The 52,293-nt window shown below is 38.0% G+C and overlaps 1 protein-coding gene across 2 annotated transcripts; it reads right to left on the minus strand.

Annotated features, from left to right (window-relative positions):
- Positions 1 to 912: 912 nt before the first annotated feature.
- Positions 913 to 51,864, minus strand: miga1 (mitoguardin 1). 2 transcript variants are annotated; one of them, NM_001126671.1, is given in 17 exon segments: positions 1,212 to 7,104; positions 9,034 to 9,150; positions 10,852 to 10,905; positions 15,135 to 15,269; positions 16,547 to 16,645; positions 22,582 to 22,668; positions 23,326 to 23,398; positions 25,870 to 25,988; positions 30,586 to 30,609; positions 30,612 to 30,686; positions 45,453 to 45,576; positions 46,155 to 46,291; positions 48,186 to 48,312; positions 48,700 to 48,830; positions 49,334 to 49,508; positions 50,935 to 51,110; positions 51,779 to 51,817. In NM_001126671.1, coding segments are annotated over 9 exon segments (888 nt in total). In that variant the 5' UTR covers positions 51,019 to 51,110; positions 51,779 to 51,817; the 3' UTR covers positions 1,212 to 7,104; positions 9,034 to 9,150; positions 10,852 to 10,905; positions 15,135 to 15,269; positions 16,547 to 16,645; positions 22,582 to 22,668; positions 23,326 to 23,398; positions 25,870 to 25,977.
- Between the last annotated feature and the right edge of the window lie 429 nt (positions 51,865 to 52,293).

The raw sequence follows: 52,293 nt of genomic DNA on the forward strand, positions 1-52,293 counted from the left end.
AAGAGTTAACTTACCCTCCATCTGTTAGGGTAGGGGATAGATTATAAATTATTATAGATGTCAGGTCAGGAAAAAAAAAATTAATGTCAGCTAGTGATTCTTTAGAACTGTATAGTACCTGTGTATAGTGCCTGTGTATAGTGCCTGTGTATAGTACCTGTGGGATGAAAACTGCAGCAAAAGTTGAGAGTTGGTTCTTAGGTAAAGTTACAGCTGCAGATTCTTCTTTTCAGTCTTCATTTCTGTTTCCAGTTTGCAAAATCTCCCAATCCCTGTGTGCATCTGTGCTCTGATTGGTCAATTTTACTGTCTGTCAAGAAAGCTGTGCTCTGATTGGAGAATCCACAAGAAGAAAGATCCAATCGGAGCACAGCAAAACGGGCTTGCAAGGAACAAATTTCCAGCACAGTGCAGAAACAGAGTAAGGATTTTTTTTTTGTTTTTTTAATGTGCCAAGCAGGTTTGGGGAGGCTTAGCCTCCCCTAGCCTTATGGAAAATCCGCCTATGCAGGGGGGGCAGTTAATCACAGTACTGATACCATTTAAAGCTTACACAGGAGTAAGCCATCAAAGCAGCCAGACAGGTGGGGGGCCACACAGAGGGGGGTCGCGGGCCGCCAGTTGGACAGCACTGCACTAGGTAGTTCCATAGCAGTGGATAAAGGGACCTAGCTGAAGTGGAAATCTGGATAGGATTTGGAATGAATACTAATATTAATTCCTGCATGCACTTGGAACACAGAATCAAGGTTTTCTTTAGCCTTGTTATTAGGTGGGAGATAGGTCTGAATAAAACTGTTGTGCTGCAAAGAGGGGCCCCAAAAAATCGGAATGACTGGTGTAGGTGGACAAGCTAGCTGCATTGTAGTGGGTGGGAAACATGCTACTTTTATAAGATCACATAACCAGATGGAGGTCTCATTTTTTTATTTATTAGCAAAAAATATCCAAGTTATACATGTGTGAAGCAGGACATTTGTTATATTCATTTTTTTTTCTTATCAATACAATTGTCAAATAGAAAGCTGTCACAAAAATACAGTACACATACTATCACTGAGCAATGCAAAAATGTTCCACATTCAACAATATTGGTTTAAATTTGCCGCGGCTCAAATATTTCTGTAAATATACTTTTAACTCTTAAAATATTCATGTGTAAACAGGATAGACACTTAAAAAATGCTGAAAAAATAACGTTTTTTTTTTCATTTTATGAGCGCAGATCTCCTGCCTAGTATGAATTATTGTCAGATGCTTGATATTAGACATTTTTGGATAATGGAAATGACAATGCTTAAAGCATTTCAGATAAATAGAAGTCCATTTATGTATTTATCGTTTGGTAATAATGATAACAGTGGCATTTTGTGCCCTATTGCTTGTGTGACCCTCAGAGACAACAGTTACAGTAAACACCAAACACCCTTTCCTGCCCGCAGTTGCTCCTCTTTTATATGTGAGAATCAATTGATGCTGGGATCGGTCATAAATGCCTCTACTAGTTGTTCGTTGTTATATAAAATTGCTATTGTAGTTACAGCAGCTGTAGGCCTGTTCTATGTGACTGTATTAAAATTAAATTGTGCTTTATTGTTTTGTATAATAAAACTATAGTAGACAGTGAAGATAAATGCTTTTGATATAAGATAAACAAGCTACGCTGCTCTTGCTTTTATTTATGTGATTGACACTAACTCTATTCACACAGAAATCCTTGATGATCAGTTGGCATGCTTAAAAACATCAGTAATGTCCTCACCTCTAGGATATCATGTAGAAGAGCAGAATGATGGCTACTGCAAATGCTATTCTACTGCAGACCTACAGTGCTTTGCCTCTAGTTGCAGGACAGCCATTTTTTTTAAACCCAGGGCTACCCAGGTAACTAGTTTGCCAAGTGTATCTCTGTCCAATATGGCTAGCTCTTGATAGGAGCTGGCAGAGGCAAGAAGTGAGTCCTGTCTTTGTTTATGTGACAAGGCTCAGAACAATTGGTTACAGTGCCAAATGCAGTCTGTGCTGGTGTGTTTAAAGTCTAGTACTGGCCACAGGCTGCACCATTGGGCAACATCACATGACACTGTGGGGCAAAGTTTCCTATCTGGTAGCCATACACAAATATTAGATTGGTCCTTTAAAATGTAAACAGTGCTGTAAACTATTCTCTCCATATTAGGTCCTTTAAGAGTATTATAAACAACATAAGTGTCTTTCATTACTTGACTGAATATAAAAGTATAGTAGATTAGCCTGATACTAGAACATGCACAACTCCCTTTATACAGAAATGCACGCACAAATAAACAGCAATACACACCAGAAGTTATTTTTGTAAAGCAAAAACACATGTAATAGGTACAAATAAATCATAATGCTTTTACATTTTCTATTTACAGTCCCAGGCACATATCATTTCCCATAGTTTTTTCTTACACTGTGTTGTAACACTCTCTTGCTTTTACAACACAAAATATGTGATATTGCAGGGACATGCTATGCACAGGAGGTCTGCATTAATCTGTCTATGGCCTGTACTGGCATTATGGAAATTCCAGAGGACTGCTGCAGTGCTTTTTATATGTCCTGTATGGAGCAGTTTGACACTTTGTGAACTAGAAATGGAACAGCCTGTTTTGAATCTAAGGGGCTGATTTACTAAGACATGAATTCGAATCCGAATTGGAAAAATTCCGATTGGAAAACGAACATTTTGCGACTTTTTCATATTTTTTGCGATTTTTTCAGCGCCTTTACGACTTTTTGGAAATTGTCGCGACTTTTTCGTTACCAATACGATTTTCGCAAAAAAACGCGAGTTTTTCGTAGCCATTATGATTTGCTCGTATCTTGTCGCGACTTTTTCGTATTGAGCGCTCGTAAGCGGCGGGCGAAACTTTCAGACTTAGCATGATTTTGGAAGCCTCCCATAGGACTCAATGGCACCCTGCAGCTCCAACCTGGCCCAAGAAAAGTCACCATACTGAAGCCTGAATGAATCCGAACGCTACGAAAAAATTGCAACATTTTGCGCAACTTTCGGAATGGCTACGAAAAAGGCGCGACTTTTCGCGCAAGTTTTAACGCTACGAAAAAATCGCCAGATTTTGCGCAACATTCAGAATGGCAACGAAAAAGTCGCGATAATTTTCCGAAAAAAACGCCAAATACCGATCATTACGAAAAAAAACGCAATCGGACGCATTCGGCCGGTTCGTGAGTAAGTAAATGGGCCCCTAAGTCTTGATAATGCCCCACCAGGAAAGCAGTTGACCAAATGTATGTTAAAGGGGTGGTTTACCTGTAAGTTAACTTTTAGTATGTTATATAATGGCTGGTTCTTAGCAGTTTTTCAATTGGTCTTCATTTTTTAATTATTTGTTTTCCTCTTTTTTTTAAAAGGGGGTCACTGACCCCAGCAGCCAAAAACTATTGCTCTTTGAAGCTACAATTTCATTGTTACTTTTAATTACTTATATTTCTATTCAGACTCACTGCTATTCAAAATCAAGTTCTCATTCAAACCACTGCCTGGTTGCTATGCTTATTTTTGACCCTAGCAACCATATAACTGCTACAATTTTAAAACTGGAGAGTTGCTGAATAAAAAAAACCACAAACAAGAAAAAATAATGACCAAGTGAAAATTGTTTTAGAGTAGCACTCTCTACAACAGTGATCCCCAACCAGTGGCATGTTGCTCATGAACCATCTGAATGTTGCTCCCAGTGGCCCAAATGCAGGTGCTTATTTTTGAATTTCTGGCTTGGAGGCAAGTTTTGGTTACAGAAAAACCAGGGTACACTGCCAAACAGAGCCTCCTATAGGCTGCCAGTCATCATTTGGCTGCCAATAGCCAATCACAGCCTGTATTTGGCACCCCCAGGAACTTTTTGCATCCTTGTTCTGCTCTCCAACATTTTTATGTTTAAATGTAGCTCATGGGTACAAAAGGTTGGGGACCCCCACTCTACAACATATTAAAAGTTAACTTAAAGGTGAACAACCCCTTCAAGTATCATAGTCCAATTAAGAAAATGTTATAATAACATTTTCTGCTTCCATGGAGTCATGTATTAATCCCCATTGGTCATGGATCCACTTACTCTGTAGGTAAAAAACACAGCAGTCTTGTCTTGGGATATGCCTGGAATGCTAGATATCTTTATAAGCTGACCCATATGATGTAGGTCACTTGGTAAAAACTGGATTGAGTTTTTGCCTTTGTGGGTACAATATAGCCAACTTTCCACTTGCAATCCATTCAAATTCTGAAAACACTAGAAACACTTCTGGCCACGTAAATGTCAGGCGCATGTAAGTACCAAACGCACGTGGAATTCAGCATGTTGCGTTCCACCTGCATTTGGTGCTTACATGCACCTTTGTTAGTACAACCCATTAGGAAGAATGGAATGCAGTGGAAGGCAGGAGACCCACGGCAGGGGAGCACAGGAAAAAATGCTTGTGTGTATAAGCCCTTACAGGCAAAATGGCAATCGGGCTCCATGGGTGATCAATTTATTCAGTTGTCTGCTAAAACACCTGACCCTTTATTAGCCACACCCCCAAACATGTGCCACCAAGTATATAACCTTGTCAGTTTGAAGGAACTGTTCAGCTGATACCCCTTCAATGCAACTACTACATCAACTATTTTTTTCTTCACTTGCCCAATTTATAAAGGAAATTACTACAGAGTTGAACTTATATATTGCTGTAGTGCTGTCAACTTATATAGTGCTAACTGCTAAGCAATGAAAAACTGCAATGAAAGTAACGACAAATTCCTGTTTGGCTAAATAAGAGAAAAACCTGATGACTGATGACATTTATTTTTCTATATTAACAACTACACTACTTTGTCCTGAATTTGACACTTGACACTTTCTGTAGCTTTATAACCAATAACTTCTGTTAACGTGCGTCAAAGTAATTAGCCTTACTTGGATGTTAAAGACTGCCTTGACAAAGGCGCTTGAGCCGAAACGTTGGGGTATTCTCTCATCCACAGTATCTGCCTTCATATCTTGTTTTTCAGTTATTACACTGGGGGTATGTATTTATTTGCTTTTTGATGGATATACAATGTTTAAAGTTTGATACTTTTTTCTGTATCATGTTTAAATGAATAAAATGTTTTTTTTAATTATAAATACCTCCCTGGGGAAGTTTTTTCTGGTGTGCAGGGTTTTTGTGGGGTTTTGTTAAAGACTGCCTGCCAGAAGGCAGTATTAAATGCACACATGGTAAAGTGCAATAAGTGACAGCTACCCAAAATAAAACAATATGGGATCAATTACACATTATAAGCAGTGCACACACAATGCTGTTGGTACTGTTACCATCAAATTCTCCCTGAGTGCAATGTAATCAGCATATGGGATGTACTTTTAGATGTGAAAGGACAAGCAAGGTCTTTTCAATTAACTTTTAGCAATTTCAGAGCAGAATAATTGGATGGTTTAAAAATACATTTTGTACATTCATTCTATTCAATTTAAAATGTGTTACCATGCTCTGTTATGAATCATTTAAAATGTATACAAACAAATAAATGATAAATAGCTGGAAGTGATGCTCCTGAGCAGGCTAATATGCATTGCAAGACCTTAAACCTTTAAAGGTGATCTCCACACATAATAATAATAAAAAAAAAATAATAGCTGATTAACAAACCTAAAGGAAAACTTACTTCTGCATCAGTTCTCCTCTCTGAGTCAGTATTAAAGAACAGAAAGGCACACAGAAATACTGCTTTCAGCTGCAGTAACATTTACAAATAGCTGTAAGACTAGCGTCCCACGGAGAGATTAGTTGCTGCGATTTTTAAAAAGCGAGTTCCAGCAACAGGTCGCTAATTTTGTCTCTACATAGAGAAGAATATAATTTGCCAGTATCTAAACCAACGATAACTATGAGACCAACTATGAGACCATTTTTCGAGTGATTTTATAAAGAAAGCACTGTCATTCAAAACTACTGGAATCACTGAAAGTAAAACCCACTGAGCTCCCGGGAAGTCGCTGCGATTTCCCCATTTCACTGAATGTAATTTCTAATTGTGGGTGGGGAATATGGCACCTGGATTTGTGGGAAATAGAATCGCTCCGTTGTAGAAATCTATAGTAATCGCTTGTTAGGAAAAGACGAGTTGGAACTCGCTTTTTAAAAATCGCAGCGACTAATCTCTCCATGGGACATTAGCCTTAAGCAACAGTAACACCAACAAGTGAAAGTGTATCAAAGTAATTAACATACAATACACAAAAGCCATGAAGAAACAACCTGTAAATTATATCCTTATTATTATTGGTGCTCAGTGATGTAATTTCTGTCACATGACATACTGCAACTTATGTATATGTACCTTGGAGTTCCATGACCTGTACAAAAGCACTTGGCCTTTATATGGTCATGGAACTCATTAATGCCTTTTAATATCCTTATATTTCACAAAAGGGGGTACTTTATTTACTGTATAATGTACTGTTGCCCTGCAGAAACTACTATAGTTCATATAAACAAGCTGCTGTGTAGCCATGGGGCTGCTAAGTTGAAATTGGGCTAAATGGCACAGGTTACATAGCAGATAACAGATTAGTGCTGCAGAACACCATTGTATTCTCTAGAGCTTATCTGTTATCTGCTATTTAACATTTGCCATTGAGCCTTATTTCAACTTGAATGTTGGCCCCATGGCTACAAAGCAGCTTTTTTATTGAAACTACAGAAGCATTTCTTAAGCAAACACACAACTTTTACCAGTGTAGGCTAACAGTACATTAGATTTTATTTACTTTAAATCACTTTCATTTTTGACATTACTGTTCTTTTAAAACCATTAAAGATGAATGAAATTGGCAGTGCATTGGCGCATTTAAGGAATCAGTCACTATTACAAGTCAGTCTCTGTGAAATCCATTTGACAGGCTGTTACATTAGCACAGGTGGGCGCTTTGCTGATTCTTCTCCTGTGTAAACTACAGTGAGTTCTGCGCGACGTTGCAGACACTGCATGATGTCCTCTGCCAAATGTTCCACATTAGAATAGCGGACCTTCTCAAAGTCAAAGATATCTTTCAGGAAGAACATGACTTGATCCTGAACAGAAAAGGAATGCAACAGATACTGATTATTCCCGTATCGGTTTTTCTAAATGTATTTTTGCGAAGATAGAAATGTAAAACTGAAATCCATTAAAATAAGAGTTTAATAATGCTGAAGAAAATAAAATGCTCTAGCTTTCACTGCCTTTGTGAAATGATTTAAGTAACAGTGGCTCTGGATATGAGCAGCTGCTTTCTATTCTTATGCAAATGTCATGTGATACTTGCATTTATTATTATAAAATGTGACTTTAGAGATGTTATTTCTGAACATTCCAAGTCCTATAGCACTAAGGGGTGCAAAATGGTATACGTACTAAATGCTCATTTAATAAGCACTCCGCAGCACGGTGCTGGTGGGTGGCAGCCCTGTCCTTACCACTTGCTATAGGGCACAATCATATGGAAACCAAAGGTTCTTGTGTTCCATTCTGGAGCCTATAGTTGCTGACAGAGGGACAAAATGTAAAACCATGGTGACTTGCGTCTGCATGTAGCACTTTGCACCATGACCTGCTGTCTGTAAATGAGGTGCAGATTTTTTTATTATATAACTGTTATCCAGAAAATGTCAAATTACAGGTTGGCCATCTTTCATAAAGCCTATGGTAAGAAAATAATTAAAATTTTAAAAAATGATTTCCTTTTTCTCTGTAATGATAAAACAGTACTTTGCATTTGATACTAACTAAGCTGTGTGAATCCATACTGGTAGCAAAACAATTCTAATGGGTTTTAATAATTTTCAGGACTTAAGGTATGGGGAGCCAAATTACAAAAAGACCCCTTGTTCAGAAAACCCCAGGTCGAAAGCATTCTGTATAATAGATCCCACACCTGTATATTTATATCCCCAACTAATCTGTTAAGAGTGAAAGGCAGATATGTGCAGAGTGTGGCAACTGTTTTTTAACCACAGTGCTCTGTAACAAGACATGGACAAAAAACACATGGAAACAATACAGGATCAGTAACAACACAAAAAATTAAAAGGGATAAATAGAAGAGCAAAATATACAATGGCAGCAAGTATAGTCATTTTTACATTATCACCTAACAATGATACTTACATGGGTATGGACAGGTCAAAGTGCTACTCAGAAATCTTCAGTGTGATAGGCAGGAGCACATGCCACACTATAAACAGGAGGTTTATCTGTACAGACAGTTTACAACCTTCTGAAATGTATTTTATATTCATCAGTGATATTATATAGAAATAAATCCCATAAGATATGTAGAAAGGTTCCTATCTCTTTATGACATCTACAAAAAGTATTGTTCACGTTAGGGAAAATCTGCTTTAGCTTATGGAGCATATAATGCCACTGAAACAGGGGTTTTGGTTCCTGGATCCTGCCACTTGATTTTCCAGTATATTTATATCCCTGACATAACATACACCCAAAAAAAACCCCAAAATCATATAAATAGGCCTATATGTCCAGCTTTTACAAATCTAAAACTCCCTGCATATTCTAAAAGTTAAAGGAAAACTATACCCCCAAACAATGTAGCTCTCTATAAAAAGATTTTGCATTCACAAGCTTTTTTATATGTAAAAGCTGATTCATTCATAAACTATTCTCATAAAAATATACTTTTTAGTAGTATGTGCTATTGGGTAATCCTAAAAAGAAAACTGCCATTTTAAGAATTAAGGGCTGCCTCCTGGGATCATAGGATTCATAGTGCACACAAACAAGCCAAGGCGCACACACATGCTAGGCCCCATCACTCATTAATGAACAGAGTTCTGCCTTCTTCCAGTTAGAGCTGCATTATTTCTGGTCATGTGATCTCTGAGGGAGCAGAGTTTTCCTTAACTATTAACTAGTAAAGAACTGAAGATGAAGCACCAGAGCTATATTAAATCACTGCAGGATGCAAAGTACAAAAAGACACAAAATAACATTTGACAAACCTTGTAAAAGCAACACAAATCATGTAATGAGCTTCTAGGTCCCAGGAAGCCCCATGCCAGAACCGGGCACAACTGCTCACAAACAGTATAGAAATTTGCAAAAAATCCATTGGCCACCTGAAGTGGAAAATGGAGAAATGTTACTTCAGTCAACACCTGGATTTACTTTTTATTTTCTAATAGTAGATCGACCAGAACTAATTAATGATTGGTTTCTATGGGCAACCTCTTGCCTTTTGAGCATCTAAAGGTGGCCATACACGAGGCGATTTCGCTCGTTGTGCGATGAACGATTATATCGACAAACGATCGTATGGCGATCGAGTTCCCATACGATATGCCATCCACAGGCAACGATAATTCGGGAAAGATTTTGTCGCATCATTATCGTAAAATACCTACGATCGTACATCTACGTACGATCGATGTCGTTGCTGGCAATCGTGACATGCGCAGAGAACAATCGTTGAAAGACAAATGTCTGACACTCACACCAACTGGCAGATTTTATCGTTAAACGACCAAAATTTTTAAACCTGGCCGATCGATTTTGGGGACGATAATGTCGGCTCGTTTAGTGGGCCGACGATCGTTCGTACACCACCAACTATACGATAACTTAACGATAGCATCGGATCGTTCGGGAATCGGTCGTTTGTAAGTAAAAAATCGGTCCGTGTATGGCCACCTTAAATCATTTAGTTTCCCCAAGGGTCATAACAATATAATGCTCATATAAACCACCAGATTGTAGGTAAATGCCAAAATAAAGGAAACAGAGACATAAGCAGCCAGATTGCACTAAGTTCCTTAGTTGAAGTAACCCAGGAATTTACATTCTTTATTTTTTAATAAATAGAAAAAGCCAAACTGTAGCGACTGGACTGAAGAAAATTAGCTTTTTGATAGTAAATAAGATGAAAAATTATTGAAAATAGTATAGGGCCCTCACAAGCAACAGAACAGCTTGACTTTACTTTTACAAAGATTTTAAAACTATCTCAATCATTGTTGGATGGATACAACACCAGTTCTATATAAGAAACATTCATCACACATTAAATTATATTGTTGATGGTAGTGGTAAAAAAATGGCTCATTGATGCGGTCCTTAGTCTGACTGCCCATATGCCTGCCATTTTTATTCGATCTTTGGCCAAACAATTGAATTAGCCTGGTATCGCCCACCTTAGGTGGGCATATGGAGAGCTATATATATATTTTACTTAAATACTCTCTGTTTATTATTAGCTGTTCTTTATAACGCCCTTTGTTTTTCCCAGTTGGATGGGACTGTAGGTTAATGTTTTTTAGATGAGGCCAGGTTTGTGGACAAAAAGCAGTACAGAGCCCTACACAACTGTTTAGTCCATACCAAAAAAAAAAAAGAAAGCACTGTCATTCAAAACTACTGGAATCACTGAAAGTAAAACCCACTGAGCTCCCGGGAAGTCACTGCGATTTCCCCATTTCACTGAATGTAATTTCTAATTGTGGGTGGGGAATATGGCACCTGGATTTGTGGGAAATAGAATCGCTCCGTTGTAGAAATCTATAGTAATCGCTTGTTAGGAAAAGACGAGTTGGAACTCGCTTTTTAAAAATCGCAGCGACTAATCTCTCCATGGGACATTAGCCTTAAGCAACAGTAACACCAACAAGTGAAAGTGTGTCCCTTTTTTTACCCAGAATATTTAATAGTTCTCACAGTGTCAGGTCAAAATCTGTCCTCATAAGACAACAGAGGGTTCCCAAATTCGTCTGACTGGAAGCAATACAGTAATGAATACCAGACTTGTAACTGTATGGCTGGTTTACCTTTATCTGTTGCTTCTTCTGCTTTAGAACAGACCAGCAGCTTGAAGTCACAGCCTAAGCACAAGAATGAAAACCCCAATGGGGTTAGGTAATAAAGCAGTGAGTCTCATTTATTAATGATAATAAAATAGAAAAGTACACACAGGGAGAACAAACATAATAAAGTGAAAACATAGAGGGATTAAGCCCTACATGGTAAGAGACAATAGGAAGTAGGACCCTGCCCTGTAGAACTGAATAGAAAGCCCTATGGCGTTAACTGACAGATCTTCTTATGGACTGACTGGTTGGCTCCATGTTCAGCCCATATACTGTATGTAAACTCTCAATATGCAGGGGTGCAGTTACCATGAGATAATATGAGAACCGTGCCTCAGGCAGCAGCGCCCCGCAAGTTACCAGGGGTGGCAAAAAGCCGTTTCTGGTACCCATAAGAGCCAAAATTCCTATCTTTTAATTGGAATTTTGGCTCTTCTACACTAGCTTATAGTGCCCTGCTCTGATACTAGAAAAGGTAAGTGTGAGAGCAGCGTCCCAAGGGCCACCTCAGGTCGCCAGGGGCACAAGAATGCCTGTTAGTATGTGCAGAGTAATAAATATTACTTCCATCCTGCTGAAGACATTAAAAGAATAACTATCCCACCACTCTCCCTAACAGCCATGGAAATGAGGTGAGCTTCTCATGCCGTAGTGTGATGCAGACATTAAAGGATTAAAATTGCTGAAAAAAAATGAAAATCTACCAAGTTGATTTTTTTGCCAGTTACAGTATTTTTGATCCAAGGGTTTGCCAATAACAACAAGAAAACAGAACATACTTTGTGTCTTTTTTTTCTCAGTCTGGGGCTGTGGGGAGCAATTTTTTCCAGACTTTAAATATGGCAATCTGATACAATCCCTGGATGAACATCAGTGCAGAACTAAAAAAGCCATAAATCAGATTGCCCTTCTTTCCAAAAACATATCCAGTCGTCTCTATTGTGTTGCTCTATTCTATTTGACATCTGCACAGCCTATTTTAACTAAATGAAAGTAACCCTTTCCTGTGTGATGGTGAAACCCATTACTTTGTTCAGAAGACAGAATATTCTTGCCACTATGAAAAGCTCTATAGAATAAAAACTCTGGTCTTGTGCCTTCCATGTAGTCACACTAACATTTCATTTTGAATACTGTTGCATTTGTGACTAAAAGCGGATGGCCAAGCTAATAAATGATGATTCTAACAGATTACAGGGCAGGGATTTTTCAGTAGATTGAAGTAGTTTTGAAGTATCCAGGAAAAGAGAGAGCCCTCTGCATAAAATATAAATAGGTACATGCTGAAATTTATTTTCTTTATCCCTAGAATTTATTTGTTTATAAGGCACAATAGCAAATTGAATATCCTGTAAATTCTGTCCTTTTCAATGGTGCTTGTTAATTTTACCAGTTATAAATTGTGCTTAGTGATTTGTGGTGCATAATTCATTGAAACTTGCACTTTATAAAAAATACATTTCATGTGTGTGGCATGGGGCACGTAAATACATTTAGAAGCCTTTTGCAGCACACTTCCAAGAAATGACAGCCCTGGCAGTAACGTGCCATCTCCCAATGGCATATTTTGTTTTAGCTTCTTTTGTATAAAATGTATTATCACTAATTCAGTTTTCGCTGGAACACAAAAGAATGTGGAAAAAGCAGGTGATATTTTTGTTCAGCTTTCAGATAGGACAGCTATAAAATAGGTCTGCCAGCACCCAGAGCTTGCCCAAATATGTACTGAAAGGAATGAATTTCAGAATACTGCCATGAAATACAATGCATTCATGTTACAAAATGACTTCCTGATTCACTGAGCGTTTATACAAGGGCCCAAGGACTTCTCTCAAATAACACAATCTCTGCCACTTAATTAAATAATAATTGATAAACTGGCTCACCATGTGCAGGGGTTGCAGGAGAACAGCCTTGGGGTAGAACTGAAAAATTATGCAGGAAATTACCTCTCATGTGGGTCTTAACCCCCTATCCTTATAGATTTCAAGCTTTTCTGGGCAGGGCCCTCTTCACCCTTTTGTATCAGTTATTGGTTTTTACACATTAATAATAATATGGGAGAGAATATCTGCCTGTCTGCAAGCTAATTTGCTTTTGCAAATGTGAGAAAGAAGGTTGTAAGAATTGGTCAGGGGGAGAAAAGGGGGCAAAGAAACCATGGGGTAACAATGCTGTCACTCATCCTCTTTTTGGGCAAGATCTAAGAGTCTCCAGTTACCCTAATCTTTGTTTTAGGTTTTATTATCACCAAAGTTCAGACTTGTACTGTGAAGTTTAATGCTTAACCTGTGAGATGCCATTTGCCCCTCTGTCTCTATTGGCAGTGTAATGTGATGCCTATTGGATGCTCCTAAACTTAAAATGTCTCCTGCCAACACTATAGTGATGAGATGGGAATACGTACATTTGCTTCAGTTCTAACTTGCAGCAGGAAAAGGTGGAATCTGCCAATTTACAACCTACTTCTACTACTAGTTCTGCTGTAGGAGTTATTTTGTAATGCTTAAAAGAGGGATTTTTGTTAGCTTATTTTTTGATTTAGATAAGTACTGAGTATCCTTAAGACACTTCACCAGCCATCCAAGATTAGTCATTGACTGCCTTGATGCCACTTGTCTATAACTAAGGCTTTCCTTTTCAGGTCTGTCCTGATTGGCAGCTGATGTCACTGGCCCTCCCTCCGATGTAACCAGTTCCAGCTTTCAACATCATCCATTCCACCTCCCCCTCCAAAGCATCCAATGGAAGTATAAAAGCTATGTACAAAACTGAATGTAATAAAACACCACTCTCAAAAGTACTATCATCAATACATGTAGTTCTTTACTATTGCCTTGCACCAAAATGCCAAGCTGCAAGGTAAAAAGTACAGGGGCCAGGGACACAAGGGAGCCCTGGATAATTTCCTACCAAAAAGATGTGTTACTTCCAGTGGGCCCTTTGTGTTTATCAAAGCACAACAAACCTTTTCCGCACACCCTAGCTCTCCAAATTTGAACGCCCGGTGCACACTGCTGGAGGGATCGGCACCATCCCAAAACTACTGGAGCAACAAAAAGCAAAATGGCACTCAGGGCTGCAAGGGAATAAATCCTTTAAAAAATTTTATTGTGGAGGTGCAACGTTTCGAGGCCCTTTGAGTTTATCAACTCCACACTGTTGACCTGCACCTAATGGATTGCATGCTTACACTGTTCCCTCTACCTCACGCCAGAAATGACAAGATCGTTATACACACAATGATGCAGATAATGGTGGGATTTACCATTACATAAGATTAACTGCCCCGCATGGCGATTCACATGAAAGTTATAGTAGTGCTTACTACTTTAGGGCTCTCGTGTACGGGAAGACTAATCTCCCCGATATGACATCCCACAGGCGAAAATGTAAATTGCCTGTGGGATGGCATACGTGGCGGTGCGATTTGCGTAAATCGCCAAAGTTGCCCCGTCGATTTCCGCAAATCGCGCCGCCGCGTATGCAATCCCACCGCTGATTTACATTTCCGCCGGTGGGATGACGCGGGCGACTAATTTCCCCGTATACCAGAGCCCTTAGGGACAAACTATTAGGGTGAAAACAGACAAAGATACTAGTAGCAGCTACTGGCGGCTATAAAAACAGACAATGCTGATCATTTACTGTTTATAGTCTCAATGTGTGTTTAGCAGAGGCAATTCTCAGTATTGTCTATAGTATGCTATTTTCCGGAGTTTAGTAGCCTTAACAAGTAGCTGCTAATAAGTAGCTCTGTGTGTCTTCACCCTTACACCTGGTGGGGGGTGAGGGGAGCTGAGTTGTGGGTTTAAACATGGTGGTTTACATGCATATTTGTGCATATGGCACTGTAAATACATTTGTAAATGAGCACTACATTTTTTTGGGGATGGATCACTTTTGGTAGCAATATTATATTGCATGTGTAGGTGAATTTATCTAACTGTATAAATGACTTTCTCTAGCTGGTGCTTTACATAATCTGCAACAGAACAATTAAAGCAAACAGCAGCAACTTTAAATTCTATTTGCTATTTAATTATTAATAACTAATTACATTGTAACACAATACAACACTTAAGCATTTAATATAATTAAGCACTTTTCCATTATGAGGTTAAACACAGCATGTGAAAAGCTAATCTCTTGTGAAGGGCCTTGTTTCCTTATGAGGACTGCCCTTATCAGTAACACTGTGCAGACACCAGTTAATTTAAAAGCTGAAAATAGCAACAACTTACCGTCTCTTTAAAGGAGGAGTTTAGCCACCGGTTCCTAACAACATTCTGTATTGATAAAGGAGGATTTTCAAGATCTTCCAAAGAATCCATCACAATGAAATCCAAGACAATGTCATAGAAGTTAATGCATTTCACCTGCATGCAAACAGAATATAATATTGTATACTGTGAAAATGCAGTCATTGTGTATATAATTCAGTTTAGAGCAAGGGGAACATACAGTGGCTTGCAAAAGTATTCGGCCCCCTTGAACTTTTCCACATTTTGTCACATTACAGCCACAAACATGAATCAATTTTATTGGAATTCCACGTGAAAGACCAATACAAAGTGGTGTACACGTGAGAAGTGGAACGAAAATCATACATGATTCCAAACATTTTTACAAATAAATAACTGCAAAGTGGGGTGTGCGTAATTATTCAGCCCCCTGAGTCAATACTTTGTAGAACCACCTTTTGCTGCAATTACAGCTGCCAGTCTTTTAGGGTATGTCTCTACCCGCTTTGCACATCTAGAGACTGAAATCCTTCCCATTCTTCTTTGCAAAACAGCTCCAGCTCAGTCAGATTAGATGGACAGCGTTTGTGAACAGCAGTTTCCAGATCTTGCCACAGATTCTCGATTGGATTTAGATCTGGACTTTGACTGGGCCATTCTAACACATGGATATGTTTTGGTTTAAACCATTCCATTGTTGCCCTGGCTTTATGTTTAGGGTCGTTGTCCTGCTGGAAGGTGAACCTCCGCCCCAGTCTCAAGTCTTTTGCAGACTCCAAGAGGTTTTCTTCCAAGATTGCCCTGTATTTGGCTCCATCCATCTTCCTATCAACTCTGACCAGCTTCCCTGTCCCTGCTGAAGAGAAGCACCCCCAGAGCATGATGCTGCCTCCACCATATGTGACAGTGGGGATGGTGTGTTCAGAGTGATGTGCAGTGTTAGTTTTCTGCCACACATAGCATTTTGCATTTTGGCCAAAAAGTTCCATTTTGGTCTCATCTGACCAGAGCACCTTCTTCCACATGTTTGCTGTGTCCCCCACATGGCTTGTGGCAAACTGCAAACGGGACTTCTTATGGTTTTCTGTTAACAATGACTTTCTTCTTGCCACTCTTCCATAAAGACCAACTTTGTGCAATCATGTATGATTTTCGTTCCACTTCTCACGTGTACACCACTTTGTATTGGTCTTTCACGTGGAATTCCAATAAAATTGATTCATGTTTGTGGCTGTAATGTGACAAAATGTGGAAAAGTTCAAGGGGGTCGAATACTTTTGCAAGCCACTGTATTTCCTTTCCAGGGAAAACTTACTATTTTGTAAAGGGTTTTGTAATGAGACAGTCTGGTGTCAAATTGATCTGTTGCATGCCCACAAGGATGCTTAAAATGCAGAATGTGCAATTCTTACCCCTCGACTAAACAGTTCTATTTCTGCTGTATCCCATGACTCAGACTGCTCCAAGAAACACATCATTTCAAAGTAGGCATCTTCAAATTTCTTTGGGTTCTGTGAATAAAACAGGGATACAACAAAGAGACCCAATGATTTGCAATCATAGTAGTAGAAGGGTATTCTATGCATACAGTAAAAGAGAGCTTTTTTTTTTTTTTACTCTTTAAATGATTATATATCATTAGCCATCAGCTTACAGTGTAAAGAGTTAGGAAGCACTTGCTTTATACCAGGGAGGCTGCATCCCCCACCATAAGGGCTGGTATTTAAATAAATGCACTGGTATGTTAACAGCAGCTGCCCACAATGCAACGCATAGTTAAACGACAACTCCCAGGACCATTCCGGAGGTCTGTCGGTTGGACAGACATATTCAGATTCTAAATACACTTAATCATTGTAATGCAATGTAATAATATATAATTTTACTTTAACAAATGACAATGTCTTGGTTGCCCCTATCTTCACTTGCCCAAAACCAGTCCAGCTTTTATATAATCTGTGTGTTTGTTATTATTATCCTATATATATAGAGTGCTGACATACAACGGAGAAATTGTTTACCATTCACATTAGTCCCTTCCCCCAGTGGAGCTTTTCATTAATCCCTATCACCTTCATAGTTTCTAGTAGCTAAATCCTACACATACTTTGATGCTCAGTGGTTAATTCCCTATGTAGGAAACTTCTCCAATCAGAAGCCGGCATAATAAGGGATGGCTATATCTGTGCATGGTTCTGGAGTGACAGTGCAGTGTTCCTGTCCTCAGTAGAGTGCTGTGCACCCTCAGCAGCCCCCTCCACCATAGGTCTTTATCACTTCCTTGTCAGAAATGTAACATGGATCCAATAATAGCAATATGGTACATACCAATATAGCACGCTTTCTACTCTGTTCCCTACAGGGCCTATCGCAGTGACATATCAGTGAAGGCATGGAGTGAACTGCATGCTGGAGTTATTCTGTTTTGAAAAGCCTCCCACTTTGGGAACTGCCAGACATGCAGTAATAAAAATCTACTGCAGGAGATGTCAGAGAAAAAGATTTCTCAAAAGTACGCTCATGAAACATAGAGGAAACTGGAACGTTTCTCAGGGGAGCATTGTCTGCATAATTCATTTGTGCTGTGGTTTTTCATCCCCTCGAAGGCAAATTTAAACAAATCTTGAGATTCTGCCAGCATTTACTGAAGTAGCTAAGACTTCTTGACAAATTGAGGGCACTGGGCAGAGTGAGACTGAGAGAAAAGTACTAGTACCTCTGTGGCATTAAATATTTCCCTTGCTAATTGCTCATATGAAACCTGTAATTGGGTATTTGGGCAAAAAGGAAGAAAGCCAGCCACACTTCTAACTATACTTCATCTGATACTGGCTAACAGTAATGTAAACATATTGTGCAGTTTGTTACTGTTACCAACAATAATGGTTTTGGTTGTATCCCTGTACAGCGTAATGAAACATTGCAGGGAACTGACTTTTCTTTCGCACTATAATGTTCTGTGTGTAGTCTGTGTTGTGTGGTTCATTTTATTTTCCATAAACTGACATGACAGTAATTACACTAAGATGTGTTGCTATGGATATTAAAAGTGAGGACAGATAAGGGCCACCCTGTCTGTCATGTATGTTGTAACTGTGTCTGGGAATGCTTGTTCCCTCTCTGAGACTAAACTCTTTCATCCTTACACAGTCTCCAACTGATCACCAATGTTTTTCATTTATAAAAGCCACTTGCTACTTCGGCCCATAGAGTTCTCAGTTATTCTTCATTTACCTATAAATATCATCTCTGTTTTTTTCATTTCTCTTCTTGCGTAAGGTTCTTAAGTCTGTACAGAGAAGACCAATCCCAATGAATATCTGCTAACTGAATTACGTAGGTCTGTGTGGTGTAATGTGTGCCACTGGTGTTTGAACCTGGTCCATAAGAAACATTAAACATATGTTTTTTCCAGCTGTAGAGGTTGCATGTCAGATGAACTACAATACTAAGATGCAAAGAAACGTTCTTTTTCTCGGCAGGAAACAAATTTGATGTAGTGAAATACCTGTATGTATTAATCATATTCAGGATCCAGGAAGTCTAAGCACTGGAACATACATGTTAATATTTACATTTTAATATAAATGCATCTACAATTCCCGAAAGCCTCCTTGTGCCTAAAATATGTATTCATGCTAGTGTTTTCCTTCTGTGATGTACAGCACTTTCTGGATCACTGCCTGGAAAATGCAGCCATGATTTGCAATCTTCTCCAATATCACACCGCTGCAGTTCCAGTCTAGCCTTGATTAAGTATCAGGATTATCCAAGATCCGTTTTGCATATGAAGCTAAAAATAAATAAATGTACTAAGATGCTATTTGCTCATTACCATTTAAATATAGATTAAAGTGACTTTAAGGGCAGTGGCAGATGGGGAAATCAGTCACACCGCGACAAATCTTCTGTGCCGCGGGCTACTAATCTCCCCGCAATGCCATCCCACCGACACAAGAATGTAACTCGCCAGGGGGGTGGCATACGCGTCGCTACGATTTGCCAAAGTTGCCCGAAGTTGCCTTGAGAATAAACTTCGCTGACTTCGGGAAATTGTAGTCGCCCGTGGCAATGAAGATTTGTTGGGGGGCGACAAATCTCCCCATCTGCCACTGCCCCAATGTGAGGAATGCCCTTTGTTAAGGGTGAAGACACACAAAGCTACTAGGAGCAGCTACTTGTCACAGCTACTAAACTAGACAATGCTGAGGCAATTCTCAGTATTGTCTATGGCAGGGTATTTTCTGGCATTTAGTAGCTGTGACAAGTAGCTGCTACTAAGTAACTCCATATGTCTTCACCCTAACAGGGGTTATTCACCTTGAAATTAACATTTAGCATCAAGTAGCCAGTTATATTTGAAACAATATGCAATTGTTCTTCATTTTTTTTTATTTTTCTGTTTTTTTAATTACCGTATATACTCGAGTATAAGCCGAGTTTTTCAGCACAAAAAATGCCTCGGCTTATACTCGAGTCTATATACGCTGCACTGACATTCGTCTCCCCCGTGTCTGCCCGTGTCCGCATGTGTGCACGCACATGCGGACGCGGGCAGACACGAGGGAGACGTGAATAATACTAAATGACCAGTGGGTCTCTGGATCAATAATCTGTATGCTACGCTTAAGCATTTTGTACATGGATATGAAAGGGTTCTTGAGAATATATTTTCAAATTCATATTGGTAATGCAATCACAGATGCAAACATAGCATGAAATAATAATCTATAACAATCTATTTTGCAAGGTAAAAAAATATTTGTCACCTATTGACTTTTTTACATGCAGAGCTTAAAAGCTGGGGGCCAGTGGGCTAGATGTGACTTTCCAAACATGGCCTCCAACATGTGCAAGATCTCCATATACTTCATTGTATATACCCCAACATATGTGAAATAGTATATAGTTGACAGCATTGAGACGAATGTCAGCACAGGATAGGTCGGAAGTGTAAGGACCAAGGGCATATATAATTGTTATAAGTGTTTTTGGCTATAGTGCCCCTTACTCCAGTGTTTGTGTATATGTACCTTGCTACTCTGTATATATATATATGCCCTGTTGCATTGTGGTATATGTACCTTGCTACTCTGTATATATATATGCCCAGCTGCTCAGTCTCCATGGGGTATATATGCACTGTTGCCCTATTACTGGGGTATATTTGCCTTGCGTTGATGGCTACATGAAGTTTATATTAAAGGACAATGAAAGGTTAATATAAATTAAAAGTAAGTCTAAAGGCATTCTTTTTAAGTACTTACTGCATATCTAAATTCCCAGATCCCTGCTTGCTTCTCTGAGATATTGTGCTGGCAGCCTACAGCAGTGTGAAGACTACAGTGACATCATTGAAATCTCTCTTCCCTTCCTGTAGGCTGCCAGCGGCAGCCTTCCTATTCTCTGAGCATGTGTGTAACTTGATCCTGTCTCATGCCCACCAGCCAATCAGAAGCGGATCTGGCAGAGGGGAGGGGGGGGAGGGAATGAAACACATGTGCAGTATGAAGCAAGGAGGGAAAGGAAGGGAGAATACCTTTTTAGAAATGGCTGCCTGTTCTTGAAAATGTGAAGTAAGTGTGACTGAGTAAATATTTGATTAGGTGAGCCAAAAGTGTGGCGTTTTTACTAAACAATAGGAGGACTATTGGGCAGTATGCTTTTTAAATTTTGACTTGCATTCTCCTTTAATAAAGGGTCTAAGATTCTGATACTTAGTATGGCAGTTTCAAGGCAGGAGGGTCAAGGGGTCCTCCATCCACCTTTCCCTAATCTGCAGCTGCCAACATTATATATTTATGAAGAGTTCACAGGGGGTCACACTGAGTGTCCTCTATTAATTATTTGATTATTAAAACTTAGCAGTAGCTGCTGCATTTCCCACCCTAGGCTTATACTCGAGTCAATACGTTTTTCCAGTTTTCTTAGGTAAAATTTGGTACCTCAGCTTATATTCGGATCGGCTTATACTTGAGTATATACGGTATTTAACTTTTTGTTCAGGAGCTCTCCTGTTTGGCATGTTATTAGCTATCGGGTGGCTATTATTATTATTGTATTATTATTATTATTGTTATTAAGTTTGCTTGTGAGGAAACTTTATTGCCTGTGGGAAAGCATTCTCAGGAGAATTAGTTGCCTGCTGTAGCAAATATTTATTGCAGGCAACTAATCTACTGGTGTGCCAGTATTCAAAAGAAAAAGGTTTAGTGTGCCTTTAGAGCTTATCAAAAATAAATAAATAAATAAATAAAGTTCTTTTAAGTCTGTATCCAAAATAGTACACTTTCCCAAAGTCTCTTTGGGAAATTTTTCAATTTTAGCGATCACATGCTGATCATCATAAATGTCACCGTGGGTGTATAGTGGCAAGCAAGCTTGTTACACATAGTTTTAAAATGCAATTTTTCTTAAAAAATAGCATCTTAAAACTATGTGTAAGGAGGAAAAAATAGTCCTAAAACTGGTTATCAAATGTCCTTAAGTCTAAATTTTGTCTTAATTTTTTCAGTATATATTCATGAAAAAAACCTACTAGGTCCTCTGTTAGTTTCAGGGATATTTGTGAGGACCACATGTGTGACTAATGCCCCATTGCTGGGGAAAGGACCAACCAAAAGATACAGTTAATAGATAAGTATATAACTAATGCCCTTATAGCTGGTGGGTATCCAATTCCCCATTTTGTTTATTTAGTTTATTTTTTGGAGTGTTGTTTAAATTGCTCGCTCTACATAAATGAAACAACAAGAGATTAAAATGTGTATTTTACTGGCATATTTTAGTGTGTTTGAATATTCACTGGCACTTCCAATGCATCAAAAGAGTTGGGTCCTGCGCTATTAAAGGAGGTATACCTTCAGTTGTCTCAATAGTGCCCTTAAGTCTTCCCATATTTATCCTGTTCAGATGATCAGAAGCCAAACAGGAAGAAAAAATGCTGAGCTCTGTAAAGAAAGTTCCCATAATGCCTCGCTCCTGCACAGACACCGGGACCAAGTGAACATGCTCAGTTAGTTAGACTATGAGTCAGCTTCCTGCTGATTGGCTCAGATCCACACTACTAAGGGGGGGGGAGTGAGCTCTTAGGATTCTTGAGGGAGGGGGGAGCAGGAGAGAGCAGGAAGCTGAAAGCTGCATGTCTCTGGCAGCGGAAAACAGACACAACTAATCTTTTTACAGAGAAGTCAGTGCAGCGTTTCTGTGAGTGCTTATGGCTGTATTTACATAGACCTTTCTGATAAAGCTTACTTAGTTTTTATCTTTCCTTCTCCTTTAAACCCTGCTATTGAACCCATTTGTGGGTGACCAGCAGGCAAATTATCATCTAATATTAGCCAGGTGATTGTTTGATTTTGTATCTTACAGTGAAATATGTTGTATTTTCCACTACTTCAGTAATATACAGTAATATACAAATCCACATTAAAAAAAATTAGATTACCTTTCTAGCTTTGACAATCAAAGTTGACAAGAGTTTTCTTCCTGTGCCCATTAAAAATATTCTATTTTCTCTTTGCAAAAAAATTTCCTTAAAAGTAAAAAAAAGGGAAACATATTTAAAATGTTGCTTTTGCAATTCATGGACATTTCTTTTTCATTTTCACTGAGCTGAATGGCTAACTCCCAGAAATTGCATTTGTAAGGCCAACTGTAAATTGCAAGTTATACAGGGGTCTTTTGATTATACAAAAGCTGCAGGTTGCACATCTTAGAAGGGTAACTGTACTCCAGTTTTAGTTCTATTTTTCTTTATATCAATCTTTTTAAGACACGTTAGAGCTCACTTATGATCAATAATCACAGCACTAGAAACATTGGTGTACATTGACCCAACCAACAAAAATATCTTTGGGGGCCCTCGTTTATGACATTTCTGCTGTATACGCTCTATACATCACTAGCTAGAAAATAATAAAAAAAAAAAAACATGAATTATTTGATTACAAAGGAGTCTACAGGAGATAGCCTTCCCAAAATTCAGAGCTTTCTGGATAACGGATTTCCAGATAATGGGATAATATAACTGTGCTGTGTATTTTTATGTATATATTATTGTATTGACCTGTTTTTTTCTGTTGATTTATTGTTTTGCTGTCAGGCTTTACACAGTACAGTGGTGTGTAGCACTATAAAAATATAAGTACGTACAAAGCAATGGAACAAGAATAAATACAAAGGCATTTACCTGAAAAGCCTGACGAATGCAATGAAGTTTAGCAAGAAAATCACTGTCACCAAGGCACTCTAGCATCTCGGTTCTGCAAGAAGTAACAGCCAAATTACAATCTAATTATTTATGTTAAATATGTGCATCAGTAACAATAGTGCACTTATATTGTTGTCTCATCTTTGTGATGCCCCTATTTATTTGGGATGGTCCCAGTTCTCATAAATCAGAGATAGTGGGGTGTACTCAAAAGTGCTTCACGTTTTAAGCTTTTGTAGAGGAAGCCAGGTAGTGACACGGTGTGACCTAAAATGCCTCAATTTTTGGATCAGAAATTTCAAAAGTTATGTCTTATGTTTAACGTTCACTAACTTTGCAGGTGCAATGGAGAAGTATTTCAGGGGTACAGTAGGGAAATCTATGAGGCCAGCATTGTATTTGGGCCCTCTACTGCTATAAGCATTAAACCTCTGACCAACTGTGGCAATCACTATAGAGATAGTTAACCCCTCAGATCCCCCTCCAGATTTAGTACAAGGGTCCTAGGCAGAAATGTACTAAACGCTAGGTTCCACATCCCATACTATCTACTGGTAACTAACATAGGAGTCAAAATCTAGGAAGGGATATTTGATCACTATGTCCTTAAATATTTTGGAATATTTTACCTCATAATGGTATAATGTAACTGGAGTTTTTGTGGCACTGGTTTTACTCTTGTAAATTCACTCTTGTTTTTGTAATATCCTTTTTATTTGTATTCAACATTTTAGTAAACAACCATAAAGACTAAAACATCAAGGCTTATAGATTTATAATCTGTATAATATTAATCATACGTAGTTGTGGTATTAGATGTGTGTTCTTTTTAAGTTATGAATAAGTAAACTATTAATTAAACAAAAGACTGTTCAGAACAAACCTGATTGGAGTGAAGGGGGGTCCAAGCAAAGATAAAATAAATGAATTTAGCTAAATAGGCAATTGGAAGTGCAGACCTTATTCCCACATCACTGCCTGATGGTATTTGGGTTCATTCCTTCCTTGGATGGAAGTAGCTTTAAAAAATCAGGGTTTTATGGTAATGTTCATTTATAAACAAAAACCTGTGAAACTGCATATTAGTTGAATTAAAAAGATAAAAATACAACAAATCACCCCAGTACTATTTCCATTAAAAGCAAAGGGAAGAGTCATAGGTAGTCCTTATACCAAGACAGTCACCCTAATATAGGCTTATGAGTAGCCAAGGGAGCTCTGTAAATTTCCCATTAAACTGCACATTCTAGTATTTGGCCAGGTTAACCCCTTCCCAGCTATTTACTGTACTCACAGGAATTTCACAAAACACTTTCACAATGTTCTGCCATAAACAAAACAAAATAAGAGGCATATTTGGCTTCCTATGAATATCCTTCATCTCGGCTGTCTCATAAGCAGCTGTCGTATCCAATGTCTGCCAGATGTTTCACTGCATCAATCTTGGGATTCTTCTTCTCCAAGGGCTGAGAAGTCTGGATTCACAATGAATCATATCTGATATCTGTTCCTGCAAAGGAGCCAATACTGTTTTCCCATTTTCAACAGAGGTTGAATGGGGAGATGTATAGATTTGTTTAAAAATAGTAAGGATTTATGCTCTGACAGTAGTTTTAAATGGGCCTTAGGAAATAACCTATGATATGATTATTGGAAAATAAACCCAATGATATTTTAAAACTCTAAAAACTATATATTACATCAGTTAAAAACCATCAGATGATATTATGGTAAATATACCATAACTGCAATCTTCCATACATACATTCAGTAGGAATACCAGTTGTTAGTTCTGTTATGTAAATGTAAAAAGGTTTTAAGTGAATCAAGATTCTTGCATTTTATTGAAAAACCTTTGCAAAAAGGAACATTTCTCATTTTAAAAACGATTGTCTGACATTTACTTTTTTGAACTGCCACAACGAAACCTCTCCTTTTTTGACATTGGCTAGTACATTTTTGACATTGGCTAGTAAATTACTGGTAAAAGATAGCAAGACTGCACTGAAACATACAGTTTCCACCTGAGTGTAGGTAACAGAGCGGAGATCAGACCGATAACACCTGCTTATGTGTTTTTCAGCCCAACCTCCACTCTGCGTACCAGCACTCAGGTAGGTACACAGAGCTGCATAATGGAGTGGATTGGCTTCTCTCGGCCTGAAGAACAAATACAGACTGAGAGAAGTGGACCAAACGCGCTGTATGCCTAGACCCTAGGTTGAGACAAATTAAGACGGGAAGAAGACAGATGGAGCACCCTGTCACATATGCCATTTCTCTGCCAATGGTTTTCTGCTGAAAAATGCATTTTCTGCCCAAAAATGGCCCTGTGTGCACAGTGAGAGTTGGATCCAGTACAAGTTACAGCACACATGAGGCAAAAGCTGTCCGAACCAGCATTTTTTACACAGGAGAAGAAACACTGTGTGTGTCCTGGTGGCCGTTACAGACAGAAATGAAGAGGGAAAAGAATACATTTCTATTAAGAATAAATGTCAGCTATTATAATGCAACTCATACCGAAGCGCTCTACAGTGAACTTTTCCTTCCTCTACTAACTGCATAGCTTCCTCATACAGAGCATTGTGATAAAGAGAGCCCAGTCCACGTGTAGGTCTCAGTTCTTGGTTATCCGAGAGCTGCAACAAAAATATAGTATTTATAGACATGAATTTACATTATATACAGTACCTTGCTCACTGACTGAATCATGCATATTTGGGAGGATTAACTAAGTAAACAAATCCAAACATATGTGGGATTGATACAAAGCATATATGTATATATAAAGCAGTCTTGAACTATAAACTCAATGGACAGGCAAGATGGACCAACCTTTTTTTTTTTTTTTTGCATTTACATTTTATGCTTTACAGTTCTGTCATAACTGCCCATAATGTAGGCAAAGATATATATTCTTGGAAGTCCAATATAGAGAGAACAGTGAATATATTATTTAATAAATATAACTGTAACCTTAATATGAGGTAAGGAACATCCTAACCTATAATTGGACTACAAAGAGAAATTATAGCCCCCAAAAATGTTTTCATTTAACCACAGTGAGGATACACTTGATAGTATGGTTCCCATGAGAATATGGCACATTCGGTTTAATTGTGTACAGGTTTGTGAGAACTGTTTACAAGCAGTGAGGCTAATCAATAACTTTCAGTGAATTCACTTGATGTCACACTGATTTTTAATGGGAATATAATTATTGTTCAGAAAGGGAGAAGCAAGCCAATACATTGTGAAAAATGGGCTAATAAGCATTTAATATTGGTAACACCACTTTATATTTAACTTTTATATAAACTTCCCTTTTCATTACAGAAATACCAAACATATAGTAAAAGCTTACCAACAACTATTTAAGGTTTAGAGCACCAACTGTCTAAGAAGTTTTAATGTGCAGTGTATGCATGTATACCTATTAAGCCTTTAATGGGTAAGTGGTCAGTTAAGTTCCACTATAATTCAATTTTGTACATCTTAAACAGAATTACAGTGCAGTCCAGGAAGGTAGGATATTTTTATAGGGTCATTAATCATCTGGTGTGTACTTCAAATACATACTATTTCCTTAAAATGTTAATATTTATATCTGTAGCCGGTACAACCAGACCCTGCTGGAAACTCTTGGCTGACCCTCTGTAAAATAGCAACATATAAACCTGGCATTTGTACCTTTTTTAATAATCAACTCGTTTAAAGGATACTTCATTTTCCTTTGCACATATTAATAAAATTTAGCAAAAGAAATAAAAAAAAGTGTTACATCGAGCAAAAAGATTGATTTAACTAATTTATTACATTATTTATTGACATTGTTAGGGTATGAGTCAGCTTCACAACTCAAAGGGGCACATTTACTAACCCACGAACGGGCCGAATGCGTCCGATTGCGTTTTTTTCGTAATGATCGGTAATTTTGCGATTTTTATCGGCGTCTTTACGATTTTTGCGTAAAAACGCGAGTTTTTCGGCGTCTTTACGTTTTTTGCGTAAAAACGCGAGTTTTTCGGCGTCTTTACGATTTTTGCGTAAAAACGCGAGTTTTTCGTAGCCATTACGAAAGTTGCGCAAAGTCGCGATTTTTTCGTAGCGTTAACACTTGCGCGCAAAGTCGCGCCTTTTTCGTAGCGTTAAAACTTAAAAGGCGCGACTTTGCGCGCAAGTGTTAACGCTACGAAAAAATCGCGACTTTGCGCAACTTTCGTAATGGCTACGAAAAACTTGCGTTTTTACGCAAAAATCATAAAGACGCCGAAAATGTTCGTTTCCAATCGGAATTTTTCCAATTCGGATTCGAAATCGTGTCTTAGTAAATCAGCCCCCAAATGTAAGTATTTAATACTAACTACCAGAAAAACATTTCTCCAATAGATTTGCTGGTCCTTGTCAGATAAATATAAAAGGGTGTAGGGCAAATGATAATTAAATTTAAACTCACATATAAGTAATATGCAGTGTTTCTTTTCATTGTGGCCCAATAAATGTATCCTTTTCAAAAGAAGTGTCTGCCCTATGTTTTCCTTTAGACACAAAATAAATTGATATACATGTGATGTTTTTGAGTATATTTAGCTTTAGATGAAGGGTGAGATCAAGAATAAAATACTAAATAGAACGTTTCCCTTGTGGAATAACAAGGTTTGTGCGTGGCAGAGGAAAATATGTAGTCCTAGGTACCTATAGCTCACCGTGAGCAATGAACTATGGTGCAACAAGGTATCATAAATTGTACATGATCAGTTGACAAATGATGTAAAATAAAAATTGGACTTTGATGTGACTGAACAAAGATTATAGGTTTTCTAAAGGGGTGACAAAAGTCATATTTATGAGGATCCAAAAGGGAATGACAGAATATAAGTTACCCAGTTGAACTTCAACTGGGGATGTTTAAAGCCAAAGGAAATGAAGGGGGTTGGGGGCTTTGGATAAAAAAATATGCATGTTTGTTTAAATACTTCATATATGAACCAGGCATATGATTTTAACTTAGAGAAAGAGTGATGCAACTATGGAATGAATCATCAAAATTGGATCTTATTTGCTAAAACATGTCAGCTGGCTCTCTTGTCATCCCAGCTGGCTATATTCACTCACCTCAGCTCTCAGCCACAGCATTAGCAATGGCATGCTCTTGTTTTCCAAACCCTTTTATAGCATGCTTAGAAGGCTATACTTTCTTAAACATTGCTCCTGCCCCCATGATTGGTGCACACAAATCTACTGCTATATGGGGGATGTCCATAAGTAATCTTTGCTTTCTGTTTCAATATCAACAGACTTTGGTAAAGGCATAGCATTTTTTTCTGCAGGTAGTTTACATTATACCTATTTAAAGTGTAGCACATAACAATAAAATAGTTTTCATTTAGGCAGGTCGAAACACTGCCAGCTAACTATCACTATGTATCAGGACTATAGGGACATATCTGACGTCCCCATGATAGTGTGTGTAGTAAGAATAAAAATGAAACTGTCTGCAGCAGTTTAAATACAGCAGAACAGCTACATTAACTGTAGAACACCAGAAACCAGAATTTGTAGATACTGTAGGGCAAAATGGGTCACACAGAACATAAAGTAAAGAAGTGCAGAGATTGTTTGTAGTCTCAGCACAAATACTTGATTTAATACACTGAACAGAGCACATTTTTTAGACAATAAAGGAGGTGTATTTTCCTGGGAGTTTTATTACATATGCTGCCACTCGTACAAACTGTAAAATGTGCAATTATTTCCACTGGAAGATTAGTCGCTAGTTTGTAAAACCGATAAAGAATAATTAGATTTGCCCATGTGACCCTGAAAGAATAAATATAACTTTATGACATACAAATGATAGTTTGAGGCTTCCTTAAGGCTCCCTGTAATAAGCTCACAAATTACGGAATGACACAATAGAAATTAAAGTAGGAATACAAAAGAGCAGACAGAAAAAAAGTTGGTCAATGAATTCGTGCAAAGTTTGCTCCAAGTCTAATAAACCATGACAGTCAATCAGATGTTTCATTTCAAACAACAAATATAAGCTTCCTTTTGTTTGGCTATAGCTTGCTTGATACAACAGGTATTTATAAAATGCTAGGGTGTATACGACTAAGGTGAGAAGAAACAAATGGCAAATTAGAAGTGTGATCAATTTTGAGGACAAAATAGCCAGGGAAAGTCTGTACTTTATTTATAGCAGGATATATTGTTGAATAAACAGTTTCATAAGGTCAAAGCAAGTAAAAATATTTATGTTTATGTCCTAGAGAAAATCCTGGCACAAGAGTTCCTGGCAGTTTCACCTAACATGGGACTCTTTCAGTGGCAGCAAACTGTACATGTTATACATACTGTACTCCAAATAATTGCCACATTTCTGCTACTAAATGTACTTGAATACTCCAATTGTGGGTTTCACCTAGAAGATTCCAGTTAAAATATCCTTTCATTATCCCTGTCTGCCCATCTCTCTCTCATTCTGTTTCATGTTTTGGCATTACATAACTCTCCTTATTTTGTACAGTTAAAGTAATTTGTTGCTTAGTTTACAGGAATGAATTCTTTCATTAACAGTTGTTTCTTCAGGAAAAGCAAATGCTTCCCATATACATTTCAAGAGCTCCAGAGCTCAGGCAAGGAGTCGAGAAGACGGTCCAGGATCATGTTACAGTCTATGAATTTGATTGCATTGTTAGACCTAAGCATTGCAAGTGTTCAACTGTTCCAGGCAATAATGTGAGACATACACATTGTAGTAATATTTCTTTAGGGCAGAGTCCCAAAATGTCCCACAGATGCTTGAATTTGAAATAATTAGAATCTTATTTCAGGCATGGAGTATTTTGTGGTATTTGTTGTTTGCCATGATGATTCAGTAATTCTATACAGAGCAGACTTTCTCACTTTTTATAATCTATTCTTGCTTTAGAAAACTCCAGAGGATTTGGTGACACTCATTGCATAAACAGTACTAAATATGTTTATTGGTTTTTAAGTGCTTGAAGGGGAAAATTGTTTACAACATGTCATTTTAGGGCTTCCCGATAACCAACATTATATACTTGAGTTTGCATGTTTCTTTACCTGAATTTTACAATTAAATAGAAGTTTATGTTTTCAGACGTCTCCTAATGTTAAATGTGTTTTTATATATATATATATATATATATATATATATATATAATATATACACACACACATATGTGGGTCACCAGTAGAGAAATTGATTACCTCGGCTGCTGATAGAAAAGAGTCTGTGGATGCAATACTTAATGTGTCTCGCTGTTGGAAATCACCACCATTGTTCATCACTGTTATATCTGTGTCTTTATCTAAAAAAATAAAACAAATGTATTAGCAGTATGAACCTGTACATGAATTCAAGAAGCCATTTTATGCGTTATTATTTTCAGCCCTAGAGACAGTATAAGGAGACGCTATATAAATTTAGTAGAATGAACATGTATAGTACTTTGATCAGAAGCAGTCAACTCTACACTCAACAACAATGTACAGTTCACAATAGCCTTCCAGTGACAGATCAATTGTTTTTTTGCTTAGAATTCTTCAAGAATTAGCTGATAGTAGTGATGACAATGGACTAAACTAAATAATATTGTGGGAACTATTTTCCAGCTAGGCAGGGCACTGCCTCCTGGTGCCAGGTATATGACTGGTATATGACTGTATATATCCTGTCCTTATGGCCTTGCACTAAATATATATGGCAAATGTCAGGGCTGCATTAGTCTCAGTGTACAAATGGGGTTCTGGAACTGATACTTCTGTTACTATTGGCCATTTCATGTAAGTTACTGAACTGGTGAATATGTTTGTTGTTCACCTTACAAAAAGGGGTGCACCCAAGAACTGTCTTTGCTCTGTTAATAAATGAATCACACCATCTTAGAAAATGAATTATTTTGTATTGTAAATATGGCATATAGTTATTTCATTATAATAGTTTATATCTCATGTAACCCTGGACACAATACTGTATATGAACATCATGACATGACTTTTTGGCAGTTATATTACTGTTTAGCTGGTTACGCCACAAAGGTGCCATTATGTCCATAACACTTTTAGGCCATAGCACCTTCTGGCTTCTTTTTATCAGATGATATACACAGTAGGAGCTATGTGGGAGGTGACAGTGGCAGCTTGGGCAAGATTACATCTTAAATTAAGTCGGTAATATATTCACAGATGCTTGGGAAATTAAAGGAAAGAGATAAAAAATACATTTCAGATCTTTATATTTCATAAGGCAAATCCATAGGTGAATTTTAAAATTAAGGTATAGATAATAATAGCCTAATAATAATGCGTTTTGTAGAATAATGTAAAGTCACAAAACAAATGCAAACAATGCACAAAATAAAATAAATTCTTGTTCCTATGACACATGTAGACACATGGATCAGTAAGACCAGTCTAGCAGATTATCATGGAAATGAACTAACCACAATACATTTGAGCTATTTAAGAAAAATCCAGAAGCATACCAGTAATTTAAACTGTCAAAAATGATTTATTTAGTCCATAAGCAAACTTGAGCAACATATGGGCCTATCCAGGGCTTGTAAAGAAAAAAAACATTAGAGATATTGGCATCTCTGCTCTGACACAGAATGCCTAAATCCAAAATGATTAATCTCTGCAAAATCATACACCAAGATTTAGAATGGATAAATGCTTTCTGCATAGTTCTAACCTAACTCATCCTTACTAAGAAGTGCTGCCCTTTTGTATGCAATGCCCCACTCCCTCCTTAGTTGCACATGCAGCTGATAGTAGCAACACTTGCACTTCTGACTGGAGCTTCTGAGGGAGGTGCTACACACAGAAGAGTAGCACATAGGCTGGAAATGGTGCATCTTACCCTGGCTATGGGTACAGCATAAGTGCTAAGTGTATGAAGCGTTAAGGGGTTCACTGAAACACCACACAGCACTCCAGAGTTGTGCTGTGCCCATAGCATTTGGGCTCTACAATGCATATATTTAGTAACTAGCACATAACCAGCAATAATTCTGTCTCATAATTTTTTTTTTTTTTATGGGAACAACTGATTAGCAGTCTGCCATGAGTAAACTAGTTTAGAAGTTACTAAATTGCGCTTGTAAATACCTGATTTAGAACTTAATAGATGTAATAAAGTTTGGATTAAAGGTTTCCTTTTTGTGTCATGCAAGTCTTTAATAATCATGTTGCTGATATACTCTGTTTCTTGGAGCGTCATACTGTAATGTTGACCTAATGCTGACTTAGGGGGAGATTTATTAAGACCCGAACGGGTCCGAACGCGCCGAGCGGATTCGCGCCCGATTTTTTCGAGCGGCTGCGGCGTTTTCGCGCGGGCGCACGGAAAAGTCGTGCGAAAAGTCGTGCGCCCGCGCGAAAAATTCGTAACGACTGCCGCTGTTTGCAATGGTTTGGTACGAAAATTACGTGACTTTCGGATCGCCAATACGATTTTTTCGTGACTAATACGATTTTTTCGTGACTAATACGATTTTTTCGTAAGCATTTTCGGGATATTTGCAATCTTCAGAAATTTTCGTTTCCAATCCGAATTTTTCCCATTCGGGATTCGAACTCGGGTTTTGATAAATCTGCCCCTTTGTGTCAATTTATGTAGTGGATTCTTTGAATATAAAAAGGTTTAAAGGACATGTAAAGCCTACATTTGCCTACAATAGATATCAGTTGGGCACATCTCCCCCACCCAAATGGCATCATTTGTACTGCATATATCCCCTCCGCTTGCCAGCACCATCACATTTTCCTACAGCAAATAGCAGCTTTCACCCGGTGGCCATTTTTCCTCTGATATAATCAGATACATTTAAATCTACAAGCAGCCTACACACACAGACCCTTATTCAGCATACAGTTCATCAAGAATACAGGCTCACACAGGCACAACTGTCTCTGATAAAAGTTCTGCTTTGTTTGAGCTGAGCTCAGGAGAGTTGGTTGGGAGAAAAAAAAACTGAAGCAGACAGCTAGAGCTGAGTTTTTATGGGAACAAGCAGTGCCATCTCTTCACTGGCTGCTAGACTGAGGGCGTGTTTAGTAATCGGAGCTTAGAGCAACTGAGCATGCCCACAAGCCAACAGCCAACAGCCAAAGCAAATTCCTGAGGGAGGGGAAATCTATGTGATTAAGGCGATGTTGCAGCCTTACTATTAACCTCTGGATAACCAGAGTGGCAGGTATTGAAAGATTTCAAAGAGGCTGCTCACTGATTAAAATTTTGTGTGTGGGGTTTACATGGCCTTTAAATATATAATGAACGTCAGATATTAGATTAGAATATTTCGGGAGTTGCTTTACTTCCCTAAGTCAGCAGAGTTAGTAATCAGTCTCCTACAGCTAAGCAGATCATTTTCTAAAAATACATTTTAAGTAAAAACATGCTTACTCCTTTTTCTTAAAGGGGAACTGTCACCCAGACATAAAAAGCTATATAATAAAAGTCCTTCTCAAATTAAACATGAAACCAAATTTTTTTTTATTAAAAAAACCTGTTACTTAGAAACATAGTAATTGTTTGAAAAAAGATGTACGTCCATCACGTTTAACCATAATGCCTATATATAACCTGCCTAACTGCTAGTTGATCCAGAGGAAGGCAAAAAACCCTTCTGAAGCCTCTCTAATTTGCCGCAGGGAAAAAATTCCTTCCTGACTCCAAGATGGAAATCGGACCGGTCCCTGGATCAACTTGTACTAAGAGATATCTCCCATAACCGTGTATTCCCTCACTTGTACTGAGAGCTATCTCCCATAACCCTGTATTCCCTCACTTGTACTGAGATCTATCTCCCATAACCCTGTATTCCCTCACTTGTACTGAGAGCTATCTCCCCTACCCCTGTATTCCCTCACTTGTACTGAGAGCTATCTCCCATACCCCTGTATTCCCTCACTTGTACTGAGAGCTATCTCCCCTACCCCTGTATTCCCTCACTTGTACTGAGAGCTATCTCCCCTACCCCTGTATTCCCTCACTTGTACTGAGAGCTATCTCCCCTACCCCTATATTCCCTCACTTGTACTGAGAGCTATCTCCCCTACCCCTGTATTCCCTCACTTGTACTGAGAGCTATCTCCCCTACCCCTGTATTCCCTCACTTGTACTGAGAGCTATCTCCCCTACCCCTGTATTCCCTCACTTGTACTGAGAGCTATCTCCCCTACCCCTGTATTCCCTCACTTGTACTGAGAGCTATCTCCCCTACCCCTGTATTCCCTCACTTGCTAATAAGTGAGCTATCCAGCCCCTTCTTAAAGCTATATAATGTATCAGCCAGTACAACTGGTTCAGGGAGGGAATTCCACAACTTCACAGCTCTCACAGTAAAAAATCCTTTCTGAATATTTAAACGGAACCTCCCTTCTTCTAAACGGAGTGGGTGCCCTCGTGTCCGTTGGAAGGACCTACTGGTAAATAAAGCATTAGAAATGTTATTATATGATCCCCTTATATATTTATACATAGTTATCATGTCACCTCTTAAGCGCCTCTTCTCCAGTGTAAACAGACCCAACTTGGCCAGTCTTTCTTCATAACTGAGACTTTCCATACCCTTTACCAGCTTAGTTGCCCTTCTCTGGACCCTCTCTCAATAACTCAATAATGTCCCGTTTGAGCACTGGAGACCAAAATTGAACATCATATTCTTGATGGGGCCTTACCAGCGCTCTGTAAGGGAGAAGAATAATACCTTCCTCCTGTGAATCTATGCCCCTTTTAATACAGCTAAAATAAATACAAATGGTATTTAAAATTTGGCTTTCAATCATATATTGCTTGACATGCCGCTATACCTCCGGCATAAAGGGGGGCAGGATACTTTCACTTTTCATTCTGTACTTTCTAGATGTCATAAAGGGTAAAAGTAGTAAAAAAGTACCTGTAGTAAAATTTTATTTCTGCTTTTTTAAATAGGCATCCAGTCCCTCCTTTAAACCAGAAAGAGGCTGTCTCTGTTATTGCAACATCTGTTTTCTAATTGTAAGGGAAAGGGGCTTTGCATGTCCTGGAAATATCTATTAGTGCAAAAAGTACATAAAGATATAGTACAACTAGCTCTTAAGACATATATCCTGCAAGCCATTTTTAATGTTATTGCTCTTCTCTAGAGTTTTTCTATTTTACATTACGTACTTTTTGTGAACTGGAGACCAAAATAGCACTGCATGTTGAAGATTAGGCTTTATAGATTATAATTTTACCCTAAAGTCTATACACTTATAAAGGTAGCTCTGCATAAATGTTTCATATTTTATTCATCTTATCTACTGCTTGCCAGATTCTTGTGTAAACATGAAACAGCTTCCGAGGGTTACATTACTCTGCACAGTTTGTTTTACAACCAAACACTTGCATTACTGCCATCAGTTAAAAATATATTATTTCCAACTGGTTGCACTAAGACTATGAGGCAAATTCATTCATTTTCAAGAATGATTTTTTTCCTGTCATCATTTTTATTCCTCGATCACTAGTTGCTTGCAAATTAAAACACATCATTCCACAAATTTCAATGGGGCTATTAAATCTCACCAGGTTTAAGGTGGCAATGTTTTTGAAAATGTTTTTTTTAGGTTTGATAAATCTCAACTCGAATATATTTAAGATTGTTTTTTTCCCTGATTTGTAAAATTTTGATAAATTTGACGCTGTGTCATGAACATTCAAAAGTAGCGCATTTTGCCTTTAGTGTGCTTATATATATATATATATACAGGTATGGGACCCATTATCCAGAATGCTTGGGACCTGGGGTTTTCCAGATAAGGGGTCTTACTGTAATTTGGATCTCCTACCTTAAGTCTACTAAAACAATTATTTAAACAGTAATTAATTCCAAAGGTATTGTGTTGGCTCCAATAAGGATTAATTATATATTAGTTGGGATCAAGTACAGGGTTCTGTTTTATTATTAGAGAGAAAAAGGATATTATTTTTAAAAATGTGAATTATTTGATTAAAATGGAGTCTATGGGAGATGGCCTTTCCGTAATTCGGAACTTTCCGGATAAGGGATCCAATACCTGTATTTTTTAATCTGATAATCTGATACTGTATTTAAATATACCTACGTACTGTATATGTTAACTCCCTCAATTCTAAAAATCCCAAAATATTGTAGTTATGCCAAGTGGGCTAATGTTTGCAGATATTCTTTTACCTAACAACCTGACAGGGAGATCAAATCTGAGTAATGGTAACAGGTGGAAGAATAAGGTGCCAGACAGCACTATTTCTCCTAAATTTAACATCTGAGACCAGGGGTGAATGTATGCTGTAAGATGTTATTAACTGCTTTCCTGACTGCCACATGCTTTGCATAGAGTACAACTTACTGCAATGATCACTTTTTATTATTGCTAAACCCTGTTATGCCATATGACTTAGATTATACAAGGTATTACCCAGGATATTCACTAAAACAAGAGGCAAATACATATCTTACTTCAACCGCTTTGTGAGTTCTGCGATACCCTGGTGGTTTTAGTAAATCTGAGTGCTTCGAAAGATCATGTGCACTAAAGATCATGGTGCAGATACAGTTCACAACATTTGTTTTATAGGGGATCTATCACTCATACATAAAAGCTGTATAATAAAAGTCATTTGCGAATTAATTATAAAACCCCAATTCTTTTTTATTAAAGCATCTATAACTGTTATAAATGTATTCACAAAACTGAACTATCAGTCATATATTGCCTGCCTTACCTCTCTGCCTCAGGCATAGAGGCAGGGCAGTCAGTTACTTTTACTCCATTCAATAGTTCCTAGATGCCAACCCTCATGTTCTGTATTGTGCAGCCTGCACATGGTTCTGGCGCATACACATGATTTTATGGTGATACAAAACTTGCCTTAAAAACAGTGTCCACAAAATTGCACCTGCCTGCTTGCAGTGATTGTGAAATCCTAGACCCTTCTTTGGAGGGGTTGAACTTGATAGTCTTTGGTCTTTTTTCAACCCAACTTTAATATGTAACTATGTAACACCTTGAAAAGCAAAGCACAATGCAACAGTAGGGTTTCTGCAGCACTGAGGTATTTGCTGTTGCACAAAATTTTAGTATTAGCACAGGGTTCCAAACAGTAATTACAAGACACACACACACAGTCTGACTTATAAGGCAGGGGTCCCCAACCACCGGGCCGTGGGCTGTGCTGAACTGGGCCACCTCTGGTCCCATTTACCAGTGATCCCAACTACATGACAACAGCTATGCAAAGCCCAGGAAGCTTTCTACTGATTGCAAAAAGGATCAAAGTACTTAAAGCTCCATACTAGGGGGCACATTTACTTACCCACGAACGGGCCGAATGCGTCCGATTGCGTTTTATTCGTAATGATCGGTATTTGGAGATTTTTCGGAAAATTATCGCAACTTTTTCATTGCCATTCTGAATGTTGCGCAAAATCTGGCGATTTTTTCGTAGCGTTACAACTTGCGCGAAAAGTCGCGCCTTTTTCGTAGCCATTCCGAAAGTTGTGCAAAATGTTGCGATTTTTTCGTAGCGTTCGGATTCATTCAAGCTTCAGTATGGTGACTTTTCTTGGGCCAGGTTGGAGCTGCAGGGTGCCATTGAGTCCTATGGGAGGCTTCCAAAATCATGCTAAGTCTGAAAGTTTCGCCCGCCGCTTACGAGCACTCAATACGAAAAAGTTGCGACAAGATACGAGCGAATCGTAATGGCTATGAAAAACTCGCGTTTTTTAGCGCAAATCGTATTGGTAACGAAAAAGTCGCGACAATTTACGAAAAGTCGTAAAGGCGCCGAAAAAAATCGCAAAAAATTCGAAAAAGTCGCAAAATGTTCATTTTCCAATCGGAATTTTTCCAATTCGGATTCGAATTCGTGTCTTAGTAAATCAGCCCCTAAGCGTCAGGGGATGTCAGCACTTAGGTGGGAGTAAAAAAAGCAAGGGGGCTGGGCACATTAAGTTGCAGGGAAAAAGGTCAGGTCTCCCACTGATTTTGTCTTATAATGAGTATTATACCCACCACTCCTGGTCCTCGGAAAAATTGTCTTGCTTGAAACCGGTCCATGGTACAAAAAAGGTTGTAGACCACTGTTATAATGGACCTGTAGGACTAATTCTCCCCTTACTCTTAACATTAAGGGGTGTATTTATTAACATTGGAGACAAACATTACCCCTTAGACTGATAAACACTTCTCAGAGGTGTTACAGACTACTCCCTAAATAACTTTTATATTTTGTACTTCTAAAGGATCTAAACATAGAAAATTCCATACCACTGACTATCGCTTATTCACATGATCCACAGCTCTGACGTAGGCCATTTGGCTTCATGCTTCAGGCACTAACATTCCTTTAAACTTGACCAGATTACAAGAGAAAGACAATTACTCATCCCCTTTCTTTAATACCTTTAACTTGGCAGAAAACAAACAAGCAGATCCTAATTTACTTACTAGTCCCTCAATATATGTGTAATTGTGTCTTTGTGACCAACTTCTACACCTATATAAACTCAACCCTAGCCACCTCAAAACCTCAATAATTAGAATGAATGCATTTGTTCAATTTAGTAGGAAAGGGAAAGCAGTTTGTGTTATTTGTTGCTGAACTGAATGAGCGCCTAAGAAAGTGCTACAATGTAATATAGTTACCTGGTTTAGACATTTTTACCCAGCTGTCAAAACATTACATGTTGTCCATTTGGAAGGGCCTGATAATTTCCACAAGCACATGTGTGATGGTATTAACTGACAAATTAGTGAATGGAGATCCGCATCACCACAATTGCCTCTTAATCCGGTTGTTCAGCCTGTCAGTGCCCACACCTACGCAGCTGGGATGATAATGCGATGGTAATGTGATCATGGGTAGAACTTGGACATCATACATTTTTCTAAACAGAATAAAAGTAAAGCGTGTATGAGAGGAAGACATGTTTCCTCTCATAAATTTGATTACCCTGCTGTACAGTATTTTCATGCAACATTTATTCTGCAACCTCTCCTGCAGAGGTTATTATGAAAATGTGTTATTCTGTAGTCACTGAGTGGGAACAGATACACAGTTATAGTTCAAAAGAAACTACAAAAGCTGGAAATCCTTGTTGCGCTTTGTGGATTCAATGTCTCCATACACATCATATACAAGGATTTGCAATTTTCTGCAACAATCAAAGAAACTTACTATCAGCGCTGGATTTGTAGTGGGGACGCCCCGAGGCCGCCCCCATTTGGCGCCCCCTATCCCCCCCCCGCCGCGCCAATACGCATGCGTGAAGCCCCCTTCCCCCGCCCGCCGAGCGAACGCGCATGCGCAAGCGCCAAAGGGCGCCCTAGGCCCAGGCCTTTGTGGCCTCGCCACAAATCCGGGCCTGCTTACTATTCTTCTCTGTCAGTCAGTGTCACTAAGCCCAAGAGCTACTTGTGTTGTACCCATACATTGCCAGAGTTCACAGGCTGTCCACATTAAAGTAAGTTCTTTTGTCCCTTCTAGTTTGATATTAAAAAGCTTACAAATCCAAAAACAAATCTATACAAAAATGTGTTTGCACTTGTTAACAAGAATGTCTGTTTAAACAGATCCAGTTTTCTTCATAAAATCAGAATTTTGGTTATAATTGTGGATGAAAGTAGTAGGCCAAAAACGTAGACTAAATTCTAAAAATATGTGCAGCTCCACCACCTGGCTGATTCTTTTAAGTGAAACAGATGCTAAGCTGCACACTATGATAGCCTAGAACTATTAATAGGCTAGCAGATGCTAAATATACTCTCAGCTGTCAGACTCGTACAGAAAACTGAAAGTGCATACACACTGACAACATAATTAAAATATTGGATATTTCTCATAAGAAGATCTATAATATCTAGTACCTTGTAATGTGACACAATGTGCAATCATGCAAGATTATTGGTGTAAAAGAAAAAAAAAAAAAAAAAAATATATATATATATATATACATATACAGTATATTTATTTATATTGCTGCTTTAATAGATAATTCTGCTTTCTGATATTAGTCCTCACCTCACATTTACAATAAATGTTTTCTAGGTTTCTGCAGACCATGACACACAATGGTTGGTACCAAAATAGTTCATAGGTGCACTGCAATCTACAACTATCCCAGAAGCATGGCAATTTTGTAAGTCAGGACAGGCTTCAGGCCCCACAGCCTCTCTCAAATGTATTTTTACACATGACCTGCATGTGGGCTCCATAGATTACATTTGCATTGCATCATAAGTTATATATAAATGAGTGTTTGAACACATCAACAATTCTGCCCACTGATTCAAAACAAGTGAACAGCACTTGGTAGGCAACCTCAAAGCATCTCTAAAGTACAGAACCAACACAGTGGTCCTTCTTTGATAACTCCTTTATATCTAAGCTTATCCACTTGGGAATCTACACTGGCAGTTAGATCCTAGGGTACTATCTCTTCAGGTGTCTTTGATGATGGCCTTGACTGCTCTTCCAGCTACCCTAACCTTAACTATCACTTTTATACTGAGCTATTACAGGAGATAGACCTCAAATTAGCAAGTCCTGCATCAAAAGTGTTCTTTCTTTTGCTGAGGTTTCCATATGTTCCTGGCTCCATCCACCATCCTCTGGTGGTTTGTATCAGCGCAGAGACCGAAGTGTTTTCAGTCGGAAAGAAGATGTTGGTGGGGTATGTGGCTGCGCTTCTCTGCATTTTTAGTTAGCAGAGATAGGGAAAGACATTAAACTTAAAAACAATGCTATAAGGGAGAGGTGAGGGGGGTCTAGGCAGTGATAGTTATGGGTGTTTTTTGCGCCCAGGGGTATAGTTCTTTAATTTGAAAAATTGAGAAACTTTTGACCATTTTTTACTTTTTATTTTAAATTCCCCTACAGCTTTAAATATAATTGCTCTTTCTTTTGGGTAAAATACTTTACGTTTGTGAATAGCTAATTTCCTTTTCTGCATATAGATATTATCAAAAGGTATAGATAAAGGGGTTGTTTAGACACACAACCATTTCATATCATAACAAGAACAAACAAATTAAATATTCCAGTCAAACAACAGAACAGGCTTTCTTCATAGACTAAACATTTCTGTGGGCAGGGTATAACCACTTAAATATTTCCCAGACATGAGTATGAAATTCCAGACTGTACAAAGACTGGATCTGGCTGGTCCCCAAAAATGCTAAGCACTGGGTTTAATGAAACAAGAAAAAATGTAAAATTGTTGCTAATTGTTGAAAAAGAAAATGAATTCACCCTTTTACAATATTAGGCTAATGCCACACCATGTGTATGGCGTATATTTTTGGCAAGCGATTTCGGCTTGCCGAAAACATACACCATACGCATGGTGTGGCATTAGCCTACAGGGGCGGGCCAAACCAACTGGGCGCCCTAGGCAACCCAGTTGGCCACCTTGCCCCTGCACCTTTCCCCCCCCTTGCCCCTGCTTTGGCGCACATGCGCAGTTCCCGTGGTGGGGGGAGGAAACGCGGGCTAGGGGTAGGCAGAAGAGGCTCCTGCCTAGTGCCCCCAATCGTTGCGCCCTAGGCAGCTGCCTCTTCTGCCTACCACTAGTTTCGTCCCTGTTAGCCTTAAAGAAGAAGGAAAGGCTAAATCACTTGGGGGTGCCAAAATGTTAGGCACCCCCAAGTGACTTAGATCGTTTACCTTTTACCCCGGGCTGGTGCCCCTGTACGGAGAGAACAGCACCAGCCCGGGGTAGCAGCGAGTGCTTCCTCCTTTCTTTTCGCTTGCGCACGCATGCGCAGTAGAGCGAAAAGCCGAACTTAAACAAGAAAGTCGGCTTTTCACTCTACTGCGCATGCGCCGGCCGACGGATTTCGCCGGCAGAAGAGAGAGGAAGGAGGAAGCGCTTCCTACAGGTACCCTGGGCTGGTGCTTTTTTCTCCTAACAGGGGCACCAGCCTGGGGTACAAGGTAAGCGATCTAAGTCACTTGGGGGTGCCTAACATTTTGACACCCCCAAGTGACTTAGCCTTTCCTTCCCCTTTAAGCAAGGCAGATATTGGTAATTTCCAAAATAGTAAAAAGGACCACAATACTACATTAGTAAAATTTATTTAAATGTATTAATAAAAAAAATAATGCAGGTAATGTATTGAAGTTAATGTAGTGAATTAAAATAATAATTGGCAATAACAGAGAGCTTTTTTTTTAATTGTGGAGTTGCTGACAAATATTTGGTCAGGGCCTACTAAACATAGCAAGGCTTATATAAAAACTATTACTCAGTACTGCTAAAACCAGTGATGTAGGTTAATTGGGTTTTTGTATATGGAGCAAACTGAATCATAATTTAGTGTACTAGAGTGTATTATGTGTACCCCCATATTGAGCACTCAATAATGTTATGCAGACATACCATTCTAAGCACATCGCAAACCCATAAAAAATGCATCAGAACTTATTGTAAAACCTTATATTTGTAATAGACTACAAGACCGTATTCTAAGCTAGAGGAACAGTTTTTAGTCCTAAACTGTATTCACAACATTTATATAAGAGGCACAGATACAGATAAGCTTATACTGATAATTGTGTTTTGAATGTGATAAATGCCTGAAATAACAGATAAGGCCCAACAGGTGAATATCATAACTAGCACTTTTGCAACTAAAAATACATTTGTTGTTTCATTTATAAAGACAACAATTAAAAAATACATAAACACATAACTGTTGTAAAGTCTCTGTTATGAAATATTCCAGCTGGCCTGGCTAACCAACATCTTATTGGTATTCATAAATAATGCTAAATTGAAGACACAAGAAAATCAGCTAAGATATATATGCATTGTTTGGCATTTACTTTGGAAAATTAATTTTATGGTAATGACAATCGGCTGTTGGAACTATAACTGATCTCTATCGCTAGTCATTATTCATGTCTGCTGTCAAAGCAACTTTTTTTTTTTACTATTTAGTGATTAGAGGGGGGATTATTCTGCTATAGTCAGCAAATGTACTATTATTTATTGACCATTTCCACAGGCTTCATTTAAAAAAAAAAAAAAAAAAAAGATTCCCAGAATAATGTACATCATAATGGGGTGCGATACACACACACATATATAATATATTTATCTGTGTATATACCCGATAATAAACACATACCCAGGTGCTCCTAGTATAGTGCATACATGTAAAGCAATGTTGCTGCTTTATTTAATAAAAGTTTCAGTCTTTAACAGGGACTTTTAGCAAGAAAACCTTGCTTTACAAATATATAATAAGTAGACAACTATGCCCCCTCAAAGACATGCTTTAACAAAAAGGTGGAGATAAACAAGAGGATTATCACACTCCTTGTCACACATTTAAACTTTCTAAAATTGTGCACCATATATTGATGCAGCCCATTCTGCGGAATTAGAATGCACTACAGGTGTATCTCGATAACTTAAGTCTACTAAAAATAATTTAAATATTGAAAAAACCCAAAAGGCTTGTTTTGCCTCCAATAAGGATTAATTATATCTTAGCTGGGATCAAGTACATGGCACTGTTTTATTATTACAGAGAAAAAGGAAATCATTTTTTAAAATTAGAATTATTTGCTTATAATGGAGTCTATGGGAGGTGGCCTTTCCGTAATTCGGAACTTTCTGGATAACGGGTTTCCAGATAAGGGATCCCATACCTGTACAATAAAACCAAGAACATGCAACTAACGACAAGTATTCTATAACTCATATAAGCTAAAATCAGAGATGTAATATTTACTTTTGGTCTAGCCTAAATAAACGTACAGTACCAGGCAGTTAGTAAAAGAGTGAAGACACACTGAGCTACTTGTAGCAGCTACTTTTTCACAGCTACTAAGCTCCAAAAAATACCCTGCCATAGACAATTACTGAAAATTGCAAAAACACAAAGAGACAATTATCATTAAATGATCAGCATTATCTATTTTAATATTTTAATTTCCTGAGTAGGTACAGGCTTCCTATGATAACACCCAGCATCATCTGAGAATTCTCCTCCAACATAATTCTTCATGTCAATGTACAACCTTAAGGGCAATGGTATGATTCAGGGTGTTTTGCTACCTCAGCATTTAGTAGCCAGGAGGTGGGATCTGATATCATAATTCTGAAGCCTGGACCTGTGAGTCAGATGAAAATGCTGACAGCTAATTATCAGCTTGACAGTTGTCTGATCCATGGATCTAGGTGATTGCAAACTGAATCAATGGGAAGCTTTCTCCACACAGTCACCTGTAGGAGCTATTTAACACTCAGAATCACACTGTTTGCCATTTCAAAATATGTGAAAAGTCAATAAAGTGTTTCTTTATTGATAAGAATGCTAAAAGGGCTGGTTTCAGTTATGTTTTAAGTTTTTAAATGCAATACCATTTTGCAATCTTAATAGCATGCTGTATTGACATGCTCCACCTACAGGCAGAATTAAGTATTTATAATCATTTTATATTTTACTTTTTAAGTTTGGATAAAGAGTTAGTTTATATAATATTATCTAAACTCAAGTGACAATATTACATAAAGAGGGGAAATTGATCTGCAACAGGTATTCCTCTGCATCTGAGGTTACAAATTCTAGCTTACATTTGAGCTTAAAATTGTTACTCTGGATAAATCTTTATCTCTTGAAGGCAGTGCCAGGCCCAGCTTCTGCGGCGCCCAAGGCACACTTCCTGCCCTCGATCATCCGAGGGGATGCTAAGGAGTAGGGAACTATGCAGGGATGTCAGTTCAGGTGAGGCAGACGGGGTTGTGATGCATTGCCTGATTTTGAAGAGTGCATTGCATCCATCACACATCATATTGCTGATTAAGTAGACAAGCGTCTCTTTTGCCTACCCTTAATTCAGGCCTTGCTTGAGGATTGCCTTGTTTGCTGTAAATTTGTCAGAGACCTGCATATTCCAGGGGAGCAAAACTCTATATATTTATTTATAACATCATAGCTGCTGGTTTAGTATAAGAGTAGTCATGAGAGTAGTCATGATAGAATGGATGATAGTCCAGGCCTCTTTGGAAAGAGAATATGGCTAAAAAGTATATGACTTAATTACTGACACTTACCAATGTCATTTGCTAGAGATGCAGGATCTGAGGCTCCAAGGGTGGCTTCAAACTCTTCCTGAAGACGATACGCCCTCTGAAGCAAGGCCTCGAGTTTATGAATGAAGTCAGCACTGATAATATCCTGGAAATAATATATATAGTCAGCAATTAAATGATTATTTCACACATATAAACTGAACATAATGCCTTGGTTAAGGGTATTATACATTACGTATCACCCTGTGATCCATCTTTTACATTTATAAGAATCTACTTCCTTCTGTTTTTTGATAAAACATTTTATTTGCCTTTGGCGTCCTTCTCCTCTTAGAGGAATAGTAACACCAAAAAATAAATATGTATCAAAGTAATTAAATTATAATGCACTGTTGCCCTGCACTAGTAAAAGCTTGAATGGCCGTCCCATGTCTACACAGCAGCTTATTTATTTAAACTACAGCAGTGTTTCTGAAACAAATACACCAGTTTTACCAGTAAAGGACAACAGTTCATTAAATTTTAATTTCTTTACAACACTTTCATTTTTTTGGTGTTACTGTTATTTTAAGATGCAGGCCTACTCTGTGAATAGGTTATATTCAGGTATGTATTATATCTTTGTTTTGAGAAACCCTTTTTGATTAATGGAGGCACCACTTTTATTTGAGTAAATTTTTCATGATGAAATGAAAAATCAATGTAATTTTACACTTTGATTACCTCTACGTTCTCTTCAGCTATGGCATCTCCTGCTCCAAGTTTAATGGAGCTGCAGTTGGCTTCATCTTCAGCTTGTCTGCTCCTAAAAGTCAGCGCCTGCTCCCAGCGCCTTAAGGCCTCCTCAAACAGTTCCATTCCTCAAATAAATTAAAATTAAAAAACTATAGTACAGATCATGTTACATATTAAATAATACCTGCAAATGTTTTCCTGGGCCTACCCAACATTTTAAATTTTGTATGAAGTAGTAACAATAGGAAAATAACAATAAAATGTAAAACTGTAACACAGACCCATATTAGTGGTAGCTTACAAGTCCTGCCTTGTAATTACATCCTGCCTGATTCATAAGATATCTACCAGACAAGTTTAAAAATGCCATTGTGTTAGTTAGGACTCATTGGCTAGTTGATGAGGTCCTCTACCTACTGGCTTGCATAGGTCCCTATTATGATCTGCTGATTGGCCCAGCAACATAGGTTCTGCTATCAGGGAGTAATGTAATTAAACACCAGGTTTAATACCATTAATAAGCCTATTATACCTGCTGTGCTAAACCCATAAAGAAAAATTATATACTATTTACTATTGTTATACAGACTGGTTACCTGTTACATGCATTCCTGTACATATACTGTGTATATTTGTTGCCCTTTATTTATGTAGCATCAATATTTCATACAGCACTTTACAGAGATTGCTCATTACTCACATCAGTCTCTGCCTAAGTGGAATTTACATCTAAACTCTCTGTTAGGCACATGCATACAAAAGGGGAATTGCTTGCATATGTATTTTGAATGTGGAAAGGAACAGGGCCGTATTTACCAGAGAGGCACCCAAATGGAAAGTAACCCGTCTTTGATCCTGACTTAAGGCCCCCATACACGGGACGATTTTTTACTGTCAAACGACCGATTCCCGAACGATCCGATACTATCGTTAAGTTATCGTATAATTGATGGTGTGCGAACGATCGTCGGCCCACTAATCGACCCGACATTATCGTCCCCAAAATCGATCGGCCAGGTTTAAAAATTTTAGTAGTTTAACGATAAAATCTGCCAGTTGGTGTGAGTGTCAGACATTTGTCTTCGAACGATTGTTCTCTGCACATGATTGCCAGCAGCGGAAGTCAATGAACATAAATAAATAAATACCGCTTCCGCCACGACATTGGATCGTATGTAGATGTACGATCGTACGTATTTTACGATAATGATACGATGAAATCTTTTGCAAATTATCGTTGCCCGTGGATGGCATATCGTATGGAAACCCGATTTCCATACGATCGTTTGTCGATATAATCGTTCGTCGCACAACGAGTGAAATCGCCTCGTGTATGGGGACCTTAAGTTTCATGGATCCACACATTGGCAGAAAACAATCCTATTGTGTTTATTTAATGTTCAAATGTTTTTTCAGAATGGTGATCCAAATTACAGAAAAAAAACTTATCCCAGCTCCCAAGCATTGTGGATAACAGATCCCAAACCTGTACTAAAAAATATTAATAAGAACTGTAATGTTTACTGCCTACTATATATGCAACTTGATAAATACTTGGTGTGGGGTATACGGTAACTGACACTTTAGTTGTGTCATTTCTTTTACTTTTTACTTGTCACCAAGTTGCACTTGATAAACTAGACTTTACAATCTAAAAATAGACTCTCAAAGGGGCAACCCATAAGTTCCAAACCTGACTCATTGATTGGTACTTAAGGGTAGTTAAGATAGTACTTAAGATAGTTACTTTATTTTTCCTTTCAGTGAATGATATACAACATAATTAACTATTGAAAAAATTGAACTATTGTAATTAACTATGAAAAAATTGTGTATAGATATATAAAAGTAGATATTGCAAGGTGGCCATATACTGACCAATCCTTAAGTGAATCTGAACACACACTTTTCTCTGTTGTTTTTGTTACCTTTGAAGCAGAATAATGTATCAGATACCCAAGTTTTACACAATGCCTCAGGTCTGCACTGTTAATCATTTAGCAACCTACTGATACCTACCCATGAGGTACAGGTTTTCTGGAGTAGTAACCGGGAAATTTACAAGTCTTGTTTCATCTTCATCAGTTTTATTCAGTGAATTAGAATGTATACAAGCACAGCTATGGCAGGAGTTAATGCTTTGCACCTAAATAAAAGTTCCACATATAGTAAGATTAAATACAGAAATATATTTTAAAAAATGCAGTTATAACCTAAATTATAATTGTCAATTGTCTGCATCCCAGCTGAGGTGAAGTTAGTTATTTGTTCTCATTAAAGTACTACTGACAGCAGGTAGAGAGGTAAAATCAAATTATAATTATATGGAACACCAGTCTAGATTCTATTATTTAAATACTGTTCTATGAGCCTACAGTACATCCAGAAAACCAGCAATATACAATGTACTATGCACCACCTAGTGCAGGAGCAAATTTTTCTTTTCAGAAACATATATTAAGAAATAAATAAATAAAATATATATACATGTTGTAATGCCATTGCATGTGGAGAAGAAAGTATTAGTACATACCGATGCTAAGCTCTGCACAGAACCAGAATATTTACTACAAAGTTCTCCATTGAGATGTGACAGTGATCCCCTCTCCTTGATTGAACTTAGGGACAGAGTCAAGTTTTGCCTACTACTGGAGCAGCTGGATCCTACAATAAAGTGGAATGAGCAAAGTTTAAAATGAAGCACCAGCAGTATAATAACCAATATTTGACATGGTATGGTAATCATCATTGCTATATATAAAAAGTCTAAATCAAAATAGTTTTATTAGTGGTCCAACATTTTTAGGTCACTAGTCTATGACTTTCCTTCAGGACATCCATATCGTAAATGGCTCCCTTTGGCATTTGTATATAGGGAGGTTGATGTATATTGATATAGGAAGAACTAAAGCTTACCAAAAAAGTAGGGTAGAAATTTTGAACATTAGCTTTAGGGGTTTTGTACAAGCCCAAGGCACCCAAAGCCCCCAAAGCCCAGCAATGATCTGTGTCTCTGAAGATGCCCAGTGGCTCCTCATCTTCTTTTCTGCACATCCTCTGCACTGCTGTCATTTACCTGAGCTTAGGGACCAACCCACAATATACTGTATATATGGAAATAATAATATTATTATTTTAGAAAAAGACAGGATTTTACCTCAACACACCTTTTTCTGCAAAGTGTCTGCTACATTGTAAAATGAACTGCCCTGGTTCTATTTGTGGCATGTTGCTTTTCTTTTTCCCCCGTTTTCTTTTAAGGTGACGGGCAAGGAAAATGAGAGAGACTCCACTTATTGCTGCTACTGCGATAATTTTCTTTAGGCCAGGAGTAGGTTTTAGCTGCAAGAGAGAAACATGGCAGAACTCACAGAACATTTCTTATATCTGGACAGAGAAATGTCTTTGCCATATTTAGAAAGCATGAATTAAAGAAAGCTGTCATCTGTAATCATATAATACATTTTACATGCAGTATATATCACTATACCACAATAGTTACTCAGTGAACCTTACACTTGGATAGTAAGCTCTGCAGGGCAGGGTCCTCTTTCATATTTGTCTTGTACCAAATTACACTTAGGGCTGGAGTTATGATTGTTCGAGCTTTTAGGTGCTGAAGTTTTCTCTTGTTATAACAGCCTATTCAGGAAATTGCCAAAATTTAGAGTTAGTAAACTCACATGGGGTTTCCTTTCCTGGGGGCTTGAGCAATCATAAATCAGGCCCTTAATCTCTGTATATCTATACTTTTATATTATACCTGTACTAACATAATACTTGCCCCCCCCAACAACAAACATTAGTTGCCATTTTTGACATCAGAGTGAGGAGTTTTGTTAGTATAAGGTAATGCATTCAGATTACATTATGTTTGAGTTGTATAAACTAAGGGTTTCCAGAGGGTAGAGAGTCAAGGGGCTATTCTGTAGGTTGTGTGTTATTTTCTACATTGTAAAATTAGTGTAAAAAAGTGCTGAATATCCTAGTAGCGCTATATAATTAAAGTTAAATAGACAGTGCTTGCTATTTTTAGTATGAAGGGTATGTACAAGCTGTGGTAAAAGTTCCCCCTTTTTTTAAATCAAATGACAACAAATTTAATGGAAGGGTGAAAGAGAGAGTTAAAAAACTTTACTGTGGGGGAAAGTGCAAATACGGGTACACTGATAGTAGAGAGGAAGCAGATGTATTGGTTTAGACACATGGCAGAAGCTATACAAGAACTGCAAAGTGTGATTTATTTGGGGGTAATACAGAGGCTTATATATTGGAAGCTGAAGATATATGGACTGATTTTTTAGGCAAGTTGATAAATGAGACACTGATGCATTTGGTAGAGAGATGCAGGGATATGCACACCAATTTTAGTCAGCTATAAAATTATTTAACAGTGAACAAGAGAGTGTTTCAGCAACAACTGGCTTAAGTCTGGACATCCCTGCTTCCAAACATATAACATGTTGTGGTATAAGGGTAAGATCATAACACAAAATTAAATGAATCAGCGATCAAGTAAATTGAATCTGTAACAGGTATGCATGTCATCCCTATAATGGATTACTTACAACACCATGTGCCTTTGGGCAAATTATTACTTGCATTAAACTTGTGTATTGTAAGCCCAGTGTAGTAGGGAGTCTCTGTGTATAAAATATTCTGTGCAAAGTAGTATCTATTGTTAGAAAAGTTATAAATAAAATAATATTAATCCTAAATTGTACAAATATACTGTATTCCTTGCAACGCTTATTTGTTGTCATACTACCTGTGTAAATGAGTTGTAAAGAGAAAGAGGAAAATCCATGACATGACGAGCAGTCAATCCAAAAATGTTCTTTTCCTCAGTCATGATGTCTTCCTGTACAGCAACATATCAGTTTGACAGGAAGCTCCAGGTTGTCATGAATTTCACATAGGTGCATTACACAGGACATGGAGAAGCTAAGCATGAAAAAAAGGATAACTATATGATAAGACAAAGGAAAAACTAGAGGGAGATGGGCATTGTGATGCAGAATTTTGTGCTGTTTTACTCTATTCTGTAACATAGTAAGTGTATCCTCATAAAAGCTTCCAATCTGTATGTTCACAATTATAAAGCCATCAATTGATTTAATAAACCTTATGGCTAAAAAAAACAACTACACCTACAGTGATGTAACTGCCATACAGCAGACCATGCGATCCGGGGAACAAGGGGTCTAAACAGCTGACTGCATGGTGGAACTGCATGGTTCTCTCCCCACTCCACCCACTGCAAATGAATGAGGGAGTGGAGCATTTTCTCTAGTTACCTGGAAATATTTATCAAAGATAAAATATGAACCCAAGCCAGGCTAGTCCTACTACTTTTCTGTTGGTTGCTATCCATACCTGCAGCCACCAAAACCTCAGCTCTTTCTTGTTTCAAAGAACAAAAAAAATGTACATTATTGCCAACAATCTTTTCTGTCATCAGACACCTATCTCCCAATGTGAGCAGAAAGCAAAGCGTTTTTGTGCTACGTCCAGGTGAAATTTTATATAATATTTATATTCAGTTATATTATTCATCCCCCCTTACAATATGTAATAATGCAGATAAAAAAAATCATTTAAAAGCATTTTACCTCCTAAAAATGTGATTATATGAGAGCTGCAGAGAGATCCTTTCTCTTCTGCGTCTAAGCTGAATGAGAGCATCTCTTCTTTTTCCCACAGGAAATGATCATAGCACTGGCTCACAGGCTGAACTGTGCAGTAGCAGGGAAACCCCTCCCACCTTCCTGCCTGTGTCTCTCTCTCTCTCTGTTCCCAGCTTGCACATAGGAATATTATGCTGCTGCCTGATGTTGCTTTTTGAAGCTGTGGATTGTAAATCACTTACAAAAGAAAATAAATGTATAAAATTTCTATTTTATGTACACCATTTTGCATTTATGTATCATATCAGCTTCGACGGCTTCTTTTTTACCTTTATATATCTAATCTTCACAATAATGTAACAAACAGTAAGGCTAATGCCACATAGAGCGTATTCTCAGCAAGTTGAAAACCGCTTGCCGAGAATACGCCCCTACTCTTAAAAATGCTCCTACCTGTGCCTGCACCCAAAAGCATAGAAAATACTCGTGTTCGGGCACAT

This window comes from Xenopus tropicalis, chromosome 4 (assembly GCF_000004195.4).
Source record: "Xenopus tropicalis strain Nigerian chromosome 4, UCB_Xtro_10.0, whole genome shotgun sequence".
In the NCBI taxonomy this organism is placed as follows: domain Eukaryota; kingdom Metazoa; phylum Chordata; class Amphibia; order Anura; family Pipidae; genus Xenopus; species Xenopus tropicalis.

What these genes read in the sequence shown, in the direction of transcription:
- miga1 (XM_012960600.2), bottom strand. Translation starts at nt 51,018, where the DNA reads ATGACTGAGGAAAAGAACATTTTTGGATTGACTGCTCGTCATGTCATG. An exon ending in CTTTTCTATCAGCAGCCGAG is followed by an intron (nt 25,989 to 30,585) that starts GTAATCAATTTC and finishes TTTTTGTTGCAG; the next exon opens with CTCTCGGATAACCAAGAACT. An exon ending in GTTCACTGTAGAGCGCTTCG is followed by an intron (nt 23,399 to 25,869) that starts GTATGAGTTGCA and finishes TACTTCTTGCAG; the next exon opens with AACCGAGATGCTAGAGTGCC.